Here is a 72,089-nt window from a genome sequence, read left to right on the forward strand (position 1 = left end):
TCTGAAGGGAAATGGTTGCTCCCTGATTCGTATGTGCTGGTGATGGTTACGATGGCACACGGTCCTACGCATGTGTGTGCTCAGCAGATCACGAAAATGTTAGAACAAGTCTGGGTAAATGATAAACTTTTGAAGATCGCACAGCGCCATGTTCAAAATTGTATGATTTGCTTACAGCACAATGTGGGGAAGGGGACAGTAACTCCAAGGGGTAGTTTTGGGCCTCTTTCTGTTCCCTTCGAGGTCATCCACTTTGATTTTATTGAGATGGAACGGTGTAACAATCTAAAGTATGTTCTTGTGATTATTTGTGCTTTTAGTAAATGGGTTGAGGCTTTCCCCGTTAAGGATGCTACTGCCATGACCACTGCAAAGACTATGGTAAAGGAATTCTTTCCAGGGTTTGGGCTGCCAAGGGTAATTTGGTCGAACAACGGTCCCCATTTTGTTGCAGCAGTAATTTTGCAGATATGCACAGCGTTACACATTGAAAAGCGATTTCACTCGGCTAGGCATCCTCAAAGTGCTGGGTTGGTAGAGAGACATAACGGTATCCTAAAGAATAAACTTGCCAAAACATGCGCCGGCAGCAAACTGAAATGGCCGGACGCCTTACCTATTGTATTGTTAGCCATGCGTACCACACCTCAAACTAAGACTGGGCTCTCTCCATTTGAGGTAGTGATGGGGAGACCTGCTAACATTTGGGGCCTTCCGAAGCCCAAAAATCTGAGGGAGGTTGAAAATGTATTGCTTGTAGACTACTGTAACCAGTTGACTAAAAATCTGTATCTCATTTATCATCAGGTCCAATCAGCTTTACCTGTACGGTTTACGGGCCCAGGACACAATATTCAGCCTGGAAGTTGGGTCCTAGTGAAGGCCTACGAAAGGTCTTCCTGTCTCACGCCTCGCTGGCGGGGACCCTATCAGGTGCTGTTGGTCACCCAGACAGCAGTGCAGGTGGCTGGAAAGAAGCATTGGATCCACGCGACGCATGTCAAGAAACTTCCTCACCCGACGCCACACGTTACAGAAGAAGCAGAACCCCTCGCTGATGCTACAATCTCGGATCCCGGAGTAGCAAATAGCGCTGTGAGTGTGTCGGAGAATTTCTCTGAGCCTGTGGAGCTCGGGGAACAGTCCATTTCGTCTCCCCACTCTTTGAAAAGGCGCACTTCCGGAAAACACTGTTTCAAGTTCTGCGACTTCCGTCGCCTCCGATACGTTGCTTCCCTCAGGAAGTGACGTTACCTTATTTCTGGATCAAACAGTACCAGGTACCACCAGGTACGACCTTCGACGAAGAAAATAGAACTACGGCACGGGTTTTGCCTGTGCATCTGGAAAGAAAGAGTCATTGAGAGTTTTCTCTTGCAAAAGACAGTTTTTGAAAAAAGGGAAAAAGGGATTCTGCTGGCTAGGGTTGGGGAAGGACTAAGAAGTCGCGCGACCGTAGTGTCGCCAGCAACGAACATTGGGGTCGTCGATTGAGAAACTACGATGCCTGCCACCTCCACCGTTGCTGCCCGCATTGTACTTGTAAATAAGGGGGTGACCAACTCGGACAACGAACAATGTGCCTGGGCCCCGAAAACGTATTGCTGTGTTGTGTTAATAGTAATTGGAGTTTGTATAATTACTGCTGTGGGACTTTGGTACTTCGAAGAAATTTACCCTCTAAAACCTCTACTGCCAATTGAAACTGTACCTACTGCTTTGACTCCCTCTGTACACCTTCATACTTTGTCACCTAGGGACTCCCAGCATAGGCAAAAGTACCATAATAACACTTTAATGATAATAATGAATTCAACGCATGCCATTTTTAATAAGAGTAATTGCTGGATTTGCACCCATTTACCACAACATGGGAACAAGGGGCTAGGATGGTATATTCACCCTTTACCTTTAACGACTGCTTGCTATGCCTCTCTTAGAGCACTATTCTTTGGCCGGTGGAATGACAGCATCTCGGGGAACTTTGATGGAACTAATTTAAATGATTTTGAGAAACGTGAATTGACTCCCCTGGGATGCTCGCTTTTTTCAAATAGAAGTAAACCTAATGTTGCTTCTATTAGGCCATCTGATAAACTATCTCTTCCTTTTCAAACTCTAATTTCCTTTAAAATGGCTCCGATAGGCAATAAGGACGCTGTGCCTCCTTCCTACTCTATTAATCATAGCCCCGATTCAGTCCCCTTTTGTGTACAAAGAAATGGCACTCGGTCAATGTGAGACTTTGAAGGTTGTGTGCACATTGTAAATTTGACCGGGGAGAACAGGCCTCTGTATGTAGGGGGGCCTGTCTATTTCATTTGTGGTAGTACAGCATTTCCCTGGTTACACAAGGATTGGCAGGGAACCTGTTATTTAGGAATCCTGTGACCTGGGGTATTCATAGCTAATACATTGGAAGTTTCTAAGGCTCGCCCACGGCGGGACGAGAACGGAGATACCCCTGGGCAAGTATTGGGAGATATAGCAAAATCAGTTGTGCCATTTTGGGGACAGATAGCAAATTCTGAAAATATTAGGGGGCTAGCAAGGGTACTGGAGAGAACCATCAACCGGACCACGGATATACTCTACAATATGACACCAGAACAGGAAGCAATAAGATTGGTAGCACTCCAAAACCGGATGGCATTAGATGTCATCCTGGCAGAGCGTGGCGGAGTATGTAAATTAGTGGGGCCCGCTTGCTGTGTTTTCGTACCAGATTCCTCACCGACAATTTTCAAAGCAATACAGAAATTGCACATTCTTAGTTCTGAAGTGCATGTTCCTGTGGGAGATTGGAGTATTAGCGCTGGGTTTTGGGATTCTCTACGATCATGGGGTTGGAAGGTGCTTTCTGTTATACTGGTTATTTTGGGAATCCTGCTATTCCTTTGTTGCTGTTTCCAATGTCTACCTGGTATATGTGCAATGCTAGGGGGATGTTGTGCTCAGGCAGTGAGCACACTAGGGCACAAAATGTATGCCCCAGATACAGCATCTAATGAGTTTGTGTTACAAGAGGTTCTGATGAACGACCTAATGGCTATAGATATTACAGATAATGATTCAGGATGTATGGACGACAATGCATGGAGTTATTTACAAAGACATTAGAAATGATATTAGCACTTGGCATAGGCCAAAAGGAGGGTTTGTCGGAATTGAAACAATAGTATGCCTCCTATCGTAACAATTGTATGTGTATTGGCCTACACCAAGTTGTCTAAACATCATATGCGAACAAACTCCACTACAAGGTCTTGACGTTAGAGAAAGTAATGTAAGTCGCCATCTTGGATTAAGCCGCCATTTTAGGTTCTCTTGTTATATGGAAGTCACCCCGAACATCAAAATGGAGGCCAAATGACATTCTGAGTAAGATTTTGACTGTTGTGACCTCTGTACACATGAATAATTAATATGCCTGCAGGCCACTTGTCGGGGTCACGAACTGAGACCTTGTCCTACCGTTGACCTGTATGTAAATGTACAACTATATCAGTGAAACTAATCGAAATACATATATTAAAGGATTGACCTGGCAAGAAACCCATAGGCCTGATTCACAGAATGGTTAACCCGCAAGAGGGTTAGCCAAGGGCTGGACAAACTGTATAAAAGGCCCAGGTATTCCAATGTGCTGTCTCTCACTAACACATCGAACCCTCGTTGAAGTTCGTTATTTTACTCTGAGAGCCGAATATCTATCCGTTTGTCAATTGACTTGGTAACTGTTGTAGCTTTTAAATAAAGCACTTGTATGTTCTTTGTAACCTGTGTTGGTGTGTTTCTTTTTGGGCTTCCCGGCCTCATATTATTTCTCTGTTTCCACAGCTTGTTTACCACGATTACTGTGACAGATTTGTACATTTGCGCCTTTGGAGAGTGTGCAGACTTGTATTCTTTTTTCGACCCTTCCTCATCCCCTTTTTCTCATATTAGAGTTGTAAGGTTCAGCTGATTTATTTTGTGGAGGTAAAGCTGTGTTTTGCTTGTGCTGGCTGGTTCTTATCAGATGATCTTCTCTTAGCAGCTATACCTAGGATATTCTAAGATGACCACGTGGTTTGTTTGAGCTGTTCTGGTGGGTGTAATGCTTTTTGCCTTTTTCTATGTTTAGCCTCAGCCGAGACCTTGGTTTGATCAGATTCATTTATTGTAAACTCTTTGCTTTTGTAAGTTTAACTTTATTATGCTGGTGTTGAGTGTTTGCACACCAGTCTGCTTACTGAGACTCTGCCTCCACTCACGCTCCTATTTATTTATGTCGAACCAGTGTCCTTGCCACTTTATTTGTTTCCCCAGCTGGTCTCAGGTGCCCACATCTGTTTTCAAAAGTAATGAGTGTGAACCAAGCTCTTGCCTGCCTGTGTTTTGGATGCAGTGGTGCACAGAGAGTGATTGTGGCGAGTGGCTTCTCCCTGTCACTCTCTCAGATTGCTGCCATTTCATGCCACACTTGTCGTGTGACCCTGACTGGACCTCAATACTGTTGCTCTGTGTTAGCCCAGCTCCTCCACCTCCTGTCTGCTTTCAACTGCTTATCATGTACATTTCAATGTGAGTTAGGGGACTGTGCAGGTGTATGTGTCCATGGAATCAGAAGATTTCGATCCTGTTCAGCTGCAGCTCTCTCTAGTGGAGGCCATCTTGAGTGGCTGCTAACCATTCCCCCATCTTCTCATTTTAACATATTGACATGATTCATGGTCGTCCATTTATTTTTAATGTTTTAAATTTTGACTGAGTGTGAATATTTGTATCTGCAATGCTACAATAAAGCAATAGGTGACCATGTATACCGATGCATATTATGCTTATCAGATGAGGCTACTGTTGCAATTTAACATGGTTTCATATTTTCCTTTTTCTGTTCCTTGTATTTCCAGATATGACAAGCAGTTTTGTTGACTGACATCCTCAGTAACTGATTATGCCCAATTTCCCAATAATGAAGGCATGTGCAGTCCAAAGGTGATAGGCTTCCTTGGACTTTATTTAAGGTTAGGTGCACTTCACATTTTTGGTGAGTGACCCTGGTAATTTTGATTTCTAGCTATATTTCTATTTCTATTTAGAAAAAAGCAAACAAGCCCTAGAATCTTAATGTTTTTCACTGGACCAAAAAAAAAAAAGAGAGACAAGAATAAAAAACAGTGGTTTATCAGTCAAAATCCAACCCTAGAGATTTCAGTCTGTTTCTAAAGTCAAGAAGGGATGGTATCATCTTGCTGTCTGGGGGAAGGACATTCCAAAGTTTAATGCCACTCAATGTGCTGGACCTTCCATAGTCTGTAACCCTGTTGTACATGGTACCTCCAGTTTAAGAATGAGCGATGATCTTAAAAAAGTCTATTGGGGCAGTGCTAGGCAAATCTCTGTTTCATGTACAGTTGCACAGTGCCATAAATAGTCGTATTGTTTATACTCAAAACTTTGAACTTAATCCTAATTTGAATAGGGTGCCAATGCAGGGTTTTTAATACTGGAGATGTCTGTACTCTCCCACTGCTACATTCTACTTTGCGAGCAGCACATGATGTATTTGTAAACACTGGATAGACTGCTTAATCAAGCCTGCATAGAGTCAATTATATTATAGTTCCGTCCTTATAACCCATGAAATAATAGTCCAATCTGCTTCTCATATTAATGGTCTTATTTGTTTTAGAATCCTTTAGGTAGAAATGATTTGAACTTGCTAAACTGCTGATTTGAGGAGCTAGTGTTAAAGAAAAATAAAAAAAATCATACTTAGTGATTTTACCTGGTCAAGAACACAAAAGGAATAGGCAGAACCAGAGATGTCCATGAACTTACGTGGTTCTTTCTGAAGAGCAAGGCAAGATGGGAAAAATACATTTAGTTTTAGAATAGTTCAAACCCGGCCAGTTTGAGGACATCCAACCAGCAAGGGTCTGAAACAAGGATTGGTTGAATGCAGCATTGTTATCAAAGGAAACAGGAAGTTGGAAACTGATTGGGGCATCAACAGCATCGTTTCAAAATGAGACCATTTCAAGTAACAGATCATACAATGGCTTAACATATATATTAAAATGTAGGAGTGAGACACATTAACCCTGAGCTACTCCACAGGCCAAAACCTCGGGCCATACATACATACCTATTCTTTTGCCCTTGGAATTCTGCTGTGGAGAAAATTATCAAACCAACCAACTGATGCTTTCGATGCCACATCTGACATCCTTAATCGATTGAAAAGAATGGCATAATCCAGGGTGTCAGATTCTGCAGATAGATCTAGAAGCAATAGCATGCGTGTATGCCCTTTGTCTGAGATTTTCAGGGTGTATCTTTGACATATAACTAGACCATTTCAGTACTTCTGTAAGGGGGAATCCAGATTGACTATTCCCCAGAATTGATTGAGTTTCAAGTTTGAAAGGGTGAGGGGTCAGTCTTAACACCAGTTTCTGATTATTATTCTTATCAATCCCCTTATGATCAGAGGATTCAGATCTTGTGTATGAAACTCAGAGTCCATCCCTTATGTCTTTAATGTGTCATGATCACTGGCAAGGTATCAAGCATTAACACTCATAAGAATTGGACTTCAGCGCTTGGTCTTTACACAAGAAGAAGCCTGCAGAGAAGGAATTACGAGTAGTATGGAAGTTTTGAATACCCAAGATGGCCGCCAGGGGGAGACAGTAAGTTGCTGGGATGTTCCATTCATTCTGCTCTGTTGTCCTTATAAACCCCGCCCACTGTGGGTTCTCTGCTTCGCGTTGATTCTGCTTCGCAGCAGTGCAACATTTACTGCGGTTCCATTTGAATCCTGAAGTCCCTTCACAGAACCTCTGTCCCTGCCAGTTTTCACAGTATTCTGTAATTTCCTCCTTTTCCTCAGTTCCCCTTTTCTGCCCGTTCCGTTAATTCCATTTCCCCTGTCACCTTTCTGAAGCAGTTTCAGTCAGACGCTTGTACCATGATACACTCTCAGCTTCCCCTAACGTATTCATGTTTACACAGATCTGAGTCTACCTTCAACAAAAACGCAAGGACTATAGAACTTAAAATATTGTATGAAATTCCTTACAATCTATTCATTGTATCCTGGTGCATGGTAGTTGTGTTGTTTTTTCAAACTTAACATTGAAGAAGTCAGCGCTCTGTTTACTGAACTTAGTTTTTCATGGCCTCTGCCGTTAGCAGTGAAGGAAAGTTAAAGTTATTAATTAACTGTGCTTGGACTCTATTTGCACGGTTCAGTTGATTATGGACTACAGACTACAAGTTTTTACCTTCCACTGAGACTGCTTGTTCATTCATTTCATTTACAATACTGAAACATTTACGTCAGTCCAGTCGTACCACAAGTTTCCATAGAACCTTCACACTTGTCAGTAGCATTCGCTGGTGCGTTCTCAGTCCTCCATGAACCTTTGAATATTCAAGACTCCAGAAGCAGCCTTACATGTTGCATTTCTCCAGAATCTCTCAACTCTGCTTTAACCAACGTCTGTCAGGAGAAGTAAACTCTAGTTCCATTTGTTTGAATAAAGGTCACCTTTTCTTCAACTCTCCACTCTCTGAATCTACTCTTTCTCCTTGTGGAAGTTCAAGTTAGATACCAGTTAGTTGTGCCCAACCAGAGTACAGATCATACAGCCCAGATCTATCTCTTCAGAATACGTGCCCCTGCAATTCAGCAGGATGGAAAGTTCATTAAAAAAAAACAACACTGGTAAGCAATACAAATACCTTCAGTTTAAGAAAACAGCAGTTAGAACTCTACTAGTGACATTGAGAACTAGACTGAGGAAGTGCATTGACATATTAACTGAAAACATTCCTGTTATACCTTGCAGGGTCTACCAGTCCATCTTCCATCAGAAAAAACACACAGAGGAACATCTATAGGCCCAGTGCCCCCGCAGAGTTCCGGTAAGCGTTACAGAACGCAAAGCCATACTGAAATACACTCCGCCTGGGCGCCATGGAAATGCCAGAAGTAGACCAACTGGTGCAGTTTCTGGGTGAGTCCATTCTACTCATTCCAAGATGAACGCTGTTCAACGAGAGTTAGTGGTAAACTGAGACCAGACAGATGAATTGGCCTGTGAATTGTTGCAGGCACAAGCAGGGCAAGCTCCACTTCCACAAGGCAATCCACCGGCTCCAGTTCCAGTTGTACCACCGCTTCCCATTCAAGTGGTCATGCTGGGAAACATTCCACTGGCACCCCAAGAACGATTCATGGGAGAGCCAAAAAATGTGCAGTATTTTTGAATCAGTGCAGGTTACAGTTTCTTTGTAGACCTGGAGTATTCCCCACAGATCAATCTAAGGTTGTGTTTGTGTTATCCTATTTGAGTGGCTATGCTGCAGACTGGTCTAATCCACTAGTGAATAGGGATGATCCTCTGTTACGGAATTTCCAAGGCTTTCAGAGAAAATTGGAGAAGCTCTTAGCCCGCCATACCCAAGGACAGACTCTGGACAATGAGTTGTTGTCTTTGCGACAAGGCAATCAGGATTTGCTGGCCTATGTTGCCACCTTCAACCAATTGGTAGCAGAGACTAATTGGCCTGCAGAGAAAAGGACAACCTTGTTTTACCGAGGGTTGTGCAGTGAACTGAAGGATGTTTTGGCACAAGTGGTGAACCCACCGGAGGGTATAGATGAATATATCCATTTAAACATTCAGTTAGATCATTGTCTGCAGGGCTGTTGAGCTGACCGAGCTTGTCCATAGAATCTAACATACTTTATTCACCCAAAAGAAAATTTGGTGAGATCAGGATCTGAGGTTCACCCTGAACCTATTCAATTGGAAGGTGTCAGAGGACCAATCTCTCAGGCCGAGATGGATAAGAGGCGTCAACAACAGCTATGCCTATATTGTGGAAAGGTGGGCCATTTTCTTAATTATTGTCCATTGAAGCCACCTCGAAGGACTTTGGGAGGGGTTAATTCTGATCAAAAAGACCAAAGTCCGGAAAACTCCAATGCCCGACAAGTTTAGAGGTCAGCTTGTCGAGCATGGAAAAGGTTTCAGTGACCTCACACTTTGTGTTTTCCATGATCCTAATTAGCCAAGAGCAACTCACTCAAATACATTCCTTGCAAGCTTACATAGATAGTGGGGCAATAGGCAATTATATGGATTTTCAATTGGCGAGCAAATTAGGGTTTCCCTTAATAGATAAGTTGGAAGCCGAGAATGTTTCAGCGGTTGATGGCACCCCTTTAGTGTCAGGCCTAGTAACTCAGCGTACTGACACTCTTCTTTTGCTATGCCAAGAAGGACAGAGAGAGAGATTGTCATTTGACCTTATTTGTGCACCTTAGTTTAAGATAGATAATCTTGGGAATGTCCTGGCTAGAAAAGCACAATCCTGCTATAGATTGGAATTCACAAACTCTGACCTTTGCTCCGGAATGCAAAAATTCATGCGGTCTGCTGGGAAGTTCTAAGAAAAATGTGCAAACCACAATACCCAAATCGGCAGGTTACCCCCTGAGTACAGTGAATTTCAGGACGTGTTCAAGGAAGAAAGACAAGCAGGAGTGTTACCCGCTCATCTGCCATACGATTGACAGATTGATCTTGTTCCTGGAGCCTAGATTCCTTGTAGTAGGATTTATGCACTAACAGAGCCGGAAAATATAAATTTGAAAACCTATCTCGATCAGTACTTTGGCAATGGATTTATCAGACCATCGAAATCCCCTACAGATTCCCCCCTTTTTTTTGTACCGAAGAAGGAGGGGAATTTAAGAACTTGTATTGACTATCGTGCCTTGAATCAAATCACAGTAAAGAATCAATACTACTCCCTCTCATTTCAACTCTTTTGGATCAAGTTAAACAAGCAAACATTTTCACCAAACTTGACCTTAGAGGAGTCTACCATTTAATCCGCATCAAGGAAGGAGAGGAGTGGAAGACAGTTTTTTGAACGCGGTATGGTCTCTTCGAATACCTAGTGATGCCCTTTGGGCTGTGTAATGCCCCGGCGGCCTTCCAATCATTTATGAATTACATTTTAAGAGAAATGTTGGATGTTTGTGCAGTGGTATACATCGATGATATTTTAGTTTCTTTGGCAAACACTCAGGAACATGTGAAGCATGTGAAATCAGTTCTTCAGAAGCTCAGAGAAAACTCCTTATATATCAAGTTGGAAAAATGTTCTTTTCACGTCTCTGAAGTTGAATTCTTGGGATTTCTACTCTTCCCTCAGGGAGTGAAAATGGACAACAGGAAGGTTGACGCCATTCTTAATTGGCCAGCTCCCACGTAAGTGAAAGGAGTCCAAAGTTTTTTGGGATTTGCCAACTTCTATCAGCGATTTGTGTCAAACCTTTCCCAGTTAGTGCATCCCATCACATCCTGCTCCAGAAGAATAAAAAGTTTGAATGGACCAAGGAGGCAGGCTAAGTCTTCCAGAAGTTTTACATCACCCACTACCGGATCTTCCTTTTGTGATAGAGACAGATGCATCTAACGTGGCTGTGGGAGCAGTATTATCTCAGCGCAATCCAGACACTCAAGTCTTGCACCCAGTAGCATTCTGGTCCAAAAAATTCTCAGGAGCTGAACTCAACTACACGGTTACAGATAATGAGTTGATAGCCATTAAGAGTTCATTAAAAGAATGGAGACATTATCTGCTTGGAGCCCGGCACACAGTTAACATCTTTACTGATCATCGAAATTTGCAGTATTTACATTCTGCCAAGGCTCAATCTTCTTGGCAGTTGAGATGGGCTCTTTTCTTTGTTGCGTATGACTTGGTGATTACTTTACGGTCGGGAATACAAAGTGGCAAGGCCGATGCATTGTCTCGCTTAGGAAATGGGGAAGAGGCCTATGTGGCTGCGCCCCTGGTAGACATCATCTATGGAGAAAAAATGTTGGGAGTTATGAGTACCGCTGATGCATACCTTGAAGAATTGAGAAAAGAAGTTAAGTCTAGCATGACCTCTGTAGAAAGTAGGAGTGGAGTAAGGGAAAAAAAAACAATGTTACATTCATGATGTACGGAGCACTTTCTCCAGAGGCAGCAGCCGCAACTAACTTGGTACACCAAATGGAAAAATATTAGCCATTGGCATTGGAACCACAGGGATCACACCATCGGAATTACCAAACTTGCCTTGAGGAAGACCCTCAGGTGTTGAAACACGTGTCGACTGACCATCAACCACAAGTCAATGTGTCTAGAACTTTATTTCAACCTAAATAAAACCCACATGTAACAACTACAGCGGAAACACTGGATCCCTCCTAAAACAAGGATCCATATATTTACACAGCAAGATAACCAGGACGCTTTTCCTAATCATTTTCCCTTTCAAGGGGCATCGGGTTTGCCTCTTACAAACCTGTGATATTGCACAAACAGGCCAATACAAAGAGAACTATACATGGAGCTCATCACAGGAGTGTTCACTATCTAGAACCCAGTCTCTAACTCTATTACATTCAGGATGGCTTGCCTTTTTATCAAGGACATCCATACTTGCCAACCCAGAAATTACAGACACAGATGATTACAAACTATCATGGCTCACTGATGGAAGGTCACCCTGGGTGACTAAGACCCTGGGAAAAATTAAGAGATGCTATTGGTGGCCAACCTGGTGCATGGATGTGATTCAATTTATTAAGAGTTGCAGGATTTGTGCTCAAAATAAGGCTCCAAAAAGAAACCTGCAGGTCTTCTCCAGCCATTGGCTGTGCTGCCCATTCCATGGCATACTCTTTGTATGGATTTCATCACTCATTTACCCCCATGCAAAGGATTTGACACTGTCCTGGTGGTGGTAGATTTATTCTCTAAGATGGCACACTTTGTGGCCCTAAAAGGGCTTCCCTCAGCACCTGTTTTGACACAGACATTTCTGAAAAATATTATAAGGTTACATGGTTTTCCTTCAGTGGTAGTATCAGATCGTGGAAGCCAATGTATTTTGAGATTCTGGAGGAAATGTGAGTTGGCCAAAATTGATGTACGCTTATCCACCAGCCATCATCCACAAACAGATTGGCAGACTGAGCGAACCAATCAAACTCTGGAGCAATATCTTCAATGCATGCTTCATCAGACTGAAGATTCTCTGTTGGACATTTTATGGGTAGCTGAATACGCCTACAATAATGCAGTGCATTCATCCACTGGGCTCAGCCCCTTTTACACTATACATGGACGACATCCACAAACATCTGCCTATGACCCTCCAGAACCTTTGGAGATGCCAGTGGTAAAAACCCTGCATGACAATATTTCCACTGCAATAGTTAAGGCCCAAGCTCACTTGCTCACCACCAAAGACTCTCAAAAGAGATTTGTTGACCGCCATCATAGCGATGCTCCAGAATATCAGATAGGAGACTCAGTATGGCTTGCCTCAAATAATTTTGCTCTAAAAAGGATCTAGAACATTTCTCCCAAGGTTCCTGGGTCCTTTTGAAATTGAAGCTGTCATCAACCCAGTGGCTATGAAACTGGCACTTCCAAAGAAAATGAAAATTCATCCAGTATTTCATGTTTCTTTATTAAAACCTGTTTGCCCAGATACCCGAATTCAAGAAGCCCCAGCACCAGTAGAACTGGAAAATGATCACCCGGAGTTTGAAGTCAAGGTGATTTTGGATTCCAAGGTGGTGAGCAAGAAGTTATTCTATCTTCTAGACTGGAAAGGTTATGGGCCACAAGACAGAACCTGGGAACCCCTTGAAAATACCCATGCTTCTAGGTTATTGAAGGCATTTCATCAGAATCATCCATGCAAACCGGGTAGGAGTGATTTGAACCTGAGAGGGGCCTTGGGGGTGGGGGGAATACTGTCATGATCACTTTGCAAGGTATCAAGCATTAACGCTCAGAAGAATTGGGCTTCAGCTTACTGCGCTTGGTCCTTACACAAGAAGAAGCCTGCAGAGAAGGAATTTTAATGGGTAATATGGAAGTTTTGAATGCCCAAGATGGCTGCCAGGGGGAGCCAGTAAATTGCTGTGTTGCTCCATTCATTCTCCTCTGTTGTCCTTATAAGCCCCGCCCACCGTGGGTTCTCTGCTTCGCATTGTTTCTGCTTCGCAGCAGTGCAGTGTTTACCGCGGTTCTGTTTGAATCCTGAAGTCCCTTCACAGAACCTCTGTCTCTGCCAGTTTCCATAGTATTCTGTTATTTTTCTCTGTTTCCTCAGTTCCCCTTTTCTGCCCATCCCGTTAATTCCATTTCCCCTGTCACCTTTCTGAAGCAGTTTCAGTCAGACGCTTGTACCATTATACGCTCTCAGCTTCCCCTAGCATATTCATGTGTACACTGTGCTGAGTCTACCTTCAACAAAAACGCAAGTTCTACAGAACTTAAAATGTATCCTGGCGCATGGTAGTCATGTTGTTTTTTTCAAATTTAACGTTGAAGAAGACAAAACTATGTTTACTGAACTTAGTTTTTCACAACCTCTGCCGTTAGCAGTGAAGGAAAGTAAAACTTATTAGTAACTATGCTTGGACTCTATTTGCACGGTTCAGTTTTGTATAGACCACAGACTACAAGTTGTTACCTTCTACTTCGACTGCTTGTTCATTCATTTTGTTTACAATACTGAAACATTTATGTCAGTCCGGTCGTACCACAAGTTTCCATAGAACCTTCACACTTGTCAGTAGCATTCGCTGGTGCATTCTCAGTCCTCCATGAACCTTTGAATATTCAACACTCCAGAAGCAGCCTTACAAGCTCTCAACTCTGCTTTAACCAACGTCTGTCAGGAGAAGTAAACTCTAGTTCCATTTGTTCGAATAAAGGTTACCTTTTCTTCAACTCTCAACTCTCTGAATCTATTTTTTCTCCTTGTTGAAGTTCAAGTTATATACTAGTTAGTTGTGCCCAACCACAGTACTTATAATACAGCCCATTCCTGCTTCCTTCAGAAAAAACCCACAGAGGGACATCCATAGACCTGGTGACCCGCAGAGTTCAGGGAAGCGTTACATAATGTTAGTCCTGAAATTCAGTTGAATTTGATTGCACCAGTTAGTAGAGACATTCAATTTCATACTCCCAGAAAAATACTTTTGCTCCTCTATCAACCTACACAGAGCCATGTAGAATTAGAGGAAATAGACATGTTCTCCCATAATAAATACGTGTTTGCCTCAATTATGTCAGTCTTATATTTTGCTTCCGCACACATCAGTCACCGCCAATTAGGCTGACATGGGTTTTTTCTCCATACATGCCACATTTTTCGAAGTACATTGTATGTTTCCTAAAGCCTTGGTGGACGATTTGTTGCCAAAATGTGTACTTTTTTAAACTTGTCCTTTAATATTTGCATCCTCAATTTTGGTCTTGGAGATATATTATTATAAAGCTGCATTAAATCCTCTACTCCCATGCCCACTGTTGGGGCTGAGATATTGTCAATGTTTAAAAGATGAGAACGAGTGCATGTGTGGACTATTAAATCTTGCACTTTGGTGCACTTAAAGTGTGATTTTCATCCATAAAACCGAGATTTAGTGGTAGTGAGGACGAAAGCCTCCATTATCTATTTTCTTTTCTGTGACATGTAATTGCAAAGACACTTTTGGCACTGATTTACAAAAATATGATCTCAGAAAAGACCGGTCCTAGAGCTAAATTGCTCAGCATTGTTGCAAAAGTGGCCTGTCACAGTGTCCTTTTCATAATCTAGCCAATGGTCTTTTTGGTTTTTAGTGCATCTCAACACTATGCCGTTTACTAGTATGCCGAAAATCACACATACAGTAGGATTATGAACACCTTTAAGACTAGTGCACCACAAGATTTCTTTGAGCTGTCTGCACAAAAACATACAAGTTTGTGAATGTTCATGCAATTTTTGCCGTTATTATATGGAAACACTCAGTGCGCGCATACTTTGATGAGCATTTACTATGGGTGTTCAAGTACATTCATGTGAACAGCACATGGACACCACGTGTGCCTCTGTTGGGTGCTACCATGAGTCAGTGATACATGTTTGTTTGTTTGTTGTCCAATTGCAAAAAGTGCTTCAGAGATGAGCACCGCCAATTAAAATGTGTAGGGCTCTGGCGGCTGCGGCTTCAATATTAATATCTCCCATACCCTTGTTTAAAATGTTCTCTGAGATTTGTGTAGTGGTTTAAATGGAAAGGGTGTTATTGAGTCAATTGAACACGCATTTGCATTTTCATTAAGTATAGGTCACCATCTCTGTGTTAGGTTTTGAAGAGGAACGAACATGAAACTTTTTATTTTAAAACATCACATATACGACCCGAGGCAACTTGACGAACACTAACCGCCTTGTAAAATAGTATTAACTAGCCCTAGGTAAGCCCTCCAGTGTGCTTCTGGGGTCTAACATCGGTCTCATTTCCTTGGATAGTGGCATTGCTCTGGTTACATTGTATCAATGATCTGATCAATGAAGAACACTTTCTGCAAGAGTGCCAAAGGCTGCTGTTACAATATATTAATAATAGACTTCAAGTGCGTTGTTCCACTTCGGAAATTGAATAATGTGCAATTTAGTGCATTTATATTGTGGCACTCTTTCCACCTGTCTTCCCATCTTTCTAATATGTATCATTGCTTTTCATTTTTCCATCTTTGCATTTCTCTTCCCTTCTGTAATGTTGTTCTTTCTGTTTCCTTTTTCTTGTATTTGTCTCTCTTTCTTGTATTATGTTTTCTTTCTTTCTTTCTTTCTTTCTTTCTTTCTTTCTTTCTTTCTTTCTTTCTTTCTTCTTTCTTTCTTTCTTTCTTTTTTTCTTTCTTTCTTCCATTATTTCTTTCTCTGCAATACTTTTATTTTTCCAACCTCATTTCTCTCCCACAGTTTTAGCCCAACTACCTCCTCTGCTGTTGTTATTAGTCTCTCATCCTCCTTGGTGTTGTCTGGGTCTTTTCACTTTCCTTCCTCTTCCCACTTCACTCTTCTTCTCCCAATCTAATTGCAGCCAACGTTCTTCCTACTCGTACCCATTATTTTTAAATCTATTTCATGTCTTTCTACTCTCCTCCTCCACCATTGTTCACTGGCGTTTCTTCACTTCTCTTTTTTCCTGCTCCTCTGCATCACCTCCCCTCCTACTTCAAACAAAGAAAAATAGAAATAATGAATGTGAAAAGGGGGGAAGTAACAATTAAGCAAATCAATTCAATTCAATTTAGCTTTATTTCGGTTATATACCATAAAAGCACAGAAAACACATATCTAGAGAATGCTAAAAACAATATTAATAATATCCTACAGAACTCATTAAAACAATAAAAGTAGATACCAATTCATAGGCACAATTCCATCCGTTTTCCCCTCCTGTACCATTCTTTACTCTGGGTGAATTGTAAAAGGGCGTTATAATAGTCTCACCATAAAAAGCAAGAAAACAATTATTTCAATAATTCTTATCAACCTCTCCCGTTGTCTAAAAGCCATACATATAAACATAGAGACTGTGTTAAAAGCAGCCATGGACAGCTATAGTTGCATAGCAATGAGAGCCTCTTTCCTGGTAGTAGGCACCTGTGAGATTAATAGTGGCCTCAACCATTTGGACCTCTGGTCTTTAAACATTGGATACGGCAACATAAAGGGCCTCATTACACGGTAGGCAGAGAACCATGGCGCTATTAGCGCCATGGTTCATGCCGGTAAAATACTGGCACCGCCTTGATGGAAAGGGGAATTACTGCCCCATTCCAAGGTTGGCGGGGCGGTAATTCCCCCTTCCACATTGTTCTTCCCCATTCCCATTTTTGCCCCATAGGGCATAATGGGAATGGGGAAGGCGCTAATTACGGCACCGCAAATTGCGGTACCGTAATTAGCTCCCAGGGTCCCTTTGCCGGTTGGTTTTTAACGCCTGCAAAAAGCAGGCATTAAATTCCCCAACCCGCAAAAGGACCTCGTAGTAAGGCGGTAAGGATTTACCGGTACCAGTAAAATACCGGTACCGGTAAACCCTTACCACCTACCGTGTAATGAGGCCCATAGTGTGCATCATCTTCAACTATGGTGGGGTATGCTGGACAGTGTGCAGACAACCCCTTGCCCCAGTATCTCATAAACTTCACTAGTGGAAGGATACCCACACGAAAGTTAAGGAACAAAGCTTTATTTTTTCTTTCCACTGGGTAGCCGAGATAAGGCTCCATGGCTATATCACATTGATACACTATATAGCTAGCGAATAATCAGCCTCATATCATATATTAAGTCTTGTCCCCATAGCCCACTCATAGAATCTATTCTTCAGCAGATTGTTTGATTGACTAATTATACTCAGAGGGTTGAGCCCTCGAGAGTGCAGACCAAGAACCAGGAGGAGATGTTTGACATGCTTCAGCCATGGTATGCGTTTTACACCTTCCACTTTTTAAACTTACACAAGGCCCTCTCTATAGGAGTCCAGCTCCGCCATGGACAAGATTGTTATCCAATACAGGAGAGGTTTCAACATGCCAATTTACAAATGTGCCTCCCTCAGTGGTTGTTTGCGGCTAAGTGCTCCCATGAATTTAGCATGCTGAGCTATGTTACTGGGTATCAGTGTATTGATACTCACCCACAACGCATACTCTAAGCCTAGTATTCTTCTTTTCTGAGGATACCTCCACCTTGTATATAAGGGTTCGTTCCCTAGGTAATGCAAAAAAATAAATAATCCATGCAGATCTACCCGTTAATGCGGTGAAACGTTTCCATTTCTCCTTGCTTCATAGGTATGCCAGTTCAATATATGCAGACTATAATCACTCTGTAGTTTTATAATGAAGCACCCTGTTCCCTTCAGATATCGCTATATAGTATTACATTTCACTTAGATCTACCCATCACTTACTCAAGTGTTTCCATTTAACCTTACTACATGTGTTCATTCAGTTCACTATATTCGGACTGCAGAAACGTTGAACGTTTATATTAAAGCAACCAAGTCCCTTCCAGTAGCTCAGTAGTATGAGGAACCCCTAAAGATAAGGTTATTTACTACTATACCTCTGCCCTCATTGTCGCTTATAATTACCCAGCAGGATTCCTGCAGCATTCTGCGTGCCAATTTACCTCGCCAGAAGCATCATTTTGGATTTATTTTATACTATTTAACATTAGATGATGCTGCACGTTGAACTTCCGTTGTCACCACATTGCAGCCGCCATATTTTGGGATCAGACAGCACATTCGCAAATTGGACACCAGTGTTTTATGGTGGTAATCCAATCTACCCTATTATATCAAACTCAATTCTAATTCAAACCTCAATTGTTATAATTGTTACATCAGCTCATGTTATGAATGCTACTTTGAAAGACTGCACAAGCATATTGATGTTCCATAATTAACACTGTATAATGAATTGTACAAAAACATGTGCTCGTTACGTCACGCTCTGTATGGCTTTTTTCCAACGCATGATATTTTTACCTAATAATAGCAAATCAATTGTCCTACTGTGTCAAATTGAGTTATAGTTCAACCTTTGATTTTTGTTAAATGCTCATTTGAAAAACTATACAGTCTTGTTGATGTTCCATGATTTATGCTGTATAGTTGTACAAAGTGCCTGCTCATCAGGTCACAAATTATACGGATGTGTACCATTGCGTGAAATGTTTACCTGTACATATTACAATTCTGGTTGATTGGATGTTGTGTTTGTCTTTAGGGTATTGCACCCAAAACGGAGAAGCACGTTTTTTAAGCTTCTCATATACCAGTTCAAAAAAACCACAAATTGTAATGTCTAATATTACACTAATGCATTTACAATTATCTCATCTTAGATGTTATAAATCATGTATATTCATATTCATAAATGTTCTTGTGCATCTATCTATTCTTGTATGCCCTCCACCGTGCCTGTACGATGTAAAACCTATACACAGTATTTATCATAAGAATAACCTCATCTCATGGTCCATGTTCAATCCAAATTCTGTAGCCCGCATTCTGCATTTCATCCTTGCTTCCAATTGTGTTAGCAGATGTTCTTTGTCCCCTACTCTTTTCCATAGGCAGATTGTCTGCAAGCCAATACATCTTAGATCCTTTTTGTTTTGTAACTGATGTGTAGTTTGCCAGTGCTGTGCCAATGGAAGTTTGAGGTCCTGACTTCCAATGGTAGTGAAATGTTCTCTAATTCTGGTTCTTAATTCTCGAATTGTACTGCCTATGTAGATTTGTTTACATACATATTTTATAGTGTAGATCATAAATATGGATTTGTGCACCACCCATCATCGGACCTCACCCTCCATAACACAATCCAGCAACATGCTGTGAGTATTCGCTATGTAAAAGTCTGCAGCAAATCACTACACAGGACAAGCATCCATGAGAGTGCACTAAACAAAACCACCAAGGGAATCCACTGCTTGTGACAGGGCCACCACCACAGAAGTGCAGCATGTCACCATGGGAATAATTAGCGCTGAATGTCAAATAATGCAGAGACTACTGCCAACGCTGCCAGTTAGAAAATCATACAGAACACTACACATATATATCACAAACACATTGGTATGCATCCACAATGCATGAGCAACATCAAGACAGTGTACACTGTGTATCATCTTGAAGATGCAATCCACACCATAAGACCATGGCACAGCACACATTGAGGGAAGGAAAAATGTGTGCATACAACCAGGGACATGTGCATGTGACCAACAAATATCTGCAGGCATGTGTGATAAGTACAGCTGTCCATCATGAATCGACTAACACATACCTTTTTTTGCTCACATGCAGGTGATAGTGGCTATCCCTTAAAGCTGTGGCTCCTCACCCATCTCCGAAACCCGCAGAACAGGAATGAGGAGGACTACAATCGTTCCCATACCCGTACCCGTATGGTCATCGATCAGACCTTTGGCCTGTTGAAGGCACGTTTTCGCTGCCTTAGCCGGTTCGGTGGGGCACTCCTCTACAGGCATGAGAAGCTGGCCAAGATCATCATGGCATGTGTCATGCTGCACAACATGTGTATCCGACGACCCCCTGACATTGAACTGCAACCACCAGGTGATGATGAAGGGGATGAAGAAGATGTGGGCACACATCATCGCGGTGCTGAGGCTCAGGAGGGACGTGCTGTGCACCAGTCTGTGATTGGACAATATTTCTAAGACACATAGGTGCAGATGGTGACATGAAAGTGGAACAGAGGGCACTGGGTTGGGAGTACATGTACACTATGCACTGTATATCAATAAATGACACATATGCAATAAGGAATGGCCACTCAAGGATTTTTTCTGCTACACAACGGGTGTATTTAACTGTTCAATAGTACAAAGTGCTCAAACCCTCCACCTCACACACCCTCTCCCCCTCCCTCCACAACTCCCCACAACACCCTCTCCTCCCTTCCCCTCCACCCACAACTCCCCCACACACCCTCTTCCCCTCCCCCTCTCCCACAACTCCCCCACACACCATCTCCCCCACAACTCCCCCACACACCCTCTCTCCCCTCCCCCTCCCCCAACAACTCCCCCACACTTGGTGTCCATGCAAATGCTGCAGGTGTCTGTGTCTGTTGCCTTACTCAGGCTACCCCATCTACATTTGTCCACTTCCCGCACATGGTGGCAGCATGTCCGATCGCCGCAAGGTGTGCGCTGACCTGCGAAGGGGGCTGGTTTGAGTGGAGCTGGATAATGATGTTGTGCCCGCTTGCTCCAGTCTGGGGCCCGGACACTCAACCTCCAAGGAATCCGCTATGCGAGCGAGGGCCTGCCTCAGAGCAGACACCTCCTCGCATGCTGGCCTCAATGGCCTGCCTCAGGGATGCAGTGTTGTCACGCCCCTCCTGCCTTGCCTGGGCACCGTCTGAAACAAACTGCCTGACTAGGGCTGTCAGCTCCTCCTGGCGCTGCACTGTATGTTCTATCTGCTGCATCCCTGCCCGGACACCAGTGGAGGTAGTTGTTGCATGTGTCACATTCCCAAATCTGTGGGGCTCCTCTGTGGGGCTCATGCTCCCTTGATCTGTCTCCCCTCCAGACAGCTCTGGTGTGGTGTCATGCTAGGAGTACAGAGGTGTGACCTGGGGTGATGGTGTGGGACTTGGCATGGCAGGTAAGTTCGAAGACTCATCCTCCACAGGGACACACACCTGCCCCTGGCTCTGTGCATCCTCATCTGTCTGGGGTGCAGTAGCTGCCGCCTCCCCAACAGAGCTGTTCACAGCTGAAAGGGCCCCATCGGCCACTGCCTTCTGTGCAGAGGACACAGGTGTTGTAAGCACTGTTGCAGTGGCCCTTAGCAGCACCAGTGGTGTGGCATCTTGTGGTGTTTACCCCTTCTGTGCCTGTCGTGGCTTGGCTGGTCCTTTCGATGTTGAAGGCCTGTTTCCTTTTTGCCTGGCCCTCTTCCGGGGAGTTTTTACTTGTGGGACTGAGTCCTGGGCCTCGCTGTCAGGATTTGAGCCTGTGGGGGACCGAGAGAGGGACGGCATCAGTGATGGTTCGACAAGCATCATGCATACATTGGTATTATTGCTGTTCTACACATTAGAGGGTATTAGGTATTGGAGTTTTGACAATCGCATTGCTTGCTATATGGGTGGAGCATGCAGGCATCCATCAGGGTCACTCATGTTGGAGCTGGCATATGCTGTGTGACATGCATTTCTGTTGTGGACTGCGTACAGTGTGACTTATGTTGTTATCAAATTTGTGTGGTGTGTGTCAGGTATGGCATTGCCATGCTGCATGTATGTGGATGTGTCTGTGCTGAGGACGGCATCTAGGCAGGGATGAGTCAATGTGTATGTAATGGGCCATGCATTGCCTCTTTGGACGGACACATTGGTGGACTATCATCATACTTTGCATTACAGTGTTTCCTTAGGACACTCATCTCCATCCGCCGAGAGGTGGCGCCACGTTACATCCAGCCCACACCTTCTATTGCCTCGATGCCAATAGCGCTGGTGCAAATTTCCTCCCACTGGCTTAGCTTGATGGGTGAGCTAGGACCACCGCCAGTAGCCATGGCCTGGCTCCGGTTTGCTGACATTATGTTCCTGACTCTCAGGCGCAGATCGTCCCATCGCTTGCGCACGTCCTTGATTGTGCGGGGGGTGTTCCCTACTGCACTGACTTTTTGGGCAACAAGTTGCCAGATCTACTTTTTCTTAACCTGTGCCCCTCTCTTGGGGTTGTTGGCAAAGACAACCTCAGCATTATCTGCCAGTGTCTCTGCGAGCACGGTCAGCTTGTCCTCCATGAAGCGCTCTTTGCCCTGCCGGGATGCACCTTTTTTGACAGCCTTAGGCATGATGCTGGTGGTGAAGGTTTATTTCTGCAGTCGGAAATATGCCCCAGGTCCTGTGTAGTGAGTATGGCAATGGATTGAGTTTTTCAAGATGGCCGCTGTGCTCTTTCCCATTCCTGCACGATGACGTTACTTCTGGTTCCGCTTAATAGCGGGCAACGCTATTAGCGGTGACCGCTAATAGCTGTGCCCGCTAATGCCGTCTCCATTGATGCTCGTCACATTAGTTAGGGGAGGACAGCAGCGGTAGTGCTGTCTGCGCTTTCCATGATGCCGCTAAGGGGCATTTTTGGGACTTTAGCGGCATGCCAGTACTGTTGATACCGGCATGCCGTTACGCTTGTGCACACAAACTCGTAATAGCCCACTGTTAGCGGGCTCTTTCCTACACGGACACAGTATTTGCTCCATGCCGGTAAGGACTGCTTCTTACCTCCAGCCTCGTAATGACCCCCAAAGTTTTTGTTTTTGTTAAGCTTATGGTCAAGTTTCTGGCCATGCAAAGCAGCACAAATGACAATTGGTGTAGGCTGTTGGAGCTTTTAGCCAAAAGCACAGCATCATCAAAAAATAGAAGAAGTCTCAATTTGTAAGGGCCCAGCCTTGGTGCATTTATCAATTGATTTTGCTTATCAGCAGAAACGCTGTTGATGTACAACTGAAGCAGGAGAAGGTCCAGTTCACAGCCCTGTCTTACCCCTATTTTGAATGGAAATTAATTGTTATTTTTCCCTCTTCATTGCATTTTACACATGCATAGTTTCTAGAGTTTATGGCCATGATTGATTTGAAACTTGAGATCAACCATCACCTTCTGCAATGTGTTTCTGAGGAGGATATAGAAGGCTGTTTGGAGATCGACAAAAACAAGTATATAGCCTGCAATCAAAGCATGACAAACGTTTGTATGATAAGGAGCAACCTAAAAGTCTCATCAATGGTCAATAATCCTTTTCTAAACTCTGCCTGAGCACTGGACACGATGTTGTGTTCTTTGTCCCAAGTTTCCAGGGACAAAAGTAGAACCTTTGAATAAACCTTGACAAACAAATCAATAAGTGATATAGGTCTATAGTTTACTACAATGTACATGTCTCCCTTTTTATGGATTGGGATTATTGTTGCTCCCTTCAAACTACAGGTAGTATACCTCAGTAGCAATGTGCTCAGCTTGGAAGCAAGATGACACAGAGCAACACAGGTTTGAAGCCTGTGTCCGCGCTTAGAAACCTCTTCGGTATTAACTGCATTGTAAATAACCAATTACAATTACATTTACAGGGGAGGACAAGCAAGCGATTGACTACATGAAAAAAATGGTTTGGAAGAGGACCCATATATCTGTGCTACTCTTAAAGAGATCGACTGGGATATTATCAGTTCCTGGAGCATTGCCATTATGCTGTGAATGCATAGCTCCTTCAACTTCATTGGTAGAAAAGATTAGCAAAACCTGGGCAGTAGGTACATTCATCTCAGTCTCACCAAAACTCATAGCCTCTGTCTCCAACTCAGATTCAACCTGCATTATGGAATATCATGATTCAACATACTTTGCCCATGCCTCTGGTGCGATGTGGCCCATGTTCAATCCCTTGTTTAGAGTTGGGCCAGATCTTACCATACGCCAACATTATTTTGTATTTTGTGTCCGAATTGCATAAGGCAATGCAGTCCACCAGACCTCCAGATGTTTAAACTTTTTTTTTCCCAGCAGGGCCTTGTATTCATTTCTAAAGGTGCTCACTTCTTCCTTATTTCTATCATTTTTGTTTTTTGATTGCTTTCAGAAGGACAGCTTTTGCTCTTCTACATTTTTGGTCATACCAGCCCTGATCATTGGTGGTTTTGTACATCTGGGCTGTGGTGTTCCTTGTTAGTGGAGAAGACAACAATTCCACCAATGAATTATAGAAGTCAATGTTAGTAAGACTAGAGTTGGAATTTGCATATTTCTCCAAACGTGGTGTTATGACTTGGTAAGGTTTTGGGAGCATTTCCTCACCAAAGTTAATTGTGCACTTTTTTGGTTTCAGGGATGAAGTATCATTTATTTTTGGATGGTTTTGTATGGGATCAGGGGAGTTATACCAATAAACATCCTTGTTAAACCTTAGAAACAATGGATCGTGGTGACTTACCACACGCTCAATTACCATTTTTCAATTTGGGCCCACATGTTCTAAGATACCAAAACATAGTTAATACTGCTGGATTTATTAAGTAGCCAAAAGTAGGATGGACTGGGGAAACATCGTCAACACACCCATTACAGACCCATAGGCCATAGGTATACATAATAAGGTGTATATCCCCTGCAAAAGGATCCAATTGCTGGGGTGGATAGGAAAGAAGAGCCAGGATCCTCCAATCTTCTTCCTCTAAGATCATATCTGCTGGTATCACACTAGCATCTTCACATTGGGCGTTGAGATCGCCCAACGCTATCAAGACACTGTTTAGCAATCTAATTGTATGTTTGGAGACCCTATTCAGAGTCTCCTCTAAATAGCAAATAGCTGATTTTTTCTGTTTTAAATATACATTCACAACAAAGACTTTGAGACCCCCCCAACACCTAACTCCATGCCTAATAAATCTGGCAACTTAATTGAGATGTATTTACAGAATATACCCAAACACCTATGGATCCACATAATGAACCCACCTTTTGATCTGCCCCTGGTGGATCTAGTGGCTGGCCAATGCGGTGTGTGAAAGCCCACTTTAAGCATGGGCTCAAGAACCATGTTTCCTCTAAACATATTAACATATATTTGATGATTAGCTCATGCCAGTTGGAGTCTAAATGTTTTGCAGATAAACCATGTACATTCCACGTAAGAAATCCCACTTGTCCATTACCGTTAGGGCAGTTTTTCTGAAGTGCAACTAAGGGCATAGTAAAAACATTCAACTGAGGCAGTACAAGACTCCACTTTTAGTATAAGGCTGTACCACCTGAGTATGGGGTAGTGTAGACAGAGCAGCCAGGCTTATTTTAGGAGGGAGAGAGGGCAGTAGACACAGTACAAGTGAAATTGTAATACAAATGATCCAAAGAAATACTGAAACACTATGGGCCTCACTACAACCCGGGCGGTGAGGGGTTAACGGCGCCGTAAAAAGGTGGCAGCGCCGTTAACCCCTTACTGCCTATTTACGAGGTCCCTTTGCGGGTCCCTACCTTAATGGCTGGTTTTACCAGCCGTTAAGGATTGGACTGGCAAAGGGACCTTGGAAGTAATTGTGGTACCGCAAATTGCTACCGCCTTCCCCATTTCCGTTGAGCTCTATGGGGGCAAAGATGGGAATGGGGAAGGGCCAATGGTAATGGGGGATTACCGCACCGCCAACCTTGGAATGGGGCAGTAATTCCGCCATTCACCATGGCGGAATCAGAAAAATACCGGCGGCAAACATGGCGCTACTAGCGCCATCCTTACCACACGTGTCGTAATGAGGCCCTATGTATTGTAAAAATAAAGGATTTATTTAAATACAGGTAGGCCCAGATAAATCTGGGGGTAAGTAAGTACTAAAACATTATAATATATCACAGTATAAAAACACAACACTTTACTTGAAAGCACACAGACCCACACAGACCCAAGTATAAACCTTATTTGGAACACCTAACCTATCTAGGGAAGTCAAAACCTTGTTATACACATTTAGTATAGGTCAAGCCTATTCTTTGGGAGTAAAGGACCAATGGTTACTATCAGATTACATTCAGTAATACAAGGGCAGTAGGCCGTTCCAGTTGTTCAGTGACTCTTGGAACAAATGACATAAACAGTCAACTAGACAATATACTTTTTGTGAATAGTGAAACACTTATCCTAGGTGCAGTAAAAACTTAAAACTACTTTCGTAATAACACACAGTTATACCAGGTGAGTAAAACCTAAGGATGTAATATACAATTACAGATGCTTTTGAAATCAGGGAACCCCAGATTGAGGTAAGCAATAACTCTTGCAACTTATTTTGGATGGCACACAGCTAACACAAGTTAAGTAAAACGCACATACTTTAACTTCACAATGAAGGGGAAAGTAAAATCCATTATCACACTTTACTGAATAGTTATTCTAGGCAGGTAACAACCTAATGTAGACTTATTAATGACAGGCTATCAGCAAGTCAGGGGAAGCAAGACCCAGTTGGGGGACATTCATACAGTTATCCTAACAGGACTAACCGGGTGATACCAACAGTTGGAGGCCACTCATACAATTACCCTACAGGAATAATCTGGTGAAACCAACACATTACTTTTGTAAAGAGGCACAATCTAATCACAGGAGAGTAAAATACCTTCACATCTACTTTCTATTAGATTGGCAAAACAGTGGCTAAGGAAGAAAAGATGTTAACCGTACTTTTAAGAATAGTGCATCGCAAATTCAAGATCAGTCAGAACTTTTGTAACTGTTCACTCTTAGAATTACAGTTACCAACCATATCTTTACAAGTAAGTAAAACACTTCATTTCTTTTCTAGGCAGATGTCCCAATCCCTTCAAAGTTTTTCCCTTATTCTTGGAGCATGAGTGTTCTCAGTGGCAGAAGGGGGGTCACTGGGAATAGTGACCAACAGGCAATGATAGAATAAGTTCTTTAGTAGCAAAAGTCAGAGTTCCTTAAGAATACCGGGCAAACAGGTGGGTACTTTACATTTAGAGTTAGAAAAGGGTCCAGGGGCTTAACAGAAGACACATCAGCTGGATTCTAGCAGTGGGACTGGGTGCACTCGGTGAGGGACCTCCCAATCACAGAAAACACCCCAGGACTACACAGAAATCCCAAAAGAATTAAGGTAAGTATATACCCAAGCCAACACAGTAGCTCAGCAATAAAGAAGAGATTGCAGCAGGAGAACTTCAGGGACTGCAGCCAAATACCCAGTCAGTGGATTCCTTGTCCTGGAGACTGAACACAAGACCTCAGAAGGGACTTTGAAGCAGGGATCAATGAAGAAGTCTCTAGGCAAGATTTCTCTCATGGCTGAATGTGGTTCTGCATATTTGGCACCTTTTCAAGGAGCACAGAAGAAGACAGACTATCACGGTTTTATTTTCGTCGTATTAAAGGTCCAGCACTCTTGTGAGGGGACCTTTTGGACTTGATTCATGTCTCTGGAGATACACCAAGATGCCCACAGTGGCACAAGGTCCCAGGGTATTGGAGTATTGCAAGAACGCAAGGTTGCAGCAACTCGTAGAATGGCTCAAAATAGAGATCTTCTTGAGACTAGTGGGTCTCACTACACTCTGGGTTAGAGTCGTCATTTTCAGAGTCCCCAGGTTTATTGGAAGATAGGGCTGCAGCAGGCTTGGGATACACAGCAGGCTCTCTGGTCGCTGGAAATTGTCTCCACCGTTTTTCCGGTGGTCGACATGACTTCAGCTTCCAGTATGTATCAGGAACTACAGCACAACCTCTGCATTCTCTCCCCACATTTTACAAGAAAACATGTCTGGTTGTGCAATCAGGGCAGCCAGCCCCCCATTGGTATTTGTCCCAGTTGAAGCAACGTGTAAGACAAAGCAAGGGGGACATTTTAGACTCCTCCCTTACTTCCTGTGCTTACAAACTGACTGGAGCATGGGCAGGGTGTCCAGGGGACTCCTGCCGACGACCAAACTCACACAAAGGAATTTCCCACACTGGATGTCAGGGGAAGGAACAAGAAATGACAAGAAACACTAAAATGGCAGAAGAAGAAGACAGGGGCCATTTTGGTAAAATGAGCAACCTTAGGGGCCTTTACTACAGCTGTGATCACAGCCTACGGTAAAGGTGCAACAAATTAGTAAAAGGCATCACTGTCACCAGCCATTAAATGTAAGCTTGTCACTGTAACAGAATTGTTACAGTTTTAAGGTGAAAGGGGGTACCTTGTATCTTCCCAGCACTCCACATAAGGTGGGGTGTGCTGGTTTCACAGAAGAAAATGTAAAAGGGATCCAAATATCCTTTCTAGCCTTGGGAACTGTAGTTCACTCAAGGTTAGCACAAGAAAGTTAAATGGGGAGCCCCTAGGGCAACCCAGCAACAACAGGCCCTTATTGCCAATAAGTTGTCAAACATGATAACTTTAAAAAGACACTATGGAGATTCTTAAAAATGACAACCTTTAAAAAGAGTTAAAGATTAGGTGAGTGTGGGAAAAGGTTCCCACTCACTGAGGTATTCATGAAAAATATCCCACTAGAAAAGCAAATAGTTCTGGGGTTGAACCAGGAAAGGAAGATTTGCCAGGTCTGTGGAAATCTTACCTAACAATTACTCACCACTGTGGGAGCCAGAGTTGCCTTCTGGGGGAAGGGTGGGGGGGTGTACGGGTCACCAGAGAGGTCAAAGTATAATTTTGTTCAACTGGATAGTCCAGTTCCTTTGATGAGTAGCAATTACCATGGAGATGGATGGGGATGCAGTCTTTACTCATACACCAATAATAGAACCGACTCAGGAAGTTGACAAAAGGAAGACTGTTTTAATATCTATTTTCTAAAACAGGGAGCATAACTAACATCAACGCAATCTCTCAATCCTCTTACTCAATTCATTTAAGAAAAAACTGAACATTTATAGGCAATATTCATTATCAATGATGTTAACCTAGGTTTGTAGTATCGTCATCCTATGTGGCAAAATGCAAAAACCTATAAGCATGAGTGATTGGCTCTGAGTGAACATCTAAGTTTATGATCCGTACTAGTCTAAAAAAGTGTAACTATGTGATTGGTTACTTAACATCAGGTGGGGCAATTAAGCCCTCCCCTAAAAAAGACCACTATGCATGTCACTAAATACACAACATCCCATTGGTTTACACACTTTAGGATCCCTACATACGCAGGTCATCTCAAATTGGTTGGCATCTATCCTCCTTCAGTACTTTTTCACCTATGTTAGCAGCCTGCAGGCTGGCCATCCAGGTGCTGGGGAGGTCGACTTAACTTTAGCTTCCTACCAATTAGCATATCAATCTATCATCACCTCAGGGGTCTACTTTCAATAAGGCTTTTGAATCTTGTCCTTGAAAGTGTTCTTAGCTCTGAGAAAATTAGGGAGGGAGTAGCACAGTCTGCTTGGGTGCGTAGGTGTGGCCATCTCGTTCATCCAACTCCATGCTTCCATGTAACTGGAGACCATGGAATTGAGCCTTTTCGCGCATTTAATATTATTTTTTAATAAACGTCTGACGTGTTCCTTGTTATGTTTGTGCCTTCTGATCAGGAGTTTTGTTCTTTCACACGACTTTGTAGCCAATTTCAGTTCACTCCAGTTTGATAAGACCTTAGTTTTTGGCTTATCCTGCCTCACCTTCTAAACTTTACTTGTAGTTCAACTTGCTTTTTAACTGCGACACACTAAAATGAGGCCTTCTTTGCTACTGTCCAATCTGCTATAATATGTTTAGTGGAAACAGCCGTAGTTCTCTTATTGCTATATGTGTATATGTTGGTGCTTGCTGCAATCTATTAACTAGAAGCGTAAAGCTTTCTTGATGCCTTATAGAATATCTGCATTCTCTAGTCACTGCATCTTTTCTATATACGTCATCTTCAGGTCCATGTAAGATATACTGGCAATGTTTAGTGACATTACCATTCATCCATGCCGCTTATTGTCTCTGATTCTTCAGGGAGTTCATTCAAATGGCTATCATATTTCCTTGTATACAGATATGGTTTTCTAAATGGGTACCTTGGCTCCCAGATTCTCTTAGCTAATGGCCCTTTCACTGGTTCTGGACTAAGTCCATACTCTGCTCTTTGTCAATTAAACTGTTCTGTGTATGTCACATACTCTGGTTTCCAGCATACAGGTAAAAGGGGCGGGTAGGTTGAAGTTGGGGCACTTGGCTCCTCCTCTACATTGTCTCAAAATCAACTCCAGCAGTTTGTCTAAATTCTGTTTAGCCCACATCACTCTTACCAGGGATACACTGGACAATGTTTTGGTTTGGTTGCAGGACTTGATTTACTCTGTCATTTTTCACAGGGTCCACCATAACGTCAATAAGATCTCCTATGATTTGTCCCTGATGTGTAGCCCAGATAACACTTTGGGTAGTGGGAGAAAAGCATGGTAAAAATAAAAATGAAAAGAAAATATAAATAAAGGCAGAAAGAAACAAAAATAGATGGAATGAAGGAAAGAAAGAAATGAAGAATGAAGGAAGGAGCCATAGAGGAAAATACGGACATAAGGAAATGAAGTAAGAAAGAACAATGGAACAAAAGACTGAAGGACAAATTGAATGAAGTAAAATGGATTAAATGAAACAAAATCAGAAAGAAAGAAAGGAAGGAGAGAAAGAGAAACAGAAAATCAAGTAAAACGAAAGTTAGAATGAAAGATAATGGTCCTCATTTACAAAACGTTTTGCATGGCGCAAAGTGGCTTTGAGCTGCAAAAGTACACTTTGCCCTGTGCAAAATTGATTAACCCAATTCACAAATTGGACTTTAAGATGGCCCTTCCTACTCTGTGCTGTGCAGTAGCTCTTTGCTTGGCAGCACAATGCGTGGGAAGGACCAACGCAAAGTTGAAAATAGGGAGCAGAAAATGAAAAAGCCTCATTAAATGAGGAAAATTAGGAAATTAGGAAGAACATGGACGTGGGGTGGGAAGCACCATACAAACGAACAACTCAGCTCCATCAAGTGCTAAGTAAAAACAATTCTCAAAAAATATTGCACAAATTGTCAGACTCCTAAGGAAACACATACTACCTCCTCCCTTAGGATGTTTTAAAGCACAAAGCACAATTAAAGGCCATGTATAAAAAGCACAAAGCAACCCCAACTAAGTTGGGATTTTCACAATGCTGGGAACTGCATTGGTAGCTCTGATCCTAATGCATGGAAGGATGAGGAGGAGGAGGGCCAGAATCTTCCTACCAAACACCACAATATTTGGTGTCAGACAAGGATGTGAATATAAGATACCACTACCCTCCCCATGTCATACTAGACATGATCAGGGATTGTGGAAAATTACCTGGAATCACCCACAATGTGCTCACAGGCTGTGCCACCTCTGGCCAAGGTGCTAGCAGGCTTACAATTCCTGGCCACTGGTTCATTCCAGCACACCACAGCCATCATTAGGGGCACAGAACAGCCCACACAATCCAGGTGCATCCACCAGTTATTGTGCTATATCCTAGCATTTGTGCATAGGCACATATGCATACAACACACATTGCAGGCAGGAATTATACACAGTTGAACACTTTCCTCAGGCCCTGGGAGACATTGGACCTCATTACGAGTTTGGCGGTAGCCGTGCCCTTAATAAGGGCACGGCTACCGCCAAACTCGCTACCGGCACCCATGAATGGGCCATTACCAGGCCATTACGAGTTGAATGGGCCGGTAATTGCCCATTCACAGGTGCCGGTATGGCCGGGCTGCCGATCCCCATTCTGCCCCGGGACAGAATGGGGGGGGGCATGGTAGCACTGGTGCTGTTTATGAAGGTGCCAGTTCAATCACGAGTTCTTCAACTCAGAAGCAGTTGAAAATGAATGAGCAACACCCGCACCCCATGGAATGAAAACACTAATGGCAAGATGAGGGACTAGGCCAGACGACATCAAAGTGCAGGGAAGTAGAGAGACCTCTGAATGGGAGGGAGACCGAGGTACACCTGTTCCCATAGAGGGCCCTACTGGGAACTAAGAAGAGGGATAGGAACGCCTTAAGTTGACAGAGGGCATTCAAATTAAAGGGAAAAAGTGGGAACCAAACAGATAAACCAAAGGGCCCAGAGAACTCAAGGGCACAGGGAGGATACCCCCACAACACTTAAGAGCCCAGGGAGGAAATGGTGGCTTCAAACCAGAATGTGCCAGGGGACAAAGCGGTGTAGACCTCCATTAGTCTGAACACAGAGGGGGTGAGAGGGAGAGGGAGAGGAGGTATGACCACTAAATAGCCCTGCTAACAACCCACAACTCTGCACAGAATATAGGATGGTGACCCCCTAGCACAAGTGGCCAAAACTGAGGAGGTATTATAAAGTACCACCACTAACCAGACCCACTAAAAAAACTCATCTCTCTGCTTACACATTTAAAACTCGAAAGAAAACACAACCATACCTCTACAGCACAACACACAGCACAAACTTCACTACACCACAACATCGAAACAAACCACACATAGCCTTACACAACAGCACATGAAACTACCAACCGAAAATTAACACCTTTGCTCAGCGAACTGTGTAAACCGAACTGACGCTGCCAACAGCACATCACAGCTCTTTTATGCTTTTCCCCACTCAGTCCTACTAATTTACCTTACCTGCTTGCTTTTCAAATCTGCCAGAGTGCCAGGGGACCACTCAGTTGGTGATAGTGCATGGTACAAATATCTTTTAACATAACATAACCTAACCATTAGACGGTTGGAATTTCCAAGGGCAATTACTTGTGCAGGTGCAATGCATGTTTAGGGTCAGTGTGTCAGTGTTGAGTGACTTCTTTTGTGTGTCTAATGGCATGAATGTGGGGATGCAGCTGGTGATGGGTGAGATGTTTCATGATGGTTTGGGGTTCTCTCATTGGGGATGGTTATTCATTTCTTCATGTGTCTTGCCACATGTTTCACATAGATGAGATCTTTGTTTTATCTTGTGACAGGTAATTCACCTCTTCCCATTCACTACTCGAGGTTCAGTTTATTGTACGCTATGTTACTTTTTGTTTGGTCCCTTGATGTTTTGGTGTCCGTTTGGCACTTTGTTGTCAATGTGGATGTTGGCACACTTCATTCACAGGTATGACTCTTTGACATTGGGGATGGTGTGGAGGAATGAAACCTCACTGTTGAAACTGTACGGTTGGCTGTTGATAAACAGGCAGCCATGGAAGAGGCTACGGTCTTGGATTCAATGCCCCTGCTCATAGGTGTTCATTTTGGAGCAGGACGTCTGGGCGATGTTCTCCATGGTGTACCCAGGCCAGAGGATTTGACGTACTTGATGCTCCACATGGGACTGGAACAAGGGCATACTTGCGGTTGCTCCTTTAGGTTCGGGATTGGGGCACAGGTCAGTGGGGGCACTGGGAAGAGGGCGCACTTGCGGGTGCTGCCTTGGGTCTGGGGGTTGAGGCACAGGGCCGTAGGGGTACTGGGAATAGGGCCGACTTGCGGGTGCTGACTTGGGTTTGGGGGCTAAGGCACAGGTCAGTGGGGGTACTGGGACAAGAGCAGACTTGTGGGTTCTGCCTTAGGTTTGGGGGTTTGGTACAGGTCAGTGGGATTACTATGACGAGGACAGACTTGCGGGTGCTGCCTTGTGTTCGGTGGTTGAGGCACAGTCAGTGGGGGTACTGGGATGAGGGAAGACTTGCTGGTGCTGCCTTGGGTTTAGGGATTGGGGCAGAGGTCAGTGGGTGTACTGGGATGAGGGCAGACTGGCCGGTGCTTACTTGGGCTTGGGGCACAGGTCATTGGGGCTACTGGGACAATGACAGACTTGCTGGTGCTGCATTGATTTCTTGAGTTGGGACACAGATCAATTGGAAGTACTAGTATGAGGGAAGACTTGCAGGTGCTGCTTTCAGTTACGGAACCAAGGCACAGTTTTGTTGGGGTATGCAGGTGGTGGTTTCAGTTAGGAGCCTGAGGCACAGTATTGTTGGAGTACACAGTTGTTGCTTTCAGTTAGGGGGTTGACGCACAGTTTTGTCGGGGTACACAGGCACTGCTTTACGTTAAAGGACTGCATAATCCAATCAAGAGGCAAAAAGTACTTTCTCACCTTAACAGACTGAAACCATCCATTGCCTGCATTCAAGAATCACATCTTTCTAATGAAGAAGCTATACAACTTAAGAGATATTGGTTAGGTGGGGTCTTCTCCAGTGCTGCTAATGGTAAACAAAATGGAGTTATTACATTAATTAACAAAACCCTCAAGTGTAAAGTTTTATCCAATGAATCTGATGACCTAGGTAGATGGGTTCTGCTTAAACTATTAATTGACTCTAAGAGTACTGTGTACTCAATATATATGGCCCAACTTCTCCAGACCATAACTTTTGTAGACAACTCAGGAATCATATACTTCAGTGTAATCCCCATAATTTGATTGTCTGTGGTGATTGTAACCAAATTATAGACCCTTTTCTAGATAGGAAATCGAGTGTGCAATATACTGACCCTACCTCTCACAAACAATTCATTAACTTTATATCAGAACTAGGTCTTAGTGCTACTTGGCGCTTAACTCACTCCACTGATTCTGATTTAACTTTTATTCTACACTGCATAACTCCTTCTCAAGGCATAATTATATTTCCATTCCCAATTCCATGGTTAACCTTCTTCTTACAGCCCAAATATAACCTAATATAATTTCTGATCATGCCACAGTATATATCCAATTAGCTTCCCCCGTTAACCCTAGATACTCAAATAGATGGTGTTTCAATGCTAGCTTGTTGAATGATGCCTCCTTTCCACCTTTTAAAACTCTACAACATAATAACTACATTGCCGAACATAAAAATCAAGACACATCCATTACAAATAATTGGGATTGCTATAAAGCGGTTCTCAGAGGCCATATAATGTCATTTGTAGCCAACAAAAAGAAAATAAACGTACAGAATCCATTCTCAAACAGCTAAAACCCTTAGAAATTCAATGTGCTAATACCAACTCTCCCTCCTTTCTTAAAGATATTCTTAAGTTATGATTTCAGTACAACAAAATTGTTACACAATACCCGTGTGCAAATATGCTCAAATATCAGTTAAAAATCTATCAACTCTCTAACAAGGCTAATACATCTCTTGCATCCTACTTCTAATTCAAGAAAGAATGATTTAGGATTGTTGTCCTAAAAGACCATTTAGGTAACAGAAAATATTCGGACAAAGACATTATTAAAATCTTTTCTAAACTTTACTCTAAACTATATGCTTCTGAATCCCACCCTAATAATGCTTTTATTGATGACTTTCTACACAATATATCCAGAAACTCCTATCTCATGATAGATATTCAATACCTTAATACTCTAATTATTCCTTCTGAAATTGTGTTAGCTATTAAACATCTTAAAAAAGGCAAAGCTCCAGGTCCAGATGGTTTTTCCACTGACCACTGACTTTTTCACCCATTTTTCCAACTTATTAACCCGGAAACTCAGTGAACTCTACTCTCATTTTACATCTAAAGAAAAAGTTTGAGGATCATTTCTCCAGGCTATGCTTATTGTTTTTCCTAAACCCATTAAAGACCCTGAACTTCCTCAAAATTATCATCCAATCTCCCTTATTAATACCGACTGTAAGATTTATGCAAAGATCCTGGCTGATAGACTCCTTTCCTTCTTGTCCAATCTCCTTAAACAAGATCAAACTGGTTATATCAAAGGTAGGGTATCCTTCTCTAATATTAGGCTTTTATTTTTAGACATTATAGACATAATTCACAACTCTAACGACCCCCATGCTGCGGTGGCTCTTGACGCTGAAAAAACCTTTGATAGAGTTGAATGTTTTTTTTTTTAAGTCTTAACTTGCATGGTTTTGCCCCCCACCCTTTCTATCTATGATTAATTTTCTCTACTCAACGCCTAAAACTGCAGTTTTTGTAAATGGACAACTATCCCCTCTATCAAGAGGAACATGCCAAGGCTGCCTCCTTTCTCCAATTCTTTTTTATCTTAGCAATTGAGCCCTTTCTATAAACCATTAGGCAAAATGAAAATATTTTAGATGTACAATATAAACATCTTCATATCAAAACAGTGGTGTATGCGGATGACGTTCTTCTTTTTCTAAGAAATCCAGAACAAAGTGCCTAGCACCTGCTCGATATCATCTCAATATTTTCTAAAGCATCTGGCTGTAACTTAATGTAGATACATGGGAAATCCTTCCCCTCAATATACACTGTACATCACATCATACTCTCTCTCTAGGAATGAAATGGTGTCCTAAAGGCTTCAAGTATCTTGATGTTCATATCTCAGCTTTCATTAGTGACATTTGTAAACAGAACTCTACAACTATACTGCTCAGAATCGAAGAACTAATAACTTCATGGTCACCCCTTTTTGTCTCCTGGTGGGGCCGCCTAGAGTCTATTAAGATGATGATGTCCCCCATTATCCGGTACCATTCATATATGCTTCCTATGTCCCTTTCCCTTTCCTTTTCAAATCCATAAATTCCTGCTTATTTAAGTTCTATAGGGAAAGGGGAAGCGTAGAATTTCGCTGAGCAAATAAAAAAAATCCTGCTCATTGGGTGGGGTTAACTTGCCTGATTTTAGGAGATATCACATGGCCTTTGTCATTAAACAAGCGCAGATGTGGTTTATCCAAGAGGAATCAATATATATGCCTAATTGGGCAAGTCTAGGGAGAGCCATGGTTTCCCCGGTCTCCCTGGCAGATATTTACCTTATTAAAGGTAAAAACAAATTGTATAAATATTCCTGTATTTGCCAATCTGCAATTTATCTTAAAATGTATATTTTCCCATCCCTAACTAAATTGTCCTTATTCACCTCTCTGTTTATTTGATTTAATCCCTTAATTAAAATCAAAGGTAAATCTATTTTCTTTGGAAACCATGGCTCTCAAGAGGTATTAAGTTTTTTAATCAACTCTTTTTGCAAAATGTTCCTATAGCGATAATGACTTTGCTATCAAATACCATATGCCCACCTCCTTCCTGAAACAATATTTAGATATAATTACTGCTTTTATTGAAAAGTATGAACTACTTATATATGATTCCAACATTCCTGATGCGCAAAGACTATTATATATGTTGAGCTCTAATGTTACTGTTTCTGTGTATTATAAAATACGGATATCAACATAACATACTCCAATCGTGGACCTCCTTCACAATGATTGGAAGAATGATTGTACATCACCGGATCTTCAACTATGCTGGCCTCCACAAAGGAAATGTATCTCCAAGATTACTCCTTCAGTTACCCTAAGCCAAACTCATTTCTTCTTCCATCATAGAGCCTTCATCACCCGTGTTTGTCTCTTTAAATATGGACTATTACCTAATGATCTTTGTTGGAGCTGCTCACATATCCAAGGTTCTTTTAAGAATATGTTTGTGGAATGTTAATATGTCAAATCTTTCTGGAACTCTGTGTGGTATACTATGAAATCCATATTTAAATTTCAGCAGGACTTTTGCCTTGACTTCCTTGTTTTTGGAAGTTCGCTTTTACAAACTACTCCAGCTAACAAATATGTTAACTTTCTTTTTGTTTTATAAAATATGTAAATAATTAAGCCACACACATTATAATTATTGGTGGAATAAGATATGTAACATTCATAGGTTAGAAAATTGCATGGCATCCTCCCCTGACCTATTATGTAAACATCAATTGAAATGGCAACCTTTTCTTGACTTCTTATCCTACACTGATTCTCATTAATGCTAAATTAACATTATTTGTCGTGATTATCATGTACTGCCTCACCCTCTCCTCCCTTCTTCCCCCCCTGTGGGTGTTATGTCCAATTTTGTCACGTTTGTCCTATTTTTTCGTTTGTCTGTTATGTATTGTCACCCACCCGTCATATTTAAAAATGTTCAGTTGATTGTACCCAGTTAACTATACATGCTTGGTTTCAACATATACCAAATAACTGTTTGCAAATTGCTCTTCTTTCTTTTTGTTGTATGCATCATTATACATGTGTCATATGTTTCACATATCCTTAATGATAGTAATTGCCATGTATGTTTATTTCCTATAATAACACATTTTTAAACGCAAAGAAAAGTACACAGGTAATATTTAGGCTAAGACATTTGTCACAACAATCAGAATCATTGTCTTAAATGGAGTTTAGAAGAAGCATGTGTGAAACAAGCATTGACAAAGCCAATAGGCCTAGGTCCGTTAAGGCGCACTTGCTGTCTCATATTCCCAGCTAGGATGCCATGTGCCAGGGAAAGACTCACATAAACAAGTTGATGGCACGATTTGTAAAAGGCTGCCTCATATGTTCAGGTAGTGCCACCCTATCACAGCGGCAGGATGAATGCCCATGTGCAGCTAAATGTGCACACCTCTGTCAGTCTAAGCTCAGGTCCCGCAATGTCTGCCAGACATAGACATTGCGTGTCCAGTCAAAGTTAATATGCTGAATACAGACATTGCATGTTAGGTACAGCTAAACCTGGCCAACAGGAACACATGCCCCATATGCACTCAAACTATCTCAGTGCACAGATCCCAGAGGAGTATGTTTCTAGCAATGCACTAAGCATCACACATCGGTTATATCAGGGCTGGTCTAAATGACCTAGACTTGTGTCCCATTAAAAACTGATGTCAATTCAGACATTATCTTTGCCTCCCTCTGATTAGGTTCCCAAACATGAGTGTTGACTTATTTCACATGTGCCTCACCTAATCAAAATCCGCCACAATACTAATTATCCTACAATGCATTATATTTTGGAGTATGGAAACCTGCATTGTGCAATCTGTATTCCAGAATGCACCCTATATCTGTGCAGTTGTCCATAAAGAAAAACAGGGCTAAGAATCACCAAACCTCTCATATTCTGAATAACCACGTTGGACTGCTTATCACAGAATGCACTGCAGATCATGTTCAGTAATATTGTCTCCACAAGATTATACGTCCCAAAAAAAGCTGGCCTTCTCAGTACCAACGCAAAAACACACACAGGAGGACTAGTGTACAGGAATGCACATTGCCCTGCTCAGTACACAAGCTCCACATGGATACATTTCTATGAATGCACAGTGGCTTGCACCCGGAGATAAACATTCCAGAGAATGCACCTTGCATAACTAAGTACAGACGCCCAAATAAGAATCCCACTCAAACTGTGTACACTTGCACTACATGCATACCCTTGTAGTCAAGCTGGTGAAAGGAATCTAAGCAAAAGGAAGCAATATGTACTCACACGGTAGCTTTCTGTCCATAACGTTGCTTACACTGTCAACAGTGCATGCATGTGTTCCTTACCCGAGCAACTTCAAACAAATAATGATAAGGAAGTGTGAGCCTTAATTGAACTAGGAATGCACATCTGTTTTAGTATTTCTTAAAGACCATCCTCCACACTAAGCCATGTTCGATAATGCACCAGGCTTAGTGTTGGGGATGGTGAATTGCATATGAAACAGAGACTCCTAGTCTTATCAGTGAGTTCCCTCCCACCCACACGCTCATTAGTTGAGTTCTACGGGGGCAGTGCAGTAAAGGAACGTGATGGCTGCTGGGAATGTGACTAATTGTGAAAAGGCTGGAGGTAAAGGCAGGCCATTAGAATAGGAAATCTGTGTCTTTCTCCTTCTGTCACATTGTTACGCAGTCTCTTTAATGGATTGATGTAGACTGGATAATCAAATAAAAGTGGTGCAAGGTCCACTTGCATCAAGTTACTGCTTGTTCCATGTCAGTGCCCTTTCCCTGAAGGTTTTCTTCTTTTTCTCACACAATAGCCCCCACTGACTTCAGACCGCCCTGAAAGCTGACCTAAAAAGCAGGCACAATCTTTCAATAAAATTGCATTTCTTCTAAAATTCTCAGATATGTTGTGATGCATTGACAAATTATATAGTTCGTATTTTATAGTTCGCTTATAAAAGGACAATAATGTGACTTTTGATACCTTTTCATGGACTGACTAAAAATGATGTTCGAAAATCGTACAATAAATAGGACTTCACAGGCTCATAATCATCTTAATTGAAGCGTGGTTCAATGTATTCCTTTATGTATGCCGTGTAAGCTGGTGCATGCTGGTAAACAGCCACTTCAGAGTGGTAAGAGACGGTAGCAGGTGAATGTTGAAGTTTTTGCGATTGATTACGTTTCGGACATAGTGCCATTTGGCAGTGTTCATTTTGGTGCAGTGTTAATTACAGGGTGTTATGTGTTTGGGAGCAATTCGCATTCATTCAAGTGTAGTGACGTCATAAAAGTACTCTATTTTAAAATGTGTGCACAATGTGTGCAGCACCTAATGCCAAATTGCGTTTCTCACATTTTAAGACATTCCTCACAGAGAAGAATGTGCTTTGTAATAAATGTAATGATTTGGGGAGAATTTGAGTGATTAGTTGTGTATTCTGTGCTGCACATGTACGAAACATGTCTGGTTGTGCATGAAGTAAAATGTGAAGAATGTGGCCTCATAGCAGGGAGCACAATATATCTGACTGGTCTCTTGGTCCTCTTGCACATTTATTTTAAAGACTGACGAAAGATGAACCGTATTTGACTGCTGCACTATGCCCATATCTGCCTGTGCATTTTACGGCATAACTGGATACTATCAGGAAAGTCTGACATAACTCTGCATATAGATGTTCTTCTGTAAAAGTGCCCTTCCAGGATGTTCTGTGCAGTTTAACATTGGTATCCTTCGCAGTTAGTGAACTCACTTAAAAGTCATGGTAACTACTGTGGCTGCCTTTGCACTGTTGCACCCCCCCCCACACACACAAATGAAAAAATGAAAAGAATACCAGTGCCACTGCAATTAAAAAGAATGTGCTCCAAACTAAAACCTTGTATCAATATTTGCAAACAATTATGAAGTTGATGCCTGTGTTTCACTGTTCTCTCGCCATTGTCTACACTTCAGTACATTGTGTGTGCCTCACTTCAATAATGGCATATGACTTGACCGAAAGTACTAGTATTCATCAACCGATGCACCACTATTTAGGTGTGCCTATCGTCAGTTAATGTAGTCACGCATCACAGGCGTTCCATTCCAGCCACCAGTCTTGGACATGTCATTACAGGGATGTTCCCCCTTCTTTACTTGCATGTTCAACAGGGAACAGTGCTTTCCCTGGGAAGCTGTGGTTGCTGAACTCCATACTGCATTCACAAATGCTAAATGTAGAAAAGAGGAAGATATCCCACAAGAACATGGGATACCATCCAAATAACTTTTTGCCTAAATAAAAGTAGATTTTCATCTCTGCATGAAAGTGGTGGAGTCCAACTCAATGTACAGGAGAAGTTATGCCACATGATAGTTTTCTGTGGTATGTTCCACAATATTGCCACTAGGAAGAAAATACCGATACATGACGAAGACGTGTTTGTGGTACATCAGAAATGAATAATGAAAGACAATTGAGTCAGATGTTGGTCCAAAATGTCTTTGATTAGCAAGTCATACAAATAGGAAATCATTAAAATATTTATTAAAATTTCAACAAATGTAACTTTTGAATACAGAGTTCTGTTGCAACGCTATTGGGGTGGTCAGGAAAGGCCCCAGGGATGAAGAGGTGTTCATGATGCACGCGTCATATTTGTGACTTTAGGCACAATTTTGCAATTTCATATGTATACAGGGTAGATAAATGTGTATGAGATGTGTTAATTCACGTGTAACTTTGTGTTCAAATTGATACATATTAGATTTGAATTCATTTAGAAAGATAAAAGGTAATGGCAATTAAAATATAAACTGTATCCCGATGTGTTGTGCTACAAAGTGCCAAGAAGCTGGGCTATGATGAGTTTCATAGTGCACATGCACAGAAGGGGGCTTTTCATGAAGAAAGCAATGTGAAGAAGAGACAGAAGCTATTAAACATGCATGCACACTAATAGACCTCCAAAAGGAACATATGAATCTATATGTAATGTGCTCTCTACATACATTTTAAACTATGCATCCAGGAGTGTGCGAGGTGAATTTTGAGAGTCTGGTAACAACTGGCTTTGCAGGGTTTCAGAGGCTACATGAGGGGTATTGAGTAGCTATGATCATAGCAGACAGTGAGCCAATAAATCAGACCATGTTTCTTATGCATTGGCAGTTTTGCAAAAGCAGATGTAATCTTTTCTTGGTGCATAGGAGCCTGCAGAGGGATCCGGCCATTCGTTTTTGACCAACAATAAACATGGGGTGAACTGATGCTCAAGGCCAGAGTGACTGATGCTCCCTGTGTTTTGATTGTTTTCTCAGGATGTGGCATGAGACCATGTGTGTTGGATTGGTAGTCATATAAATTAACATGTTCCAATGGCACCAGTAAGCCGGAATGGGTGAGATGGTTATTGACAGTTTAAAGAGAACCTGTTTATTCAGCTCGTCCTCATGTTGTCTGAAGTACCTGTGCAAACAATGTGCAATTACATTTAGGATTACGAGGTCACAGACCAGCTGGGACTTGTAATGAATTATATTTGTATGTCAATGTGTACCTGTATGATGATTTTTGTAACCTTAGGGATAGCCTGTGGTCGGGCAGGACGTAAAGGCTGGAATGATATTTAGTACAGGGGGGTAGTCCTGACCTCATACATTTAAGCTACAGTTGTTTGCTGTAGTGAAAAATTCTAACACCTCTCCATATTATGTTTAATCCATCTTCATACGTATGCATCATAGGATGAAAGTACAAACCCAAATTATGGAGAAACTGAAAAAAAACGGTCTTTGAGACCTTTACTTACTTAGGTCGCAAATTTCAGCATAGAAAATTCAATATTGATGGCTGAAAAGATTACACATAGAAAAGAATAAACAATCAACAATTAACCTGGTCACCAGCTCGGTGAGTTTTTTAAACAGTATTGGACATATATGTTAACAATGTATAGTGCATCTTTGCATAGCATTACATGTCCACTGGTAACAGGAGGTCACTAAATTAAGCCTGTTATGGTTCATACAGTGCAGAATTCAAAAAGTGACTTTATAACAATGTGCCTACGTTTCCAAAACGGCAGGTTTGTAGGATTAGTATAGGGTGTTACCTCCACACTCCTATACTACTACTGTGTTATACTGCCTTTGTGCAGTGTTACCAAATATTCCTTCATATTTGTTAATCTAATAATGTCTTGTCACAGTTACAACCCATATTTGCACAGTACCGTGTTATTTGCTTCAAGAAACCTAAAAATAGGGTCTGCTGAGAGGCGACGTCAACATTAAGGTGGTAGTAAAGATTCAGGTCATAGGTCTGTATGATGTAAGGGCCAGACGTGATGACATGGGACATTTCGGCTGTAAGAGGGTGGCAGCCTTCTTCTGGGGCCAGATCAAGCAGGTCTCCCTATTATTAAAACACAATATAAAAGACATTGTTGTATGTTCCAGAAAGTGGACCATAAATGTGAATATTAAAACAGCCCGTGAGAGGCTATACTCTGAGGAGGACGCTCCAGTCCCAGGCACTGACCTTGCATTCGGAGGTTTAGGTGGATGAGCTGTTAGTTGGCGTACTCATGATAAACAAAATGGTGACCCGCTAGACGAGGGATGCAGGATGTTCACTGGAGTGCAATCTGAAAGAACACATTAAGTGGGTTTAGTCACATATATAGCTAAAAACGCCTACATGTGGCTTAGTGGTATGGGAGGCTCTTGGGGGTACCTGGTTGCTTTGGCAAAGCAGGACCTGGTGCTGCAGAGGTCCCTCGGTGTGCTAGGAGTCTCGAAGGCAGGAGATCAGTTCCTGTCTGTGTAGTAGAGGAGCTCTATGACCGAAGCTGCAGAGTGGGAGGAGGAGACAAATTTCTTGGCCTATTGAGGGGACATACGATAAGGGGATATTGGAAAACCTGTATAGTTAGAGAAGCGATTAAACATCTAAGTCCTATGGAGGATTTATGAAAAAGGCATGAATGCCCATATTGTTAAAATCTCAGAGATGGGGTCTAAAAGAAAGGTTCAGGCATCCCTGCTGCACCACCCCCATATAAGTGCTATCCTTTATCACCCACAAAAGGGAATGCAGACTGTGAATTTGAACCTCAAATTCCTTCAGTAGCCATTCCTAGAAAATTAGATATTGAGGAAAGTGCAGGATAACTCCTGCAATGGTTATGGCTGGAGAAAGGTTGAGAATGGAGAGCGGAAAGGGAATAACTCCCTCGACTGCTAGGTTAGCAGAGAAATTAAGGGTGGAGGAACAGGAGAGAGTGAGGCTGGCAGATAGAAGAGTAGATGAAGCGTTGAAAATGACGGACAAACAGGAGATTAAACCCTTTACTGCTAGGATAGAGGAAAGGTTTTGAATGACAGTAGAGATACAGGAGCAGAACAAAATGGAAGAAGCACTGAGGCTAGCGGAGGAAGAGGCATTGCTGTTATAGCGACAGAGAAGTGAAGAGCGAGAAGAAGTGAATAGTTAGGCAAAGGACCTAGAGGAAGGAAGGAGGAAGCCTGGACAAGTTCTTGTTAGGTTGAATACATCAATTATCAAAGTTATCAAAGAGATCAATGTGGACCTGGAAAACAGAAGTATTGCTATAGACACATGATTCGAGCAGGGAGAATGGGAGCTGGCACCCTACGCTAGTGCTGAGTATGCTTCCATGCCTGTAGAAGTGTCAGGGGAACTGATAACAGGAATAGGAGATGAAGGGGAATGGTAATCAGATGTCAATCAGGTTGAGCAGTGTGTAGCAGCCCCACCTCCTGCTCCAGTAGCAGTGACAGAGAGTATAACATGGAATCGTAGGACGCACCGTGGTACTTGAATGGCAATAGTAAGTAGCAAGGGAGAGATGGGAAACCCCAGTAATGGCAGGTGCAACTCAGTTTGATTGCTCCAGAAGGGTCTGGGAAAGGTTGATTATGCCCAGTGATCACACATGGACTGGAATAATTTGGTGAAGACACTCCCTTCCTTCACTGGAGGAGCAGGGAAGTTGATTCTTACATTAGAAAAACACAGTGCCAGTGTCATGTTGGCCATAGAGGATATGAAAAACGTATTCATGGCTTTGTTCGGGGAACAGTCAGACAAGCTTTGGAATAGAGTGGGGAATCCAGGAGTTCAGTTGAATACAATACTCTTGATGGAGCAGCTTTTAATAATTGCAGAGCGCAGGCATGGGGGGCCCTGCAGATTATGTATTCTAATAAGATGGATATAGATTCGATTCTAGCTAAAACATATGAAGTTGGATGATGATCCTGCCACACACATCCAATTAATTCTGGAGTTGTGGAGGGCAGAGATGTTAGAAGCATGGGATAACAATGTGGTCATTTTATTTCAACATGCTAAATGTGGGACTCCTCAAGGAAGTCCAGCATGATCTAGCTAAAGTGATAGGGATGGAGGCCAAAAGATGGCCTGAAATTCAGGCACATATTGTGCATTTTTGTAAAAGGAGGCAATAGAAGGAAAAGGAGGATATAATACTACCACAAAAGGCAGAGGCCAAACCTTTTCAGAAAAAAAGTTAGCAAAAATCAGCTTGGAAGGGGCAGTGATTACCAGCTCCATAGAGAGACAGCAGGGACAATTTGGACAACAGGGACATGGTGAATCAGGCATGACACAAGGTTGGATGGACGGGTATCATCCTAGTCCAAGACAAATTAGAGGGTTTCCGAGAGGGAGGGGGGAATTTTCATGAGGAAGTTGGTCATTTGGCGGGTTTCGAGGAATGGGGCCCCGGCTTAATGTGTCAGTCTAGAAATACGGATATTTCTACTTTGACACTGCAAACTCATTTTGGTGGCCGTGGGCCAACCGTCTCATGCACGATATGACAAAATATAGGTTTTCGGGTTTGCCAATGAAGATCCATTTTGATGTAACAAGAATTGCCATTTTGTTTTCTAACCATTGCTCATTGCTTTCTGTTCCAATTGCTTCGCAGTATATTTTCCCCTTTCACTGCTCGACTGTGAAACATTGTTGTCTGTATGTGAAAAGGACAAGGCCGCAGGGCCGTGAGGATAACAAGAGTTCGCTGAAACACAAACGTAGGCAGCGCCAGGAAGAATGCCCGGCTCCCTCCCGAATGTAGCCTTGAAGCAGAGCTGCAGGGCATCTAATCATTGCACAGCTGCCAGCCAGTCTCGTTATATGGTAGAATATGTTAGAATAATACCGCTAAAGGCTTGAATTATGCTTTCCTTACGGCCCCCCTTTTGCTGAGCCCGCTAGAGCATGTCGGCTCCCAGGACGCAAATAGCCCCTGATAGATAGCAAGGTCCGGAATGCAACTCCCCCCGAATGTAGTTTGCTTCCAAGAACAGAAGCGCTGTGTTCTATTCAACAACTGAAAGATGCCTTTGCACTCACAAATTGCAAATTGCTACTAGAATAGATGTTTGAAGGTGTCATAGTGGTCGGAGATGTCCATCATCACACCAAGTTCAAAGAAACCCAATTAAGGGGGGTGTTAAACATGTCATAGCTGATTGTTTGATATGCATTTTGTATATATGTAACTGATGTACGTAATTCACTCTCTTGCATCCCTCGAGGTCTAGAGATACACGTTGCGAGGTGTGAGACCGAGTTGGCCAACTGAGACATTTGCTTTGCAATAAACCCTAGCTTTGGGAATACAACCTTGTGTCTGGCGTATCAATCGTGTGTGGTGACTCGCCTTGTTTCCATAGACGTCAGGGTCCCCTAGGGGCCTCTTTCAAATGGGCCAATGGGAAATAATTATGGAGGATTGTAAGGGATTCAGTGTTGGTCATGCAGACTGATGGGACACGTGTCACAAGATTGTCGAGAAATGACACAGTATTTAAATGTGGGAACTCAGCAATTGCAATCCCCGATCATGCCACATGCCCCAGGCTCTGTGCAATCGCAGCAGGCACGAGTTGAACAGAATCCAGCAACTGGGACTCAACAGACATATGGGATTCCACAAACCATGCCAGCATAAGCACTGGTACAGGCATGGGAGAAAAATGCTTTGCCCCATGGAACAGTAACTCATTAGAATGGAGCACATGTTTTTGGAGGGAATCATTTTTTGCACCCCGCTGCTAATATGAACCAAGAGTAGGACAGTCCACAGAAATCTCTGATATCCCCAGTCCTGTCTGTTATCAGAATAACCCCAAATAGGTGTGCAGGTAGGTGACCAAATGTTTTCATTCATGGTGCATACACGAGCTACAAAATCTTGCATCAAGGAAGGCGAATTCCCCATGTCAGGTAAAACGATGGACAAACAGGCATTCTCTGGGGATATCCTGTCACACCCCTACAATGAAGATATACATATTAAGTTAGGCACACAAAGTGGATCTGCTTTTTTGTTGGATTGCACAGATACCCCAGCAAATCTCTTGGGCATAGATCTCCTAAGCAACCTCAGTATGTCGATTGCTTTCACGGAGGAATTTATAGTGAGCTCGACTCCAGGGTTGTATCCAGTAAGGGAAGAAGTGTTTTTGCATGCATACTAAAGTGACAGCATGATAAGGGGAGTGCCTGTATATGCAGTTTTGTTTCTTTATGGGGTAATGGTTTATTAAGTTGGGTCCCGGGAATAAGAGATCAGATATGGCGGGTGCTGATTGATTTCTTCATTTGGCCTGTTGTGCAGCAGGAGGTAACAAAGGGCACCATTGTTACAAGTGTCGTAGAGGCAGTAGTTATCAAGAAGAAGAGTGGCTTTCTCAGGCATCGATGAGGAAGCCAGAGAATGGTGCACAGTCTTGTGCATCGATCTAACCTTATCGCTTAAGCACATGTCCGTTGAGCAATTGTTCGAAGACACCAAAGACAAAGGAGAGATGGTGTTTGAGATTGGGGTGTCTTGCCAGATACTGATAGAGCAAAGGGAGGTACCACATACCATGCTAATCATTAGAAATAGATCACCACATTGGTAGGAGGATTTGGAAAAAGTGCTGGACCTTTTATTGACCTGCAATCCTCATGATGTGGGGCTTGTAAAGAGTTTTGGAGCAAAATGAATACAATTGAAACATGGTGCATTATTACAATGGGATAAGCAGTACCCCATGTCTAGAGAAGCAAACAAGGGAATTTATGAGACCATTATGGCATTGTCGAGCAAGGCATAATAAAACCTGCTACAGCCATCTACCCTGTGAAGAAGGTGAACAAGCTCAGTTGGAGGATGATACAGTATTTTCGCGCCGTCAATAATATTGTTGAGGCAGAATTAATGGTGGTATTGAATCCTGCTACAATTCTCTGTAATATCCCTATTGGGTTAACCCAGTTCATGGTGATTGATTTAAAAAAAATCATTTTTCTCTGTCACAGTTCAGAATAAGCCTCAGCCATTCACCATGAAACAGATGCAGCAGTTTCTGGGACTCTGTAACTATTGTAGATTGTGGATTTTTGGCTACTTTATTTCGAGGAGGCCCTTACCACATGGATTTAAGGAAGCGTAGAAAGGGAACAGTCCGATAGAATGGTCTAAAGAAATGGTGTCTTGCTTCCGAGAAACTGAAGGCTGCGATCAGCAATGCTCTGGTCTTGGCGACCCTGAATTACAAGAAACCATTTTATTTTGTTTTCTCACTAAATGGGCAGGTGATGAAAGCAGTCCTGACCCAGCAAACATTGCTAGGCCATGAACCTTTAGCTTACCTAGACGCAGTAATGAAGGGACAGTTCCCAGGTGAGCAAGCTTTAGCAGCAGCAGATTTTGCAATTAAAACATTTTCAACCATTACCATGGGTTGCCCAGTGACATTGTTTGTGAAGCATGCAATTTTGCGATCTTGGAAAAGTCCAAGTCGACTTTGATGAACAAAATAGATTCAGGGAATGATGTTTTTTTATCGAATGCATTGATACATCCTGTATGGTGTCGCCCAGTGAATCCAATGACATTTTTAGCCGAGCCAGTGAAACCTGATGACACTGTCCATGATTGTGTAACATATGAGGCAAAAGAGTAAGATAGGACAAGTGTTAAGGAGGATGCTTTGGAAGGAGGTGAGGCACTTTTATTGATGGGTCCTCGGCAATCAATCACTACACTGGTGAGAGGCATACAGGTGCAGCTGTTGTAGGCCTCGTGGATGGGTAACACCAGGTTGACTGAAGAAACGGTTGCCTTCATATTACTCAGCACAAGCAACGGAACTAGTGGCACTTATCGAGGAGCTAGAAAGGAATAAAGGGTAGGCAGTCACTATTTATTCCGACTCTACGTATGTAACCTCCACTGTGCATTCAGGATTATCAAGGTGGCACAGAGGAGGGTTTAGGAGATATGACGGGACCCCTGTCCAGCATGCTGCTCTGCTATCCAGACTAATCAAAGCGTCAACCCTGTCCACCGAGCTAAACATCATAAAATACAATGTGCACACTAACAGTACAAACTCAATAGCACTTGAAAATGATGCTGCAGACAGAGCGGCAAAAGAATCTGTGTAGTTCCCATTTAAAAATTTAAAAAAAAATGGAAATCAATTCCCAGCAGGTACAGTTGCCAGATCCATATACTGCAGTCCCGTTGCTTCAAATCATAGAAACACAAGAAAAAGCACCTAAAAAGGAACAGATGCTTTGGGAAAAGAAGGGAAGCTCACCCATGGATTTGGAGCTAATGGGGAAGGTATTAATGACTGTAGAACTGCTTCTTGTGGCTCTAGAGCAACCACATAACCCATTGCACACTTCTCGATGACAAATTGCAGCAAAGCTCCAGGAGGAATGGATTATACTAAACCTCCAGGAATATGTCAGTAGATTAGTAGGAAACTGTATAGTTTGTAGGGAATTCCATACCAGAAACACCATGCGGTCAGGAAGGGAACGTCATATAGATTGTGTTGATGTGCTTGTGAAATTTAACAACTACCGGTACCTCATCATCGTAGTTTGCCCATTCTCCTGGTGGCTTGAGGTTGGTCCCTGCATACACCCTGATGCTAAGTCTGCAGCAACACTTCTGGTGAGGGGGTACTTCCATGGTGGGGAATTATCAAGGTCTTGTAATCCGACAATGCAACACACTTTTTTAATTCCTTGTTCTCAGAAATGACTTTGCTCTTGAGAATCAAGCACAGGCTGTGTTCAGTGTACCACCTGCAAGCCAACGGAATTATGGAATTGTTCAATGGTGTTATTAAGGTCCATTTGGCTAAAATGTGCAGTGATTTAAGTAAACCACGGTTGTACTGTCTTCCTTGGTGTTATTTTATTTGAGGAGTAAGCCAGGGAAAGCGCACCACCTCAGCCCTCAAACGACTGTGATGGGCAGAGATTACACACACCGCTCTCACCTGCATGCACTGCATCAGATGCACATAAGACCGCAGGGGTCCTGGGTGAGGAGTTCAGGAGTACCTTGGGCTTTAACCAAAAGTTTCAGAATTATAGCTTCACAGGTTGTTTCTTCTCACCAACAGCCTACGGGAGAAAGCGGAAAGGAAACCGAAGATCAGCCCAAGCCATTATTACTCCACAGGGACTGTATTTATATCCAAACCTTCATGCAATGCTGAAATCAGCAGTGTTTCCATGGGCTGCACCATGTGATGTACACGACTATGACTGTTGTGAAGGTAGAGGTCAGCAAGAGCTGGGTCCACATCAGTGATGTACGAAGAGATACTGGTTCCCCTCCATGGGCTCAAGAGCAGGCACACAGTTAAGTATGCCCTAAGGATTCGCAGTTCATTCCAGTTGAAAAAGGGGGTGCAGATAGAAAACCAGGAACTGAATTATTTTTAGAAAGAAGCAGAACACTTTGGTTTTACAATGCATATTAGGATGATTGTTTATATGCTCCTTATTGCCTCATTCCCCTGGGGTCCCTAGGGTGTTTATCCTGGATGAGATAAAGTTTTCAGATGCACTTTGTCTAGTGAATTTAGCTTTGTGCAGGGTCTGAGGACAGTTCCAAGGGTACCTATTGATGAATAATGTTTAGCTATAGATCGTAAAGAGCAGAAGAAGGTGTGATGTACACAAAGAGTGCAATTGAGTGTAAAAGGAGATATTATCATCAATAACCGATGGGAGCAAGCGGTGAAGAGTTACAGAAATGGAGGGTTGATGGGATTGACAGAAGATGGGATGACATGTGTAAACCAAGAATGTGGAAATTTGTGGCAACATTATCTACAGCTTCTGACATGGCTCAATGAGCCAGAAAAACCTTTTAAGATACAGACACTTATATTTTTCTCTGTGTTTTAAGTGCAAAGGTACATTGCTTGTTGGCACAAATAGGAACTACAGCTGCATGCATAGCTGACCTGGCTATAGGTACAGCTACACTTCTGGGCATTTTTCGGACTTGCGGATTATACACCTACAGACAGTGGCCTCCAGTCTGACGAGGTATGTGCAGTTTGACCACGTTATATGTGCTTTTCCTTCTCATTCCTGAGGAACACAGGCTGTTTGCCCACCGAATGCTCAAAGCCGCATCTCTGCCCATTTTGTCCCCTGTTCCCCTTGCTTTCCCTTTTACCATCACACATGAACATATCAATGACTCTGTATGATCATGGAAAGGAGGACCCTGAACACACTCGGCTGTTTTGTCACACAGAGACTTTTTTCTCGTCCCTCCTGGCACCTGGTGTCCAAGCCACGGCAAATGCCAAGTTGCTCCAGTTGGCCCGGTACAAACCTTTGCTGTTTGTCAATTCATCTGAATCAGCTTTCAGTGCCAACAAGAGAGAACTGTGGGCCCTGAGACGTATAACCTTACAAAATAGGTATATCCTTGACCTCCTTAAAGCTATGGAGGGGTAGGTCTGCTAGAAAATATGGGCATGTGCTGCATGTTTGTGCCTCCCAATGATTAAGAAAATGGGTCTCTGGCTCAGACTGTTGCTGTCTTGCACAAACTCAGAGTAATCATGGAGAATGAGGCAGGAATCACACATTACTCTTGGTTGGACTCTCTTTTTTCTTGGGTGCCATCTTCAATGAATCTAGCCATGAGAGGGCCTTTTTATTATTGCTAACTATCTTTTGTTCTTATCAGATGCTCTTGTCCTGTTGTTCTGCCCAGGTGACAAATGTAGCTGCCATGATGACTGTGACCCTGTCCAAAGTTGGAACCACTACCATTTCATAGAACATGGGTACTTAGACTGAAGCTGTCTTGTGTCCTCCACCAAGTTGGGATGATTGTGTGGAGCAGCGGGAAGATTGCAGAAGTGGGGGAGATAAGTTGTGTTTGTCCAGCGGAGGAATATGTCCATTTTGGGACCAATGTGAGACTTGATGGTAGGGTTTTTTGCGGAGAAGATGGTTTTAAAGAATTGGAATATTATTTATTAGTTAAAGTATTAACTAAAGGGGCAAATGTTGGGATTATCAGGAAAGGTCCCAGTGATGAAGAAGGGTTCATGTTGTGCGTGCTATATTTGTGACCGGGGTCCAGCAAAATTGGCACAATGTTTCAATTTCATATGCATCCAGTGTAGTTAAATGTGAATGGGATGTATTACTTCAAGTGTTACATTGTGATTGAATTGAGACATGTTAGAGGTACATGCATGTAGAAAGATAAATGTCTTAACATCTCCAAATGCAATATAAAAATGATCCGGATATGGTGTACTAGAAGTGCCTAGAATCTGGGCTGCAAGGCGTTTTATAATGTACATGTGAGCAAGGGGGCTTGTCATGAAGAACCCACTGTGAAGAAGAGACAATAGTTATTAAACATACATGCACACTAATAGATATACACAGGGAACTTATCAATCTACATGTAATGTGTTCTCTTCATAAAATCTTTGCATGCAGGAGTTTGCAAGGTGAATTTCATCTCGGAATAACTGGCTTTGCAGGAGGCCAGAGTAGGGGTAATGAGTAACTATGACCTTAGCAGATGGTGATCAAATAGGCCGATCCATGGTTTTTATGGCTTGGCAACCTTTTTAAGTGCATGCAAGCTTGTAGAGGGATCTGGCCATTTATTTTTGACCAACAATAAACGTGAAGCGAAGTGACACTCGAGGCCAGAGTGACCGATATTCCCTGTGTTTCAATTGTTTTCTCAGTATGTGGCTAGAGGCCATGAGTGGTGAATTGGTAGTCTTATAAATTAGAATGTTTCAATGATGCCAGTAAGCTGAGGTGGGTGGGATGATTATTAACAGTTCAACAGGAACCTGCTTAATCTCCTCCTCCTCATGTTGTTTGAAGTACTTGTGCAAACCATGTGCAATTACATTTAGGGTTTAGAGATCTCAGACCAGCTGGGAGTTGTAATGAATTATGTTTGCATGTACATTTGTAACTGTATGATGATGTCATGACCTACCACGGGCAAATCCTAAAAAAGGGTATGCTATGAATATGATCTGAAGATGGCAGGTAAGATAACTGTGTCCAGTGGGAATGGGGGAATTGGAGAAATATTGGATTTCCTTTGTATAGGTCTTGTCCAATCACATGCGGGGGGTGGATTGTAATAAAATAAATTGAAGTGTTTTAACTGTTGCAAAAATGTATCTAATGTTTCAACTTATGTGGTTTGGTGAGACTCGGGTTAGTTTGACACTACAGCATCTTCTCTCTGCTCCCCGGACGATTGTACAATAAACTTGCTTTACATACGAAACGTGTACTTGATTCTTAAGTGGTGGGTCCATTTAGGTTCAGGTGATTAGTGGCCCATCCCCACAGTGTCAATATGATAGTCACACTCTAGCATATATATATATATATATATATATATATATATATATATATATATATATATATATATATATATATATATATATATATATATATATATCAAAGAAAAAAACTTTGTTAAACGGAGGTTATGGTTCCAAGTAAGACCCCAAAACCCCTGAAATTTGCCAGTTATGGTAAGATAAGCAACCATAACTCGCACCACCACGTGCACTGCTAAGACTAACACCCAGGACATCAAAGATGACATCAGAAATGACCACAAATGGTCCCTTTCTCTCAAGGTCAAAAACAATTGAACCTTATACTGTGTGTCCCATGTGTGGGCTTCCTTAGCTCGCAACCAAAAATTCAAAGCTGGTGACCTTCACTCAGAATCTAAATACATTCGCACTTTGCAAAACTTTCCTCACCGACGCCATGAGAACTGTTATTCACATTATATTGTGGAACACCTCCAAATGTACCGTATGACTTTTGTGACAAAAAAACACCCGTTTTTTGCTTCTTGCTGCCATATCCCATCCCATCCTCATCAACCCTCACCTCCCCAGACAGTATTTGATAAGTTTAACAAGTGCAATGTTGTATTTTTTAATATGTTTTTGCAGCGATGTCCACGGACACCAAAACACGGATCCAAGATGGCGGCGCATCGGAACAATCTGACGCACTTCACGCTCCTCACCATCCAATCAGCGAACGCGTCACATGTCTGCGGACATGACGCGACCGATTAGCCAATCGATATCTTGCCCGTGGAGCGAACAGGGAAGTGTGTCCGCTGAGCGGACATAGATATCACTAATTTTTGTAGACCTACTTTTTGATTGTTTTAAAAAAAACTACTGGACGGATTTTCACCAAATTTACAAAAGCAAGCTTTCGGGACCAAGCCGCTGCTCCTGCCGCAAATATATATGTATGAATATATTACACGGCCTTCGGTAGTGGCCGTGTAGTTATGGTTAAATTGCTAATCCCATAGGAAGAACACCTTTTGGGTGGCATATAACTTCGCTCCCCCTGGATGAATTCTCACCAAACTTTGTAAAAACAGTATATGCCCACTCTGAATTATTTTGCAAAGTTTAGTGAGTTTTGGTGCAGGAGGTGCAAAGTTATAAGGGGGGTCCCAAAATTTCTTTTTTTCCCATAGAGTGAATGGGGAAAAAACGTTGCTCACGTCTACAGCTCAAACCGCTGGACGAATTTGACCAAATTTGCAGCAGGAGCAGTGGCTTGGTCCCGAAAGTGTGCTTTTGAAAATTTGGTGTAAATCGTCCAATAATTTGTTTATAACAACCAAAAAGTAGATCTAACAACATAGTGATATCTACGTCTGCCCCGTGGACACATTTCCCTGTTCGCTCTACGAACACGACGCCGATTGGCTAATCAGCTTGCATCATGTCCACGGACATACGTCGTGTTAGCTGATTGGCTGGGTTGCAGCGTAAGGTGCGTCGTATTGTTTTGATGCATCCGCCATCTTGGATCCGCAGACATCTACTGACAGCGTGGCGACGAACAGGGGAAAAATACAACTTTGGGGAGATTGTTTGTGTGGAAGAGTGCTTGGAGAGGGTCGGGAGTAAGAGATGGGTCAAATGCTGTATTTGTTTAGGTTGCAGGTGCCCCTGATGTGTTTGTCATGTCCGCAGACATAAAAAATGCACTTCTGGCTATTTTACTTTAGTATGATATGGGTTTTGGGTTGTTAGTACAGTGTTGATTATATTTAATATCCTGTATAAGTAGCCAATATAGCACAGTTAAAATGTTTGATTCTACGGGTGTATTATGCTGCAGTGGTTGTGGCCAGGGCCTAGAGTCTTGGGTGCATTGCCAAAGGCCATAGGCCGTAGGCCATGGACCCAAGACTCTAGGCCCTGGTCACAACCACTGCAGCATAACACACCCATAGAATCAAATATCCATCAAATATCCAAAATTCAAAGTTTGTGCTCTGTTTGATTTGTAGAGTTTGTATGTGAGATTTTGGGTAAGTCTTGCAATTAAGATTGTAGAGTTTGGTAACAAGCACTGCATTATAACATATCCATGGAAGTAAACATTTTGGATTGCGGTGTATGGTTAGATGTTTGCTTCAATGGTTGTGTTAAGGAGCAGTATTTGTAAGTTGAATTATTATCTACTTACTGTTTGATTTTTTTGTGATTGGATATTTTTTTTCATGGCTTGGGTAACGGAGCAGATATTCTTTTTAAATGTTTGTGATAAAAGAAAAGATCATGTCAGTGTAGGTAGTTCATAATGAGTTACTGCATTGCATAATAGACATTTCTGCATTATTTTGACCCACATATTTAGTAGTTTACAAAACAATGTGCTGTGCAATTTGCTCAGTTTCTGTGTCAGTTTTTTAAATCATTGTGTCTGTGGGAATAACAATCCATGCTGGATTTAAAAAAATCCTTTTTTTTGTTATGGTACAATATATTTCTTTCTTTGTTTTCAGTGTTTAGTTGATGTTTCTGGCTAATGTTCTATCTGTTGGCTTGTTGCAGATTTGTTGGGGCAGTTAGATAGCTGTTGGCACATTCTAAGTGTTTATAGTTTATTATTTATATTTTCAAGTTACTCATCTATCTGTTGGTTTGTTGCAGATTTTTGGGGCAGTTAGATACCTCTTGGCATATTCAAACTCTTTATTTCTTCTTATATTTTAGTGGTATTGATTTATCTGTTTGGCTGTTGCAGAATCTTGGGGCAGTTAGATACCTTTTGGCGCATTGTAACTGTTTATAGTTTTCTAATTGAAGTTTAGTTAATGTTATGCACATATTAGTTATTAAATGTTGGTTTTAAGAACATTAAATAAGCATTGATAAGATTTGCTGGTAATCTCTGCTTTAGAGTAATGGTATTATCAATAGATTCGAACCATCAACAATTCTTTTTTGTATATGCAGTGTAATGACATGCATTGGTTGTGGATCCTGCGTGGTAGTTTATAGATATTGTTGTGAAGGTTCTCTTACAAAGTGATACTTGACCATGTGTGAATCCAGTCAGCTTGCAGTTGTTTTTGGTACCATCTGCATTGTAACGTAAAAGCATTAGTATTACGTATTTACTATGTGTTTGTATTTGTAAGGTGGTGTGATTATCTGAATTGCAGGTAGTACATAATCTGACATGGTTTGCATTTTGTACAAGTTGCCGAAATGGAATGGATTCACAGTTAGGCATTGATACATACACAAAGCGTTCATTAGGGATTTGTTCCTGTGCCAAATGGTTGCAGAGAGTACATGCATGTTTCCACATGTATGAAATCTGAAAGATTTCATTTATAGGTATGTTTTTGTTATCCAGTACTTGTAGTAAGTACATTAGAAATTCTTGTGGATCTTCTGTGAGTTTATAGTGAATTTGACCATTCTAGCACTGTAGTCCAATTCTTGTCTTATTCCATGAAGACTGTAGATGTTGTCAGGATTTTTGGTTGCATTTCTATGAAGGACTAACATTTGCAAACGCAATTGGTCTGTATTGTGTAAGTACATTTTGTCAATAATTGGTGGCAATTGGAATAGAATATTTATTGCTACATTTGCATAGCCATTTACACCAGTTATATTTGAAAATTTGAATGGACCTGATAGTTCTGTGTCCAAGTCATTTTTTTCGGAGTGTGTGCTGCTTCTTTGAAGAAGTACCTGAGTTAGTTTGAGCAGTAGATTCTTCTTTGGTTGTAGTAATTGATGAAGTATTAGTTTATTTTGCTCTCTTTGGAGGATTTGCAGTGAGATGCTGTTTTGTTTCTGTTTGAAGTAGTTTTCTTTTACAACATTTTGCTTTTTGTGGAACAGGATAGGTTTTTAGATGGGGGGTGTACAGTGAACATAGTCTATTGTATTCTAGAATGCAAGGAATATCAGCATTTACTTTACTTGAATCAAAGTTGATTAGAAATAGCCAGCCCGTCAAGTGTACGTAAGCGTGGTAGTGCTACATAGCTCATGCCTTCTTTAAAGAGTGTGCTACCAATATCTATCAATGCTTTAGCTAGAGTAAGACCATGTGACTTGTGAATGGTGACTGCGTATGCTAGAGTTAGAGAAAAGTGTTCTCTGCGTACATACATGTCTTTGAAAATAAGGAATCAGGATATTGAGCATCCTATCCTTTTAACTTCTGATAGTTTGTCAAAAAGAATATTGACAAACTGAATGTTGTTGTCACGTGGGTATGTTTAAAATCCAACAACTCTACCAAGTGCTCCATTAACTAGTCCTTGCTCCATGTCAAGGTTACGTTTAAGCATTATTCTACAGTTTAAAGATCATTTTAATATTTTCTCCAAACCAGCTGTGTTGGAGATAGAGTTTTCTAGGGTATTGAGTCTTGTTGTAGCTTGTTGACACATGGGTAGTGTCATACCATGTATGTCCAGTTTGTCTATGGAGCAAATTTCAATTGTTGTTTGCATTTCTTTTTTTAACAATATTTAATTGAATTTTGAACAGATTGCAACAGTTGGCATCAAGGACATACAATTGACATTTTTGTGTGCTAATTTTTCCATGACATCAGTAGCACATGAGTTATGGCAATAGAGTGCATGGATGTGTCAGGTTTTTAATATTGATCGTGCTTCTTGAGATAGTACACCAATTCAAATACTTTTTAAAATGTTGGCATATGTGATGTCTGCTGACTGGCGCATGTTTTCTGTTAATTCTCTGTATTGGAAATGTTGCTAAAGGTTGACATTTCCTATGCTGTCAACAGTTTTACAGCAGAGTTTGTGCCGTAAGTTTTTAAAAATAGGTTCACCTTTCACTGGTGTTAATTGAAGAAGATCTCCGAAAACAATAATGCATTTTCCTCCAAAGAGCTCTTCGCAGTCTGTTTTGATTACTTCTTGTAATTTGAGGTGAATCAAATCCAACATTAGTTTTGAGACCCTGCTCACTTCATCTATTAGTAGCATTTTCATGTGTTTCAAAACTCTGCGTAGTTCCATTGCAGCTTCTGTAGAAAGTTTGTAATAATCTAATTTGTTTTGGTGTTCTAGTGGAAGGAGTAGTAATCGGTGTAAATTGACACGTCCTATGTTGTAGCCAGCTAAACCTGTGGGGGCAGTTACAATAGTTGACAGTGTGTTGTTTTTCAATTGTTGAAGGAACCTGCTGATGATTTTGATTAAGAATGTTTTTCCTGAACCAGCTTGACCACTGACATATAGCAGTATACGTTTGTAGTTTTAGCAAGTACACTTTTTTATTTTCATGTTGTACACCATGTTCAATTTCTTTTGTTACTTCTTGGAAAATGCTACGCTGCTCATTATTCAGTTTTGATTTCAGTACAGGGAAGTCTTCTGTATCTTCTTCATATTGGGACATCGTGTTTTCTACTTCTGTCATAGCTAATTCTGCCTCATTTACTATGAGTGGCTGTTCCAGCGGTTTTTGGCTTCTTGTTACAGAAGGTCGACTACTGTCAGGAGTGTCCTTATCTAGTTGGGCCTGGAGTTCTTCTTCATGTTGCTGTTCATTGTGCAAAATTGTTTTATAGTGTGTAAAGTTTACATCTGTTATAGTGCTTTCATTTGCTTTGAAAGCGTTTTCATAGGTGTCATAGATATCTAGCAATGCTTCTTCTTTTTTTCCATTGTTTAAAACATTGTAGCAGGTACATGTAATATAGTTCTTTATGTTGAGTTTTTTATGACAATTTGATATGATTAATTAAGCTTTGTTTGGCAAGTTTCACTAAGCTGCCTTCACAGTTTGCCACTCTGTATCTACCTTTGTTTTCATCTTGTTTGATATTATTTTTGTATGTGAAGTTTTGGGCTATGTAGTATAGTATCATGGCTTCCAAAGTGGTACTCTTGTTTGGGTAGTATGTGTCTAGTAAATTGTTTTTCAAAATGTCTTGGCTGTTGGGATCATTTTTGGCTATTGTTTCCATGTTCTAGTCTGATTTGAGAACTCTTTTTCTAGATTTAGCAGGACCAGGACTTAGCCCTAGTATATTTTCAGATTTTACATACAAAGCAGTACCGGTTAAATGGTCTGCAGATTCATAGCAACCACGTTCTCTATGAGAGAGAATTTTGATGCCTAAGCTGTACAATTTCTGAGATAGTGTTTTGTCCGATGATAGGTCATCCCAGAGGTCTTGAAGCTCTGTTTTTTCTGTTTTGGTTAAGTAGGCTGTAACATATTGTGCAACTGCAGTGGAATTGTCTGCAATGTATTGCACATCTATGTTTGCATTCCATAAGAGGGCAATGATTGCATTATAATCATTGATATATTTTGCTTCTTCTGTTCTTTTTATGTAATATGTGTTCTTAGGTGATTTACCATTAACACTATGTCTAACTGAAGACATTAAGGGGGTAATTCATAGAATTCAGCGCACAAGTGGCGCATGTGGCTGGTGCACAGTGTGCGCGTGCGAATCCCTGCGCCAGCCGCGTGCGCCAAAATACATTTCCACGCACAGCGTATTCATGGATTCCAGCCACCAAAACCAGCCGTGGCGCACAGTGGCGCAGCGACCCTGCAGCAGGGCCAGTTATGCCCACAAGAACGCCCCTTGCGCAGGGAAAAGCCATCAAAATCCCCAATCCAGCACAAAGGGCTGCGCTAACCCTGTACCAGCACGGCAAGCGGGGTACGTGTATCACTGGGGTGCGCGGGAAGTTCCTCACGTTATTTCAGCTGGGTATGTGTATTTCAGGGTGCGCGGGAAGTTCCACACGCGATTCCATCAGGGTACGTGTACATCAGGGGTGCACAGGAAGTTTCACACGTGAATTCAGCAGGGTACGTGTATTTTAGGGGTGCGCGGGAAGTTTCACACGCGATTTCAGCTGGGTACGTGTATATCAGGGGTGTGCTGGAAGTTCCACACGGGAATGTCCTGGGTACGTGTATTACGGGGTGCGCGGGAAGTTACACACGTGAAGTCAGCAGGGTACATGTATTTCAGGGGTGCGTGGAAAGTTCTACACGTGATTCCATCAGGGTACGTGTATATCAGGGGTGCGCTCGAAGTTCCACACGCGAATGTCCTGGGTACGTGTATTTAGGGGGGCGCGGGAAGTTACACACGTGAATTCAGCGGGGTACGTGTATTTCAGAGGTGCGCAGAAAGTTCTACACGCGATTCCATCAGGGTACGTGTATATCAGGGGTGCGTTGGAAGTTCCACATGTGAATGTCCTGGGTACGTGTATTTCGGGGTGCGCAGAAAGTTACACACGTGAATTCAGCAGGGTACGTGTATTTCAGGGGTGCGCGGGAAGTTTCACACGCGATTGGCCCTGTGCTAGCATGGTACATGTATTACTGGGGTGCGTGGGAAGTTTCACACGCGAATTCAGCAGGGTACGTGTATTTCAGGGGTGCACAGGAAGTTTCACACGCGATTGGCCCTGTGCAAGCGTGGTACGTGTATTACTGGGGTGCGCGGGAAGTTCACATGCAAATTCAACAGGGTACGTGTATTTCAGGGGTGCGCGGGAAGTTTCACACGCGATTTCAGCTGGGTACGTGTATTCCAGGGGTGCGCTGGAAGTTCCACACGCGAATGTCCTGCGTACGTGTATTTTGGGGTGCGCGGGAAGTTTCGCACGTGATATCAGCAGGGTACGTGTATTTCAGGGGTTCCGTGGAGTACTACACGTGAATTGGCCGTGTGGGCCCTCCCAGGTGTTCGCACTACAACCTCCATGGCCCCTGCAGGCAGCCCACACCACGGGGGCCTACCCTGCACCCCCACTCATGTCCCACTGGATCCCCAGCCCCCAGCACTGTGGGGCACCCTCCACCAGGCCCCCAAACATGTCCCCCTGCACCCCCACCCCCAGCAGTGCAGGGCACCCTCCACCAGGCCCCAACTCATGTCCCCCTGCAACCCCACCCCCCAGCACTGTGGGACACCCTCCACCAGGCCCCCACACATGTCCCCCTGCACCCCCACCCCCCAGCACTGTGGGGCACCTGCCAGCAGGCCCCCACTCATGTCCAACTCATGTCCCCCTGCACCCCCACCCCCCAGCACTGCGGGGCACCCTCCACCAGGCCCCCACACATGTCCCCCTGCACCCCGACCCCCAGCAGTGCAGGGCACCCTCCACCAGACCCCAACACATGTCCCCCTGAACCCCCACCCCCAGCACTGTGGGGCACCCTCCACCAGGCCCCCACACATGTCCCCCAGCACCTCCACCCCCCAGCACTGTGGGGCACCTGCCAGCAGGCCCCCACTCATGTCCAACTCATGTCCCCCTGCACCCCCACCCCCCAGCAGTGCAGGGCACCCTCCACCAGGCCCCCAACTCATGTCCCCCTGCACCCCCACCCCCAGCACTGTGGGGCACCTGCCAGCAGGCCCCCACTCATGTCCAACTCATGTCCCCCTGCACCCCCACCCCCCAGCAGTGCAAGGCACCCTCCACCAGGCCCCCAACTCATGTCCCCCTGCACCCCAACCACCCAGCACTGTGGGGCACCTGCCAGCAGGCCCTCACACATGTCCCCCAGCCAACATGTCATCACAATCTAGATCCCTGGCCCTTATGGTCAGCCTCCAAATGCCAAACACCCACCCAGTATTGCATCCACCCACTTAGAAATGGCAATAACATGATAGAACCCCAATTACAAGTTTGGAAATGAACACATGTCCCTCACATACACTCAATGGGTGTCAGTGAATCTCAAAACCCATATCATGATATGCATGAAACCAATGAGATGATATTACACATTGAAGTTTGAAGAAAAAATATGTATTAAAAGCAACATAAATTGAATAAAAAATAAACAAACAAAAATGGGAATTTAAAAAAATAAAAACCAGCATGTCCGTGAAATAATGCAAAACCACAAATCATAATCCAAAGGAAAGGTGTCCAAAGTCACAGTCCACAAAAGTAAATCCAATGGAAAATTAAAATTGAAAACCATTGCTCCATGGGCAAATCATTAAAACAAAATGAAAATCCAACAGTGACGCTATATACAGATAAACAATCCAGGGTCCATGATCCCAACAGAAGAAATTAAACCTATCTAATAACACTACCTAATAAAAAAAAACTATATACAAAAATGTGGCCCATTGTCCAAAAGGTCCAAAAAAAATGCAAAACCAAAGGAAACCTAACACTAACTACAGAACTATTTACAAGGGCAGCGGGCTAGTCTGACGGCTCACTTTTGGATGTCCCGGGCCAGGGCATCATCGAACTCCTGCTCAATGTCCCGGAGGTGGTCCTCCTCCATTGCCCCGAGGGTCCGCAGGGCCGTCGACGTGTCCACCTCCAACCCCCTGCGGATTGCCTGGAGGCACTCGGCCCGCCTCAGGGCCCTCCGCATGGAGTTCTCCGCCCTGATCATTGTGAGCCGTACCTCCGCATCTATGGCATGGCCCAACCGCTGCCACACGGAAGACACTTCCCGTCCTGGGTCCTCCTGCCCTCCGGCCGATGCCTGCCCCTCCGATGTCGAAGGCCCCGAGCACTGCCGCCTGCTGCCTGCACTTCCTCCGCTGGCTGGGGTGCAGTCGTTGATGTGGCCACCCCTGCTGGACGTCTGACTCCTGACTGTGGCAGGGATGCCTCCTCCACCAGCCTGGCCGCACCGTCAGAGGCAGCTCCACAGGGCACCCAGGTGATTGATGGGTGGGAAGATGGCACGGAGGACGACTGGCGCATAGGGGGTTCAGTTGAGGAGGGGGTCGTAGCAAGCCCCATCAAACGGAGGAATCCAGCCTGGGTGACCTGTCCCAGTAGGCCGACGCGGTTAACGAGCCATTCGAGATGATGTGCAGTCTCCTCATGAAAAGACTACAGGTCACCTCGCATGGCCCGTTGACACAACGCCACACCAGTCAGGATAGGCTCAACCCAGACCCGGATAGCCACGTCTGCAGGCAGAGGAAGGCCAGTTGTCGTGAGCTCATCCCCTGCCTGAAAATGGGTCTGGACGTAGGCATCCCTGCTGGTGCAAGATTATGCAGTGACAGGATCAGGGACAGGATTGCACACAGGCACCTCCGCGGCAGCCTGTGCTGCCTCCTGTCCCTGGTCCTGCACTGCACCACTAGCAACAGTGGAATCCCCACCTCCAGACCCCATCTCTGTTGCTTGCACGGCCTCCTCCTCCACCAAACCCCCCACCAACCTGGATGACTCCGTGCCATCTTCCCCCGTTGGGCCCTGTGGGGTCCCAGCTGCCCCTTCTGCTGCCGAGGAGTCCAACTCCAACCTCTGCCTCTTGGACCCCCCCCGGCAGCTGCGGCCTGGGACGCGGCACCGGACTCCTCACTCCCCGACGAGATCACAACCTGGGAGGGGAGCCGGGCCTTGCGCCTCCGGCTGGCGGTGCGATCCCTGCAGCTGTGCTCCACAGAACCTTCTCCACCCTCTTCATCAGTTGACGCTGCAGACAGGGAGAAATAAAACACAGGCATCAGGGCACTGTACAATGGACACATACACACATGACAGTTGTACATGAGTGGCATTGGCAAACCTCAGACATGCCATCACAATCCCCAACATACATGTCATTTCAACTTGCACACATGAGCCATACCACAGCCATATCGCAACTGCCAGCACCATCCATACACATACAAAAGCATGAGCAGGCAAAGGTGAGCCAGACATCACATGCAACACAGGGAGTGACCTACACATGTACACACACCACCACACTTGCATGCATGTGTACACCTCTGCCAAGTGTCGCAGTGTTCAGATGGGCATCCATGTCACATCTGCCAATCAGGCTTCCACATCCCGCTGTCACATGCATCCATGTTGCATCACTGTTGCACCCTTGTCAAATACACACACATGCACATGTACACAGTGCTGATACATGCAGCTGAAAACAACATACATGCGTGACATCACGAACATGCCTACTTACATACACATTCATCCAAACATGTGTGCCCACACAACTGCATTTGGCATGCAAGCCTACACACACAAGCACCATCCATGTCTCACACATGACAGCCCTCGCAAGTGTAAGCCTCACGGCCCTGTACACCCCCACCCATACTCGGCCCCATACCAACAGATGTGCAACCGGCACACTACTGGCACATCACCACACGCACAGCTTACAATCAGGATGCATGTACACTTACCGCTCGACTCCAGACGGGTCTGCCTCTCAAGGACCTGGACGTGAAGCGCTGGGGACATGCATTCCAGGACCCTCATCTGATCTTCCGACAAGTGGCCCCGGCGCCCCTTAGCATCCGCTGCCATCAAGAGGCCCCGGGCCTTGTTGAGGGTCCTGGACCTGAAGTCCTCCCAGCGCTTCTTCACATGTTGGAAGTCGTGGACTGCCACCCCCTCCACGTTGATGGCAGTCACGATGTCCGTCCAGATCCGAGTCCGTCCTTCCTTGTCGGCACGGGAACTTCTGAAGAGGGCATCATACTGCCCCAGGACTTGCTCCACTAGGACACCAACTTCCCTGGCACTGAAGCTGGTGCCACTCTGCCTCTCTGGCCGGGGGTTGTCAGTGGTGCCAGATGTTGCAGTGCCCGACATGACAACCCCAGAGGCAGGAGTGGGTGGGCAACTGGGTCCTGGGACTGGGCTGTGGAGCGATGGAATCCCAGTCGGGAGTCTTCGGTTCCAGCAGGGGTGGTCACAGCAACAGCACCCCTGGCTGATGTGCAGGCAGCAAATGGCAGGGCACGTGGACAGCAGGCAGTCAGGCAGCAGCAGATGGCAGGTGGGAGCGTGCTCGGGGCTTTGGGGGGCAGTAATTCGGCCTTCTGGGCAGGAGCGTGGTCTTCCGTGTGCTTACGCGTGGCCAGCTTGATACGGAGTGATTTGGCACGTGAAAATTCTGCACGTCAGCGTGTAATTCGAGGAAAGGCCCTTAGCGCGTAAGCGCGTCTGCACGCATACGCAATTTCATTGGACAGAAGGCCCTTCAAGCGCAAGCGCCTCTGTGACGTGATGCGTGCAGGCGTGCATGGGCGTTTCAGCGTGCGTTAAAAACTGCACGTCTGCGTGTAATCCGAGGAAAGGGCCCATGCGCATAAGTGATGTGACGCGCATGGGCGTTTCCCTCAGCACGGGTTAAAGGTGAGCGGGGCCAGCAGTTCGCTGTACGTGCCTTTCGTGGAGACCGACGTGTGTTGCTGCTTCCTGTTGTTTCGCGCACCATCACAACTTCACAGCTATCAAGGACGTATCTCTTCTTTTGGCGGGGGTATTGGCTATGCGTGTTTTTCTGCATCGCGCTAGTCAGACGGTGAGCTGCACACGCTATTTTTCCCACTGCGGGTGCCCCTGTGTATCGCACCCATTTTCGATGTCATAGTAGCCTGCGTGTCCCACGCATACGCGTTATTCGTGTTACTGGGTGCCACCACGTACTGCGGGAGGTTGAATCCACGCACGTAGGCTGCAGGGTTGCATGCACGGTTTTACTGCAGTTTTGGGGTGCCTGAGCGTTTTGCGTTCCCGTCACTACATCACCGGGGTCACATACAGCCTTGCAGGTGCAGGGGGCCTGTTAACATCTTGCTTCCCACCCCCTCCACCTCAATTGCCCAGGTCAATTGTGGTGTACACCTCCCATTTGCACTACTCCATCTGTGCCGGCACTACTACATCTGTGCCATGGTTGGGAGGACACCAAAGGTGAGGGGCGCCTCAGCTGGGCGTACTCCTCGTGGTGGGCGTGGTCGGGGACGTGGCCGTGGTGACCAGGGAGTAGCAGGACTCCAGGGTGTCCAGGGTGGCCACAGAGGGGGAAGAGGCAGGGGTGCGCCACTTGAGCACCATGTTGTGCCATGTGTCGGTGCAGTCATGCCACCACCCCCTGTGGTTCCTGGGCATGCAGCTTCTGCATCTGGCACTGGCGCCCGTGTGACCCGGCAGTCCGTTCCATTGACTGCCACGGGCCCAAGGGTAGTGGTAGCTGCAGGTGCAGCTGTGGACACCGCCACCCAGGCTCAGGGTCTGCTAGCGCAGGCTGCGTTGGCACTTGAGGAGCCCTTGGTAAATTTACAACAGGCCAGGAGGGAAACCATAGGGGCAGGCCGGGCTGCTCAGACCAAGACACGTGTCCCTGGGGCAGTTATGTCATCTGCTGCCCCGAACACCCGGGTGTTGGCAAGTGCAGGGGCAGATGCACCCAACAACACCCCGGTTGTGAGTCTGCCAACCAGGACCGTTGCGGTCAATGACCCTGCCACAGCTGATGTTGCTGCGCAGGGTCCATTAGAGGGCACCCAGATGCCACTGACACAAGTCAGGCCTTTGGTTGTCCCTCCACCTGCCACTCCCTTGGCTCAATCCACCGAACCCACTGGCCATACTGGTCAGGGTGGCATTAGCCAGCCAGGGTCTGCGCCACAGTCCAAGAGGAGGAAGGTTGCACCTGCAGCACAGGCTGGGACCCCACACACAGCCACGACCTCCTGCACGTCGAGGAAGAAGCCTTTCTGCAAGCAGGAACTGGACTTCCTCGTGGGCTACGTGCAGGGCCACAGCCGTGACATGCTAGTGGGTGCCAATAGTCAGACTACGGCTGCCCAACATGACACCCACTGGAAGCATGTTTGGAACATCTCAGTTCCTTCGGCCATGAGGTACATACGAGGCAAGAGTGCAAAAAGCGTTGGAATGACATCAAACGCAGCACTAAGGCTAAGCGTGCCTCTAATTACAACTTGACTCTGGTGACTGGCGGTGGGCCTGCACCAGAGGAGGAAGAGCTCACTCCGCATGAGGCACTCGTTGCAGAGTTCATACCACCTGAATTGGTCGAAGAAGTGGGAGAGATGCTGGACTTTGATGCCCAGTCCAGTGAGTGTTGATGCATGTTTGTTGAGGACGTGTGTGTTTCACTTGTGGGATGTGTTGTGCATGATTGCCACTACATGTGACTGTACATGGTTCTGATGTGTAAGTAATGCAATGCTTCTGTGATGCATGTCTCCTCTGCCTGCATGCGGGGACTCCATGTAGGCATGCTCCCTTGCCCCTCCTCCGCCACTCTGCACCCCAGTTCCACCTTTGCACTGGTCTGTTTCAATCTTGCCAATGTGTACTTTCCTGTTCATGCGTCCTGTGTAGATGCTAACTTCCAGCGTAGAATCTGCCAGACATATGCCGTGTGGTACAGCCTTAGTACTTGATGCAGGGTATCTCACTTGTGCTGTGCATAGGTCAGATGTCCCGCAGGGACATGAGCGCCCATTCATGCTCCATGTGCATTGCACGCATGCCCCTATGTGTCCTTGACTGGATGATCACTGTAATACAAGTCCTGCGTGGCATACATTGCATGGCATCTCATCAGCTTTCCCATGTCAACTGTGGCTCAGTACTGCATTGCACACATGTTTAGGGTCTGACAATCTGTGTGGATCACAGGCCTCAGCCTGTTCAATGGCCAATGACTCTGTCCAACTGTTGTTGTGTCTTCTTCACACGTGGGCGGCCTCCAGAGTTTTCATCATGTGTCCTGCTTACTGTCCCATCATCATTTGCAGTGTTGTCACTTGAATCACATTAAGCTGTTGATGCCAGTCAACACTGCCTGTCTATACACAGGTGTATGGCCAGCCTTTTGATAACATGCTAGCCATCCCTGCTTTTGTACTGGGGTGGAGGGGTGCTTGGCTTCTAGATATGGTACACATTGAATGCACAATGCACGTGATGCCTGAATTTGACCTTGCACTGCCTTCACATGTCCTGGCACACACCATGGAGTCCTTGTACATGTAGGTAGTGAGTGGCGTACACATTTTCTGCACTGCATAGACCCACTTCCATGGAAACTGCCACCTTTCAACAGGTCTGATCACAGAGGCAATTCAAAGTTGACCCAGCGTGCATGCCAGGTTATATGTTGTGTGTCACATGTCTGTCTGATGCGTTTGTTGTCGGTGTGTGTGTGTGTTGTGTGCTTCTGATATGTGTAGTGACCTTTTTTCTCTCTATTTTTCAGGTGATGACGCAATGGAGGCAGAGGATGTTGTTGTCATGCCAGACACAGGGTTGTTACCACTACATCAACCCGGCACAAGTGGGGGTCGTGGGGTGGTAGGCCACGAAAACCCCCAAGTGCTACAGTCCATCTTGTCTCTGGCTGCCTATGAGTCCAGCCTTGATGACGACTCTGACGTCCATGTTGAGTGGATAAGCATCAAGACCATGTGTCAGGGGTGAGTGATTCTGATGTGGACACTCCTCTGTCTGCGACACCTGCACTGAGGGATCAGACAGTCTTGGTTCCTCCACTCGTGGTGGATCGGGACGCAGGGTCACCCTCCACACCAGTCACTGATGTGCCTGGGACATCACGTCGACGGGGGCATGTAGTCGTGCAGCCGCGGACGGTGCCAACACAGCGAGGACCCCGGGCCTTGGGTCCCGCAGGGGTCAAGCCCGGCAAGGCGGTCGCCACACGCAACCGCAGTATACTGAGTGGGAGCAAGACATGACTGCCAATTCAGAACGGCAGGGGGCAGCAATGGAGAACATCGCTGAGAGCATGGAGCATGTGGCCCGATCTGTGCTCCCCCCTGCTAGGCAGGTGCTTCTCCAGCAGCAGGCAGCATGGTCCACGGCTCGCTCGCTCAGGCTGGGCATGGTGGCCTCAGACAGGGCACGCCAGGCTGAAATGTCGTCTCTGTGTCAAGCAATTGCTGCTCACGCAGAGGCGCACATGGATGCCCTGAGGGAGGAATATGCTTCCCTCAAATCCACTCTGGGTGTCCTTATGATGTCACTGAGGCAGCGGGCCGAGGAGAGGTTTGCACAGCTTGAGCGTACCATCTCGGCTGAGCTACAGGCTTGCCGGGAGGTGCAGCGGTTGTCCAGCCAGGCCTTGCAGGAGGAACTCTGTGTTACACGTGCTACCTTGCAAGAGGAAGCACGTGTATCACGTGAGGTTCTGCATGCAGACCTACGTCACATCGCCACACAGAACCAGGCTCACCCATCCGGCAGACTTGCTGCCGACGAGGGCCAAGCTGCAGCTAGGCGTGGCCAGGCTACTGTGCCACGTCCTCCTTTCCAGGATGAGCCAGACTCGGACGACCATCTTTCTCCCACATAGGTCGGGCTGTGCAGGCGTTGAGCCCATGGAGGGTTTTTTTTTGGCTCAGCATCATCGCATGTGGGTGTAGAGCAGCACCCTGTACGTCCCCCCTCCTTGGTGCCTCCCCTCCCCCCCGGGTCATATGTGGCCATTTTTGATTTTTCTTTTAGTTTAGCTAGTTAAGTTTCTGTTTGATAGGTAGTTTAATTAGGTAATGTAGGTTTTTCATAGTTAGTGTAATTAGTTAATATAGTTTAAAATTGCTTGTCTATTTTGCTTTCATGTGACGCTGCAGTGCTTTGTGGCTTTTGAAGGGATACACTGTCTGTTCCAGCTGGGCCCTTCAGGCTTGTCTTGTGTATGTGTTTGCTGCTTGGGGTCCTTGACTGACATATGCCACTCCTGCCTCCCTTATCCATGAGCTCGCAAGGATGGTTCGGTGTGACAACCTATTACACAAGGGCTTTGGACTGTCACATCTGTGGCATGTCTGGCGCTGTGTGACTTGTGTTGACACCCCTAGTGGGGATGATTGCGGTGTTATTGTCCACTGTTCAGCTTTTGCAAGATGGGGTGTTTCATGATTAATGTGTACATTCATTGCTATGCATTGTGTAGTATGTTTCTTATCTTTACTGTACACGGGCTTGTTGCAATTCATGCCGTAGATAGTGTGTTCCACACTTTGGATGTGAAAGACGGACTGATGGTGTGATTTCTGATGTAAGTCTCTGACATGGTCCAGTAATGAGATGCCTGAAGAGACACACGCATATGACTTTAAAGCATTAATCATGTGTTTCATGCCCTTTCTGCAAGGGGATGAGCCTCCAGAGCACCTTTGCCAGCAGACATGGCCCATTGGACGTCTGAATTCTGGACACGTTTGTTGGTCCCCACATGCACATGTGTGCACAAGCAGATGCACAGGGATTGCAGACCTACATCCTAGAACTGCTGACGTGTTCCAAGGAACTCCAGGCAAGGTGAGCAGCACAGGGGGGCCACAACACAGCAAAGCTTGCACCAGGCGAGTTGCACATGCAGGCTTAGTCACAGCAGCTTGGACGAATATTGGTGTTGAAGCACACAAAGCAGCTCAGATGTGTTGGTGGACTGATGGCTGTTGATTGTAAGGTTGTCTGGGAACACCTGCAGGGGCAGTGGCACATACCCTCCAGTACACCAAGGTCCATTGAGGCACTTGTATCAACCATGTAGCCTTCCGAGACATGGAAAGGGGCAGCTCACAGGGACATACAGCAAGGGACATACTCGGGTGCAGAGCATTTCATTTCCATGTACATTTTGATACATGCACTGCCAACTTTGTTTCGGTCATGGTGGAACACAACTTGTTCTGAAGTCATGCCTTGCTATATGGGTCTGTCTGCTTACCCAGGGAACATTGCATGTTGTGTGAATTGTGACACATTGGTGTTCCATTTGCCACGCACCCACCGGCGGCTGACTTACTGCATTGACTGTGTATGACCCATCACAGGGGTAATGTTATATATGGGTACGAAGCTTCTACACCAGATTGTCTATTTGTAGAGTAGTTTGTTGCTATGGGGCATGTTTGGTGGTGTGTTTGTGTGTAATGGGCACGTACAGATTATTGACTGTGGCTCTCTTTGCAGCATTGCAGTGCTCCTGTGACTGGACCTGAGAGTGCGCAGGCAGGAGGCCAGCACTCAAAACCAGAGCTAAGTGTCTTGTTGTTTTTTTTTTCAAACTGATCTGCATAGGCTTGCTGGGGGGTGCACTAATGGGGGTGCTGAGGGGTGCACTAATGCATGGATGAATGTGTAATTAAATTTGGAGTCCTATCCAATTTTAAACCCTGTACCCTCTACCCGGTGTTCCTGCTTCCCGTACCTATCCAAGCAATGTTCCCTAACCCTCTGGGGTTGCAGATGCCTGTGTAAGCCCCAAACTTGCAGGCGCCAAAACCCTAGAAGGGGTGGTTGGTTGTTGTCACTCCTAAGCCTGGACTACCGAAGGCCATGACAATGATGTCCAAGTTTGTTCGGATTGTGTATGTGTTCATGCAGGTAGTACATTTTCGTGCATTCCCTATTTTCATGTGTCATTCCTCCTCCCCTCTCCTGCCACTCATTCCAGTTATCCAGTGTGCCAACACCTGCCCCGACTGCATATCCCTGACCCTCCTTCCCCACCAGGGTCTCAGAGGCCTGTGTGAGTTTGACCTTGCAGGCACCCGGGACACGGTGGGGGTGGTTGTTTTGTGAGACTCCCGTGCCTGTACACGGGACCTGTGTCAGTACA

Source organism: Ambystoma mexicanum, chromosome 6q (genome assembly GCF_040938575.1).
Source record: "Ambystoma mexicanum isolate Mex_15411 chromosome 6q, UKY_AmexF1_1, whole genome shotgun sequence".
In the NCBI taxonomy this organism is placed as follows: domain Eukaryota; kingdom Metazoa; phylum Chordata; class Amphibia; order Caudata; family Ambystomatidae; genus Ambystoma; species Ambystoma mexicanum.